At 37.1% G+C, this 72,089-nt stretch overlaps 5 protein-coding genes across 6 annotated transcripts; 2 read left to right on the top strand and 3 right to left on the bottom strand.

Annotated features, from left to right (window-relative positions):
• Window positions 1–28,622: 28,622 nt before the first annotated feature.
• Window positions 28,623–29,429, bottom strand: LOC132616506 (uncharacterized). The gene has a single exon (XM_060330945.1). It carries the CDS (start codon window positions 29,427–29,429, stop codon window positions 28,623–28,625), a length of 807 nt encoding a protein of 268 aa, XP_060186928.1.
• Window positions 29,430–34,461: 5,032 nt separating this feature from the next.
• LOC132616792 (glucuronoxylan 4-O-methyltransferase 3-like) lies at window positions 34,462–35,798 on the top strand. Its single transcript, XM_060331491.1, has one exon. The coding sequence runs from the start codon at window positions 34,462–34,464 to the stop codon at window positions 35,302–35,304; it is 843 nt and encodes a 280-aa protein (XP_060187474.1). The 3' UTR covers window positions 35,305–35,798.
• Window positions 35,799–36,503: 705 nt separating this feature from the next.
• LOC132644486 (uncharacterized) lies at window positions 36,504–42,121 on the top strand. Its single transcript, XM_060361082.1, has 3 exons — window positions 36,504–36,814; window positions 41,126–41,240; window positions 41,890–42,121. Exons 1-3 carry the CDS (start codon window positions 36,602–36,604, stop codon window positions 41,961–41,963), a joined length of 402 nt encoding a protein of 133 aa, XP_060217065.1. The 5' UTR covers window positions 36,504–36,601; the 3' UTR covers window positions 41,964–42,121.
• A 1,257-nt stretch (window positions 42,122–43,378) lies between these two features.
• On the bottom strand, window positions 43,379–46,561 carry LOC132644477 (GDSL esterase/lipase At1g71691-like). The gene is made up of 5 exons (XM_060361075.1): window positions 46,234–46,561; window positions 45,530–45,651; window positions 44,783–45,022; window positions 44,243–44,492; window positions 43,379–43,809 (listed from the first exon to the last, which is right to left on the bottom strand). The coding sequence occupies exons 1-5, from the start codon at window positions 46,493–46,495 to the stop codon at window positions 43,589–43,591; spliced, it is 1,095 nt and encodes a 364-aa protein (XP_060217058.1). The 5' UTR covers window positions 46,496–46,561; the 3' UTR covers window positions 43,379–43,588.
• A 3,668-nt stretch (window positions 46,562–50,229) lies between these two features.
• On the bottom strand, window positions 50,230–61,442 carry LOC132644465 (suppressor of mec-8 and unc-52 protein homolog 1). 2 transcript variants are annotated; one of them, XM_060361068.1, is made up of 17 exons: window positions 61,263–61,442; window positions 59,992–60,202; window positions 59,054–59,206; window positions 58,275–58,323; window positions 57,398–57,481; window positions 56,930–57,033; window positions 56,285–56,371; window positions 56,120–56,173; window positions 54,813–54,908; window positions 53,248–53,375; window positions 52,955–53,081; window positions 52,785–52,844; window positions 52,558–52,665; window positions 52,188–52,288; window positions 51,867–51,964; window positions 51,451–51,502; window positions 50,230–50,581 (listed from the first exon to the last, which is right to left on the bottom strand). In XM_060361068.1, the coding sequence occupies exons 1-16, from the start codon at window positions 61,292–61,294 to the stop codon at window positions 51,456–51,458; spliced, it is 1,539 nt and encodes a 512-aa protein (XP_060217051.1). In that variant the 5' UTR covers window positions 61,295–61,442; the 3' UTR covers window positions 50,230–50,581; window positions 51,451–51,455. The 2 variants fall into 2 exon arrangements, with proteins under 2 accessions (XP_060217051.1, XP_060217047.1); XM_060361064.1 differs by lacking the exon at window positions 51,867–51,964 and having other exon boundaries at window positions 61,263–61,429.
• Between the last annotated feature and the right edge of the window lie 10,647 nt (window positions 61,443–72,089).

Below are 72,089 nucleotides of genomic sequence, written 5' to 3'. Positions count from 1 at the left end.
ACTGAACTGTTTTCAGTTTCTGTACGCAAAAGATAAAACTGGTTCCGGAAAAGACAAAAGAATAAGTATAAATCCAGTGTTGTCTAAGAGAGAATGAAAAGGCGTCTTAACTTGAACTTCGCAAGATCTCCTCTTTCAACTCTCTAAAATCTGTATGAGTTGTATTTGCCTATCCTTCACCATTTTTTTTTAAAATTTGGTTCTGCCCCTCTATGTCCTGCGCTTTCTTCAAGTGTATTTGGGTTGCATGAATTCTGTTTCCATGATATAGATCAAGTTTACTACTACTTGTGTTAAGGATGATAAAACCATATGCATAGTGTCACTTAGATCCTAGGTGATTGGAAAGTTTCCGCATCTAACATTTTAGATTGAAGTATTATTGAATGTATACATCTACGCATACAAGCTTATTTCCATATAGATGATTTCGGGTTCTGTTTTGTTAACTTCTACCTATGGGATGATCCAACTTGGCTTTGGTCTTAAGTGGTGTTTAGAATTTTAGGCAGAATCTGATCCCTATACTTTTGACATGCTACGCCTAGTTAATACTGGATTTCCAGATTTTTATGTTTAGAATTAACAAGTCTTTGGCTTCTGATTACTTCCGGCGTTTCTGGTTTTGTTATGAGACGGTTGAACCAAGTTGTGATATTTAAAACCATGAAACATTTTGCTATTATCCATGAGAGCTCCATACACTTCTTAATACTATCCTTCTTATTTAGGCTCACATTGAGCAACTGTCTTTATGCCTGCTGTTGACATGCATATTTGGAAGTTTAATATTATATGTGCTTTGCCTTATTTAACAATTATGTGCGTTTCTAATCTTTATCATATATAATTTTTTTTACATGTACACATCGGAGAAAAACTGGAGTCCTAATTCGGGACTCATCGTCTCCCGCATTTGGTGTCGGACTAAAAGCCCAACAAAATCCTCTCGTGTCCAACCCCGTCCGCGGCCAAACAAAAAATAACATCTGGGCCAAGGCCCAACAGACAGAGACAGCCTGCAGTAATACATGAATAAAATTTGTTGGGCCGAAGCCCAACAGTAGCGGACAACAGTATTCCTTAATGGGCTGAGCCCATTTACATCATGCTTATTCCTCTATTTTATTTTATTTTTTGTGTGCATTTGATGTGTATCATATGACTAACATTTTTTGTTTGTTAATTTAGATAAACCTTAGTGATGTTGAGGGTTTTAGTTTAGTAATGGGTAATTAAATCCACAAAATTACACTCGTATTTTCTAAACTATTTATAGTATCTATAACATCTATTCAAGTAATTGATTTTCAAATAATATGACTATATATTTTGAGTTAAAAGAATCATCTTTCATTCTTACTATCTCATGAATTTCAAAACGTCGTTAAATAGGAATCCAATTATATTTTATAAACATTTTCAAGATTTATTCAATTATACATATTTTTAGTCGAAATTGGTTAAATAAATAGTGATAAAAAAAAATATATAGAAAGAAACTTATGGACTTTTCATCATATTTAAGAACATAAGTCTAGGCATTTCTACACCACCATATTCATATAACATCATTTTTTTTTTATCTAAAGATCACATTTGATAAATCATCTTTTAAAAGGCTATTAGTCATACGTAAACTATCTTATTTTCTACAAATCTTATTTTTGAATAATATTATTATATTTTTCATTTAAGGCCTTAGCAATATCTTTAAATCTCATTTAACCTTTAGAATCTTCTTTTTACGCAAACTATTATGTTTTCTACAAGTATTATTTTTAACAACACTATTACACTTTCGTTTTAAAACTTTAACCACATTTATAAGTCATATTTCAAAAAAAAATAGCATTAAAAGGTATCCTTTTATACGAATTATTATTTTTCTGTAAGTTCTATTTTAAATATCGTTCTTATATGTCTATTTTATAATTTTAATCATACTTATAAAACTACTTTCTTTTTTTCTATAATACTATATTTACACTTAGCCTAATTAATTATAAGTCCGGTCGGTTAACCATTGTTAATGGGTCTTAAAGGGTGCCTAATACCTTCCCTTTAGACTAATTGAACCCTTATCCAGAATCTTAAGTTTCGCAGACCTTAAACAGAGCTAACTTTAAACATAACTTTAAACTTTAGGTGTCCTAATTCACCATAAATAATTAGGTGGCGACTCCTTAAAAACAACAAACAAAAAGCAGCAATCACCAATACGTCATACTTCTAATATTAACCTCCGGGTTAAAATGGGGTGTGACACCAACGCCTAGTTAATGGAATGTTCGAAGAACAGATAGGGAAAACGATGGAAGTTTATGTTGACGATATGGTTGTTAAGTCCCTGGAAACAGAGGACCATTTAAAGCATTTGCAGGAAACCTTTGGTGTGCTCCGCAGATACAACATGAAGCTCAACCCGGAGAAATGTGCCTTCGGGGTAAGGTCCGGTAAATTTTTGGGTTTCATGGTATCAAACCAGGGAATTGAAATCAAAATGGACAAGATCAAGGCCATCGAGGACATCGAGGTTGTGAACAACATAAAGGGGGTGCAGAAGCTCACCGGAAGGATAGCGGCACTGAGTCGCTTTATATCGGGGTCCTCGGACAAGAGTCACTGTTTCTTCTCTTTGCTCAGGAAGAAGAACGACTTCGTTTGGACACCGGTGTGCCAAGAAGCTCTACGAGAATTGAAGAGGTACTTGTCTAGCCCCCCGTTGCTTCACACACCGAAGGCCGACGAGCCGCTTTTCCTTTACCTAGCTATCTCCAAAGTGGCGGTAAGTGGCGTTTTGGTCCGAGAAGAATCAGGTACGCAATTCCCTATGTGAGTAGAACTTTGGGGGATGCGGAGACCCGTTACCCCCATTTGGAAAAGTTGGCTTTAGCACTGGTAAGCGCTTCCAGAAAGCTCAAACCTTATTTTCAATGCCACCCCATATGTGTAGTAACCACTTACCCTTTGAAAAACATCATGCATAAACCGGAGTTGTCAGGTAGGTTAACAAAATGGGTTGTAGAAATTAGCGGTTACGATATCGAGTATAAACCTCGAACGGCCATCAAATCCCAAATCTTGGCAGACTTTACCCCAGCTATGGTCCCCGAGGTCGAAAAGGAACTTTTGCTGACCTCGGGAAAGACCACGGGCATTTGGACTCTACACACGGACGGGGCCTCGAACCTTAGAGGTTCCGGACTGGGGATTGTCCTTAGGACCCCGATCGGGGATGTCATTCGACAATCCGTTAGAACTGCTAAATTGACTAACAATGAAGCCGAGTATGAGGCTATGTTGCAGGTTTGGAATTGGCTCGAAGCATGGGAGCCGAAATAATCGAGGCAAAGTGCGATTCGCTTTTGGTCGCAAACCAGGTGAACGACGTGTTCGAAGTCAAGGACGAACGGATGCAGAGGTACCTCAAAAAAACCCAAGTGGTGCTTCATCAATTTAAAGAATGGACCTTGCAGCACATACCGAGGGAGCAAAACAGTGAGGCCGATGCATTGGCAAATTTGGGATCCTCGGTCGAGGGGGAGGAAATTGACCCCGGGGCAACGGTGAAGTTATCAAACACGGCCATAGAAAGCGGACACGCCGAAATATACACAATGGGATTAACTTGGGATTGGCGCAATAAGTATGCCGACTACTTGCGTGACGGAAAGCTCCCGAATGACCCGAAGGAATCACGGTAACTACGGACCAAGGCTGCCCATTTTTGCTTAGTGGACGGCCAATTGTATCGACACTCTTTCCTCGGTCTCTTGGCTAAGTGTTTGGGCCTCGGTGAAACGGAATACGTGATGAGAGAGGTACACGAAGGAACCTGTGGCAACCACTCCGGTGCAAAAGCTCTGGTCCGAAAGATTATCAGGGCCGGTTATTACTGGAACCGGATGGACGAGGACTCGAAGAGTTTTGACCGAAAATGTGACGGGTGTCAGAAGCATGCGCCGATGATTCACCAACCCGGGGATCTGCTGCATTCGGTGGTCTCACCATGGCCTTTTATGAAGTGAGGAATGGACATTGTGGGTCCGTTACCCTAGGCACCAGGCAAGGCCCGTTTCATTTTGTTTATGACTGATTATTTTTCTACGTGGGTTGAAGCGCAGGCCTTTGAAAAAATCAGAGAGAAGGAAGTTATCGACTTCATATGGGATCACATCATCTGCCGTTTCGGTATCCCCGCTGAGATAACTTGCGATAATGGTCCTCAGTTCGTAGGTGGTAAGGTCAACGATTTCCTCGAGGGACTGAAGATCAAGAAAATTGTATCGACCCCGTATCACCCGTGTGCAAACTGACAGGCGGAATCTATGAATAAAATCATAGTTCAAAATTTGAGGAAAAAACTTGAAGCATCGAAGCATCATTGGAGAGAAATATTACCGGAGGTACTGTGGGCTTACAGAACCACGGCCAAATCAAGCACGGGGGAGACCCCTTTCTCGTTGATTTACGAGGCCGAAGCCCTTACACCTGTGAAAGTTAGCGAACCAACTCTCCGGTTCAAATATACCACCGAGGAATCAAACGAGGAGGCCATGGCCATAAATCTCAACCTAACAGATGAACTACGCGAAAGCGCGTTAGTCCGTATCACAGCTCAGAAACAAAGAATGGAAAGATACTACAACCGAAGAGCCAATTTTCGACACTTCCAAATCGGAGACTTGGTACTTCGAAAAGTTACCCTGCACACCAAAAATCCTAACGAGGGAAAGTTGGGCCCGAATTAGGAAGGCCCGTACAAGGTAACTGGGATAACGGGCAAAGGGTCATACTAGTTGGAGTCCATGGACGGGCAGCGGTTGCGCAATAATTGGAATGTGGCCCATCTGAAGAGATACTACTGCTAAGGTATGGTCTCCCCGTATTCTCTTATTAACGTTTCTCTTTTTGCAGGAAGTCAAGAGCGGGATAAAATTAGAATCTAGGCCTGAAAACACGTGTTGCACTCTTTTCCTTAGTACGGTTTTGTCCCAAAAAGGGTTTTCCAACAAGGTTTTTAATGAGGCAACAAGTACAACGTGTTACTGAACAAATATGAAGGGCGAGTATCCAGATACCCGATGTCACATCCTCCGATTGGGGACATAATAGTACTCACCCGACTTCGGAGCTCGGATAAGTGCTAGGGGAGTACTATGCCCGCACCGAAGATGACCCCGATCAGAGAAGATGAGGAAACTCAACATTTTGCTACGGCGAATCTAAAGCCCGGCCACCGGCCATAGCCTTCGATGTAAGGACCAAACGATCATAATGAATCGTGTCCCATTTAACAATTGCTACGGCAAAACTAAGGCTCGGCCATCGGCCATAACCTTCGATGTAAGGAAACGATCATAACGAATCGTGTCCCACTTTACATTTGCTACGGCAAAGGAAGAAAGAGTTAAAATTATCATATGTACAAACATTTTGCAAACACAAAGTTATCAAAAGTCGGGATAACAGCTGTTTGTTAAATATACTTTGCCCGGTTGATAACCACCGTATTTCGATACTGCCTCATTCGCATACCCCACGCCGGGAAGCATGGTCGAAATTCGACAAAGGCAACGAGATCACGATGATCCAAGCCAAAATATCATATAAGACCTACGGGCACGATGAATTAACGACTACGAGTCGACTTGTCCTAGAACGGACCAACAATTATAGCAAAAATAATAGCGAACATTCAAACGAAGAAACATGAAAAGGATATTCTTTATATATACAAGGAATGCTTTTTACATCAAAAATCAAAATCCTACAAAGGCAAAAAAACAAAAACAAAAAGAGAAACACAAGCCCTATGCTATCCGGCATGACTAGAGGTGGATGAGTGCTCGGACTCGGTCCGCTCGGAGTTGTATGACTCGGACTGAGAGCACGGTTGGCTTCCTCCTCCATCCTCTTGGCTTCGAGTATCAGGGCCAGAAGATCCGAAAGGCCATGCTCAGCTTGCTCGAGGGTGATCCGCCGAGACTTCCACTTCTCATACTCGGCAACAATAGCAGTATGGGCCTCGGCCGCCTCCACACTTCTCCAGGTTTCTAACAAATCAGCCTCAGCCTTGGCTAGTTTTGCTCCCAGATCAGCCCGGTTCTCCTCAAGGACACTTATCCTACGGGTGGCTGCCTCTAGCTCGGCCTTAAGGTTGTCGTTGGCAATAACCGCCTCCTCGAGCTCGGCTCTTAGGCCTTCACATATCCGAGATCGCTCCTCGGCTTTCTCCTCGAACACCCTCCTGCGCTCGTTGAACAAAGCAGCCTCGGACTCGAGCTGCCGGCTCTTCTTGGCCAAGCCCATTGCATCAGCCTTCACCGAGTCCAGTTCCCCCCGGAGTCGGGAAACCGTGGTCTCGAGCTCATCTAGCCTCGAGGAAAACTGGCTTTATCCCGGCTAAGGCCGATTTTGTCAGCCTCGAGGCTCCGGTTATAATCGGTCATAGCGACCAGTTCACTTGTCAAACGACGATTTTCATCCTTAGCCGCATCGAGCTCGGGACGGAGGTTGGCCAGCACGGCCGCCCTGTTCAACTCTTCCTTCTTCTCCTGAAGAAGATGCTGGTATTTCTCCGTTTCTCGGCCCTGGGCATCCAGTTGGCCTCGAAGATCGTCTATCTCATGTTGGGCACGGATGAAAGCTTCATTAACCAGCACCACGCTCTGCAGGTAAAACAAGTCAGAAGACTTAGGCAAAGAAAGGATAAAATCCCCAGATAAACTGTACAAGGGCGGTTAAGAGTCTTACCCGGTTCCTTCATGCATACCCTCGTTAATAAGGCATTGCCAAGTGACCCCGGTCATTTTGCGCCTGTCCGAGTGGGAGACAAGGGGCCACAAATAGCTAGCTACGCCTACCGGACGTGATAGAAAGCTGCAGTCCTCGGGGATGGTGATTACGGCTGATCTGGTTCTCCTTGGCTCCACGCTCGGGGCCGGGAAGATATTCACTAAGTTATCCCTAGCACCAGATTCAGAGGTTCGGTTGGCCGACCTCGTGGCCCGAGGGATGAGGAGATGACCAAAGCCCGCAGTTTCGCCGGTGGCGGGGGGAGTTCTCGAGAACATATGATCAAAATCATCCACCCGCTGAGCCGGGGTAGATGAACTTGGAGCAGCCTCAATATTTTCGGCAAAGGCCGGGGGATCCGCAGTGGTAGCGGCCTTATGCTCGGAAGACGGACGAGCATCTGAAGGAGCTTCGGTCTCCGATGCTGGGACGGTTCTTTGATCGGCTTCAGTAGCAGCCGCTTCCCCGGACCTCCTTTTTCTTTGCAGGGGAGTATCTTCCGAAGAAGTTTCACCTGAAATGTCGACAAAGTCAATCGACCGGAGAGGAGCCGGGGAAAGTATTTCTTCCGCACCTGAACGTGGAGCAGGAACCAAGAGACCTTCGCCGATAGAAGGGAGGGGAGGAATGGAGACCACCTCCTCCGGTATTGGAGCCACGGAGGGAATTGAGCCGACTCTCCGAACAATGATGTCGGGTTCCGTCTCTTCCCTTGAAGACCGAGCAACGCTCTTTGCTTTCTTCCTTTTTGGCGTCTGCCCCCTTTCGGAGGGCCGTTTCCTTTTTGCAGCATCGGCGAGAACACGAGAAGAACCCACCGTGTCAAAATCGGACGCCGGTGCAGGGGGAGCGGTCCCTAATTCCGGTCTAGAGGCCACCGAGCCCTTGGACAAACCTGAAAAACAAAGACAATAGCAAGGGTTGAGAGGGAAAACGACCACGAGCAGTGGAAAACACAACGAGCATGAAGGGAAACAAAATGTTACCATGATTTTGGACGATCCACCGGCCACGAGACAGGTGAGCCCATGTCCGGTTGTCGTAGGGATGCTGGCAGAGGAGCGCAGTAACCCATTCGCTCAGATTGCGAATAACGGGAGGAACGTACCCATTGACTAATAAAAGGAAAGAAGAAGCAATGAGAAAACAAGACCAAAGAATGGCTAAACTCGTAAAAACAATTGCTCAAGGTTCGAACTTACGCCTATTGTTCCACTTCTCCGGGAAGGGCATGTAGTTGGCCGGAATAATGTCCTCGGTTGTCACCCGAACATATCGCTCCAACCAGCCCCTGTCCCGATCTTCATCCATCTTCGAAAAGAACGGATTCTGACTGCGCTTCGCAAGTGTTATTACGCCGCCCCGGAAGATCCTAGGGGAGTACAAATGCATCAGATGGCCCAGCGAGAATTCCTTCTCAGCATTATTGGCCAGTAACCGGAGACACGCGATGACCCTCCAAACGATCGGGCCGATCTGTGCAAGAGTCACGCCGTAGGTCCGGCACATATCAAGGATGACCTGGTCGATCGGAGGATCGAGCTTGAGGGTGAAGGGGTAAGTGTATACGTACAAGTAACCTTCTCGGTAGTCGGTGATGGATTCGTCCGGCCCGGGTGCGAAAATCCTTACCGGGCGGGTGTCCCACCCGCAGTCAGCCTGGACTATATCGAGCCTCTCCTCGGTAACATATGAGGGATATCGCCTCACGTCGTATCCCCTGTCTGAAACGGAAGAAGGCTTATCGACCTCAAGATCTTTGTTGAAATTGAATTTAGCCGGTATAATATCCGAGGCCGTGGGCTCGAATCTAGCCGGGGACGCGGTCTCGGTCCCCGGGGGTGACACCGGTGGAGCGTCATGGGAAGTGGTTTCAGACATCTTGAAAATATGGGAGAAAGTAGATTCAAGAGTAAAACTTAAGGAAAGTGAAGAAACTGGTGATTCGAGGGGTGACGAAGCAGCGACACCCGAGCAAAAATAGTTGACAGAACGTTGGCAGAGTTGGTTCTTTTGCGCGAAATATAAAGCAATGAATCAACAGCGAATTAAATGTGAAGTCAATTGTGTGTAGGGGAGATGAAAAATGCAGAAATAGGGGCAGAGTTAAAGAAGAGCAAGGCGTGAAAATGATAAAATGAAGAAGTGATGAGCCTTATATAGGCGTGGAAGCAGAACGGTTACCGAGGACGACCAATCAAGGGGCGCCACGTGCCCCCATCATTAATACGAAGCGACTCGAAACGACGTGCAAAAGGCGGTTGACAGAAGCACGCCATCCGGGGCGAGACACGTGGCCGATAAAAGGGGAGACGTTACGCAACCGTTCCCGCCAAAATGAGAAGATAACGACCAGTTGACAGAACCACCGGTTTCAAAAGTTATCCACTCCCCGTCACTCCGATAGATCGGCATAACGGGAAGTGTGGGGCTATCTGTATACGGTAAAAACCGGATACAAGGCAAACCAGTGGAACGAGAAACCGGCGGAAGAAATAAGTAAGAATGTGTGCCGGATACCATTCGCCCTTGGCCGGGATAACGCTTGGACCGGAGCTAAGCAAGGGCACCGACTGATCTGCCTTCTTCGTCATAGAAATGGCCAAGTCCGGTGGCCCGAGCATTCGTAGTCGTTGGTCCGACTGGCCGTTGGTCCGAATAGTCGTTGGTCCGTGTCGCCGTTGTATGCGAGCCACGCGCCAGTAGCGTCCTGTCATGGTCAACTACCCACCATGCGTGTGTCAGACGGCGCCGTCAGTCTAATCCCGCCAAATCCGTGCAGAGCTGTCCTTGTTACTATTATTTTATTAGTTCACATCATATGAGACCCATGGAGGTCACACTATAAATAGAACACATCCCCCATAGAACACATCCCCCTCCTTTGTAAGGGTTGACTCCTTTACTTTCAAGAACATTTATAATAAAAGAGTTCATGCATACAATCTCTCTTTCAATATCTGATTCGGCCAAGGCCATTTGTTTACATTACATTGTGTTTATTCCATCAAGTATCCCACATTGTTTATAAACGTTTGTATTCATAGCAAATCACCATCATTAGCCGTTTTATTGAAGAACTCTCACATATGCATTTTCTCTATCTAACATACATCAAGATCCAAGCGCATATCCTATACCCACTTAAAAAATCAATTGATTATCCGATTTCGGGGTAAACAATATGTATAAATGAAATACGAACGTTTCAATTAGCAACAAAAATCATTAGACTGACCACCTTCTCTTGCTCATGCAAGACAAATTTTAAAACATTGATGTTGTGTGAATCTTTAATGCATTATCTTGTCATTTAAAGCATGCTTTTATAAGATATACATTTAATTTTGTGAAGGAACCAAAACTAATTTCACTTAAATCCTCAAAATAAAACATAATTACCATCTAGTCTACGATTTTATGTTCATTTTTCCTCGTATTAAGATTAGAATCCGTACTCTTCTAAATTATTACTTAGTAGATTTGAATCCTGTAAAATAGCCGGCGATGTGAGTTTTCAATCATCTATAACACACAGAATTCTCAACTATTTTAAACTACATATTAACTGGAGGTTGAAAATGTTTGTTAATGTACCCTTCTGAAAAGCTCTTATTGCATCACCCACATGATAGCCATTTTATGATGATAACATTTCTTGTATCCCGTCATTATATTCATCAAACTTACTAAGTATTTAAAAGGAATCAATAACTCAAAATTTCAACAGAGGCTACAACATGATTATAACTAAGTAATGATAACTTTAAGCAACAAAATCAGTAATGCAAAAGAGTGATTGGATATGAACGACAAACACATGAAAATGAACAAACCGTTGAACCAAGAATAATATATATAATCGTGAAATAACTCAAAGAAAAAGTTGCATACATGTATCGAGCAGTGACAGTTGCATACTACATAGTGGGAGCCATGTTAGTTTTTGACATAGTAACAAAAAGACAGACCTTCAGTCACTCAGCTAGATGGGTTGAGGAACTCAAGCTCATGCTGAGCCAACCCCTTAAATTTCTGATTTTCTCTTAAGTTTATCTCGCTTGCTTAACTTAATCCCAAAAGCCTCCAAATATCAGTAGCTTCTCACGCAATTTTTACTCTTTCTGGCCATTTGTTAGCTTTCAACAACTTTAGAAAGAGTAGTTGCTAAAAACTAAAAATAACGATATAGAGCCCGTTTGGATTGGCTTATAAGTTGGCTTATAAGCTGTTTTCAGCTTTTTTGAGTGTTTGGCTGGCCAGCTTAAAGTCATTTTATGCTTAAAATAAGCTCAAAAAAATAATTGGACTCATTTGACTTAGTTTATCTAAAACAGCTTATAAGCTGAAAACAGCTTATAAGCCAAAAAAAATAAGTTGGACTACCCCAACTTATTTTTTTCAGCTTATAAGCTGCAAACAACTTTAAGCTGTAAGCCAATCCAAACGGGCTCATAGTAACATGTGTTGACACCCAATTTTGTCCCGCCTCTCCTCCGAAATACCTATTTACGCTTCTAATATTTTGGGAAAATTAAAAAATATATATTTATATTTTACTATAATTTTTAGCCTCTTATTAATACTCACGTTTTATTATTCTATTACAGTTACTATTATTATTATTATTATTATTATTATTATTATTATTATTATTATTATTATTTACTATTATTATTATTTTATCATTTTAGCACATTTTACCGGTTTACGCACTCACATCGCATTTATCTTCGCCTAATTAAATAATAATTTTATTTACTGTGGATTTTCGAAATATTATTGCACGGCTATTACAACGCCATTTTTTATTATCTGAGCACTAATAATTGCATATTTTATATTAAGTAATATTTTAACACAAGTTATTTAAATAAGTCTTTTATTTAAATGTAGTAGCCCAATCAACTCATATTATTTTCGGATCAATGCACAATACCAGTCCACATTTTAATTTACCTAGTATCATTTTAATTTACCAGCCCAACTTAATTCACCCCAGGCCAAATAATTAACCAACACTTAGGACTAGCCCATTCATTTAATACCAGTCCAATAATGACCAGCCCACATTTTTCAGATCAGCCCACAACCCAAATCCTTCCCAGTCCAAAAATGGACCCGACCCGTTTCTTAATTGAAGAAAACAGGTAGGGTTCCCCCCCCCCCCTTTTATTTTCCTCCGCCGCTCCTCTTCCCTTTCCCTTCTCCCTTTCTTTTCCTCTTTCATCGTCATCTTCAACCCCACCACCGCCGCTCCTTTTCTCATCATCGTCCCCACCACCGCCGCCTGCACCTCGCTCCCACTTCCCTCTGTTCCCCACCTTCGTCTTGTCCCCCCGCTCCACTCTCCTTTTTCTTCAACTCAAAAGAACTCCCAAATCCCCATAAATAGTAGGGGGTAGAATCGCAGGAAGGAGGGGAAGAATCACAGTTCCTGAACCCCAAAAAACCCCCCCTATTTTGTAGCTTTTTTTTTTAATCACAGAAAAAACCCCTGGGGGATTATTTGGATGGGTGAAATCCCTCAAGAACAGAGGATCTTTGTTCGTTTCATAAAATTCCTCCAAGAATTCGTTTTCTTTCAGCCGTAGAAACCCCTTAGAGATTAAAATTGAAAACCCCAAAAATCTTTTTTCCAAAATATCAAACTTGCAGTTCGATGTGGTAGTTCAAGATATCGAATCAAAAATACTCAAAATAATTTTTTTCGTCTGTTCTGTGGTTGTTGTGAATTCGAGCATACGCAAGTTCGAATTCCAAAGTGTTCGAGTGTAGATCGGAGATTCGAGGTCTCACTTCGCTGCACCCGAAGAAGGTAAAACCTCGTCCTTATTGTTTAGTTTTCAGTAGTTTTAAGAGTGTTCGCGGATTTATATGTATTTGTGTGAAATTAGTTTTTTGTAAATTAATCATTGGTTCCGCCTGTTATTAGTTTTCGCAATAGAAATCTGCTTTAGTTTGGTTTGATATAGTGTCATTTAAATTTTTATGTGTTGGTTAATGGCTGTGTTACATGATTAGTTTTGATTTAGTTTGATTAGTGTAATGTCATTTTAAGTATGTACTGTTTAATTAGTCTTTACGCATGTCGAATCTAAAATTCGTATATGTTTGAGTATCAGCCAACGTTAATCTAGTTCCTTGTTACATAAACATGTCATTTCCGTATCACAAAAAATATATTGTGTTAAAATGATGGGCAATGTTAAGATTAGTTTACAAGCTGCATGTTTATTTAACTCATTTACCTTGGCCTTTGTTGGTTAGTGGCAGCTCGATATGGTTATACCCTCAGATTCATTTGAGGTCTAGATAAGGATATAGAGATTTGACTTTTAAACTATGATGTTCAATGCTGTTGTTAATCTATATCCCATCTTCAGCACGCTTAAGGGTCTAATTGACATTCGATGTGTTTATAATGCTCGTCATTTGTTGATTCCTCAATAGGTGTTAGTCCAGTCAATATTCAAATAGGAACTGGGTTCATTACCTAGGCTCTCCATTTTGTTGGGATTCAATTAAATGACATAAAAACTGTCTAGTATAGTTTTGGTCATGGTTTTCTCTTATATTTGACAAAGGAAACTGCCAAATAACATTTGTATTGAGTTAGTATGCCTCTATTGTGGTCTGTTAATGAACCTTCTTGTTGGCCTTCAATAAATTTGAGCCTAGTATGGTATATGTGTCTGGTCTAACTCTATAAAGGATGATATGCTAGCATTTGTGTCTGTTTGATGCCTCGGTGGAACTCGAGGTATGAATTAGTGTGGGGTTGTGCTTACTCAGATTGGTCTGTATGTCCATTAAGCTATTCTCACATGTTATAGGACTTTGTAATCATCCTCTAAGCTCAATGGTGGATCCTTCCTAATATGTGGGCTGGCCAAATCATTATATAGTTGTGTTCTATCTTTTATCTGCTTAATAAAATCAGATCTTCGCTATGTGGAACATGATAGTTAGAGTTTCCAAATCATGTGTAGTTGGGTTGTTATGAATTGTATTTGATTTGAGCTGTGTTGCATATGCGCAATTAGTAAGTGTATGTCCCTGCCAAACAATCATGTAGTTTGTAACTCTCCATGCCATTTCTGTTTGGTTCTCCTAAAGTTTCTGGACTGATCACTTTAGGGCAGAACTGGTCCTCTCTTATTTCAGATTTCACTGTGGTTAGTTTGTTTCCTTGCAAAAGGTTCGATTAGTGCCTAAATAAGCCATGTGAAAATCCACAACGTGCTTCTCATATTTGTTAACTTTCTTTGAAATCACATATCTAATTAGTATGCCATCATTGAGAAATTAGATTTGAGATATGCTTAAAACTCTTCGACTTGCCCAGTGCTTACTGCACATGATAGCCTGAGAACTGGAACCAGTGCCACATCTTTTGTATATCCAAAAGAGAATAGCTTTGTGAATAAGGTGATGGAACTGTTACTTTCAAAAGGTAATTTGAGAATGAAAGATTAACCTTTGAATTTCATGAATATTTGGAACCTTCTTCTACTGGTTGAATGGTGGCTATTGCCTTTTACATTGAAAAGGGGGTTGCACACTTGGATTAAATCTGAAAAGGGCTGACTTAGTTTTGAATTTGGAAATGTTCACTTAATTACAGAAGTTAGTCTGCTTGTATGCAATTCTAGCAAGCTAAATTAAGATCTTGAAATGACTTTGGTTCTGTATTTTCTACCTAGGTTAAGGTGTTTTGCCTAAAAATTCGCATCCTTCTCCTACTCAGTCTTCTTTTAGATCTTATGTGTAAGCACGAAGCGTGAAGTATGACATTTAGTTTATGCCATGGTTATTTTCTTTAAAAATTGCTTAATCTTGTTAATTGGAAAGGTTTGAACGATGTAATAGTCATAGCTAAGTGTAAATCTTTTCACCCAATAGTTTGAAAGGGATTCAAAGAACTGCTTTGTCTTCAAGTGCATTTGCTAAGGTGACATGATCCCTAGGAAACTTAAAACGAGGCTAGTTCTAAGATCTGATCTGTGTCAGCATATTAAATTTATTTAAATGATTTCACTAGTTGCTGCTTTTCTGTTATTGTGATGGCTGAAAGCCAAGGCAAACTTTGTTATTCGGTTCAGCCTCCCCTAATAGCCCACCATGCCTAAGATTCTAAAAACCTTCTGATCTTGTTGTGACGTTGGAAATGTGGCTGGTGGCAGCCCATTTGTTGCTTGGTTTTAAAGATTGGTGACCTCTGCTACGTACTATAATCAGTCTTTGAAGGTTCATTTTCCCTTAAAACATCATATCATGTGTTAGCTGTCCATATCCTTTCAAGTAAATGGATTTCCAGATTTTTTTAGAATTAATGAGTCTTTTGGTTTCTGATTCTTTCTGGAAGTTCTAAATAAAAGTGTCTCAAACTGGTATTGCCTTGAATATGTTTCACTCAGGAATAAGAAATATCTTCGCCTCTTGGTAATCTGCATACATGTGTCTTAAACTGTCCACTTAGGAGTGTGTGTTGTTTCCCTTAGATTCTGCAACTGTTCATCAGATCATGCTTAGTCCGCAAGTTGTTAAGTATGTGTAGATTGGTGTGTTCGTTTTTGTTTGAACCATATGACATGCCCAAGGAATAGGAAGAATCATCATGCTGAATCTATAACTTTAATGTTTTGAACTGCATGGGTTAAAATGTCTGGAACGCTGCTCTTGGAATTCTCTTACGTTTAATTCTATTCGGATTTGTTGAACTCTGCCTTAACAGGTCGTTGCATTGTTTCCTAGTTTAATTATTGAACCTAAATTGAAGTGTGTTAGCTGCAGCACTATAAACAGCCTTTGATAGTTAACTGACTGAATTGTAGATATTACACAGGTCCGTGTAAATTTGTTCTGTCAATGTCTAATAAGTTTTAGTGAATGTCACCAGTTTAATGATAAACATGCGTGGCTTGGGTTTAGTTTAAACTAGGTAACGTGAGATGTTTGTCTACTGTCTTAGGATGTATTTGATTATATTAGCCAAAAGATTTTTTTTAAACCATCACATAGTTACAGAAGATCGTATGTATTCATAAGGTATTCACATGACTTTATAGTTTGACTCAGTCCACCTTGCGCTTACTGTTGAGATGTTTATGTGGGAGTTGTTGAACATATCGACTGTCTTTTATTGTCATGTTGTCAGAATATCAAAATACGTATTTGTTCAAGTAATAACATGTTATAGCCATATATATGTTTAGCATTCGTTGATTATATACTAATCCTTTTTCTTTTTATTTTTTATGCATGACCATCGCATACGAGTCCGAGTGACTCGTCTTCTTCCGCATTTGGTGTCGGGCTAAAAGCCCAACGCAATCTCTTCTCGGGTCAATCTACCGCCGCAGCAGATAAAAAAATATTTTGGGCCAAGCCCATACAGCAGCAGGCCACATCAATACAATGAAATTACTGGGCTGAAGCCCAACAGCAATCTGATCATAGCAGCCATGAAATGGGCCGAGCCCATTTAACTTATTCACTCCTCCATTTTTTTTTATGCATTTAATTTGTATCGCACGACTAACACTTGTTAATTTAGATGAACCGTAGTGAAATTAGTGTGGTTTAGTCTTAGTAATGGGTAGTAAACCAATAATTAATTCCATAAGTTTTATTCTCTTCTTCTCATGTTAAAACTATTTATAATGTCTAATATTTATTTTATTTGGAACAATTGATTTGCAAAATAACATGACTATATATTTTAAGTAAAGGGAATTACATTTTATTCTTATTATCATATACATTTTAAACATCACTAATACGTAAATATAAACTCAAGTATATTTTATAAATACTGTTTTCAAGATTCATTCAATTATACATATTTATAGTCAAGCATAATTAAATAAAAGAAGAAAGAAAACTATTATCTTTTGCATTCAATTTATAAAAAATAAGTTTAGATTTTCTACACTATTATACTCATATAATATAATTTTATTCTAAGTTTAAATTGACTAGGCCTTCTCTTAAAAGCTTCTATTTATATGCGAATCATTATATTTTGCAAGTCTCATTTTTAAAATAACATTATTATTTAAAGCTTAGCAATATTTATAGTTTTATTTAAATGGCATTCAAAGTCCTCTTTTATACAAATTCTCACCTTCATTAATTAACCTAAGTTTGACCGGATAACCGTAAGTTAACGGATTCTAAAGGATGCCTAACCCCTTCCCTTTAGGATAATATAGAGCCCTTACCTAGAATCACACTGGTTAAGCAGACTATTAATTGAGGTTTAGTTTTAACTTTACCTTAGTTAACATCTAGGTGTCCTAATTCACCGTTAAATTAATTAGGTGGCGACTCCTCAAAACAAAATAAATGGGAATCACCAATACGTCATACTTCTAATTTAACCCGGGTTAAAAAGGGGTGTGACAACATGAAGGAATGAAGGCTCAGAATTTTTCAATCCACAGAATTCACTTCTACAATAAGAAAGTACAGGAAAAACATATAAATGAGCAATAGTTCCAAGCAATATTTTTCAATAAGCGAATACAGAAACAAAAAAGAGTATAAGTGAGATGAAAAATTATTTTAAAAAATCTATGAATTTTTTTTCTCAAACTTACCCCGAAAACATACATAAATCCATTCTTCTTCTGTACTGATACTTCTTCTTCTCCTTCTGTTGATACTTCTTCTCCTTCTGTACTGATACTTCTTCTTCTTCTTCTCCTTCTTCTGTACTGATACTTCTTCTTCTTCTTCTTCTTCTTCTTCTGTACTGATACTTCTTCTTCTTCTTCTTCTTCTTCTTCTTCTTCTTCTTCTCCTTCTTCTGTACTGATACTTCTTCTTCTTCTTCTTCTTCTTCTTCTTCTGTACTGATACTTCTTTTTCTCCTTCTCCTTCTTCTTCTCCTTCTTCTGTACAGATACTTCTTCTTCTTCTTCTTCTTCTTCTTCTTCTTCTTCTTCTGTACTGATACTTCACCACCTAAAGATCCTATTTTTATGTTCCCTCTGTATTTTCTCTCTTCTCAAAGTTCAAGAACTAAAACTGCAACTCAAAATGGAGGAAAGATGATAATAGGAAAAAGATTTAAAAGAAAAAGAAAAGAAATTTTATGCCTGGTATTCAGAAATCTGGAAGAATTCTCCTCCTCTCATGGGCTTTCCTGTACTCCTATGATTTGATGAGATCAGTTTTAAAAATTAATTGAATCCAATTATATAACTGATAATCAACATTCTGTTTCCTCCCCTCATGGCTTTCCTCTGCTCCTATGATTTGATGAGATCAGTTTTAAAGGTTAATTAAATCCAATTATATAACTGATAATCAACATTCTGCCGTTACAACTTTAAGGAAGAGATCGGAGAGGACTAAAGTGTTTTCATATTTCATGTTCCTAAACATCTTCTTCATTCAATTACGAAACGTATTTAACCACTTTTTTAGATTTTTAAAATTAGGTTAAACATAATAATTAGGAGAAAAAGTACTAATCCACAAAAAATAAGGTAAAAAGAGATAAATAAGAAGGTATATGTTGAGTGAGAAGCCGGGGCTATAGTAGGATATGTATCATAGGTTCGGATTAAAGAAGAGAGCATAGAGTGTAAGTTTGGAGCTTTAAATTTCTTTAACTAAATTTTCCTTCAGCTGCAGTTAAAAGACAAACGACAGACCAAACTATTATAAATGCTACAACGAATCTAAATTCCAACAGAAATTGAAAATAATGGATACATAGAAACATCAAATACTAACCAAAATCAAATCTCAAAAGCGGAGAAAGAGGATATTTACCTTAGCGAGCACCTATGGCCAGTGATCTGTTTGCGGACAGGTTAAAGAAAAAATAAGTAAGGCTAATCCGCTAATGTATTTGAATTCTATATTTGAAATGGATAAGGATTGCTGAGTGTTATACATACTTGTTCGTGTCCATCGATATCTATCATGTAATAATACATAAATGATTGATAACATGAACAACAAATCCAAGATTTCAAGTAATTGTTCCTGATATCTTAACTTACCAATGTTCCTGAGACATTATATATAAATCTGTTTGAGCCTCATTCTGGAGAATCACATCTTCCATGGGAGGGTAGTATTCCCATTTCAGAACCTTAAAAGCAGGAAAAACACCATATTGTGTGAATAAATAGTAGTATGCCACAGTGGTATACTACAAAATAGGTAAAAACGATCGTCGCTGGGTTGGGGCTGGCGGACAGAGATGGATTCTGAATTTAAATATGAAGGATTCAACCTTTAAGTTTCTAGCATGAAACACGTCATACTTTTGAAATCACGGGTTCAAAATTTAATATTTATTGAAATTTAGTAGTAATTTTTTCACATAAATTTGTGTTTTGTGTCGGAATACCGGCTCCATTGAACCCACTGAATATAGGTTGCATCCGCAGAAGGGGAAGGGGAGCGGCGTATAACCAAAGTTACCAGTTGCTAAAGCAGGTCCCTGGAAACACGTTGGAGCAGACTAATACTTTGAATAAACACCTTCTTATTCTCTTGTGACCCCTGCTATAAATTAAATCCAAAATTAGGAACAGGGATGTTTACCGACGGAAAGCATAGTAGGAACTCAGTAAACGGAAAAACATTGAAGAAGAATTGAAGGATGTAATATTGAGCAAGTGGAAAGGAAAAAGAGTCGCAGATTGACACGGAAAGAAAAAAGGCCTAAATCCTAATCCTATTCCTAAGCCTGCTTAAGAGAATGAAACGGAAACACTGTTTCCGGGGAGAAAAGAAATGGCAAGTGACGGCTGAACCGACTAAAGAAAATTTAAGTTGTGACGTTTCGGCCTTCTTTGGGAGATAATGCACCGTGTTTATATTTTGTTTTACTGGAAATTAAGAAAAGTTGTAAAAAATTGTATGTCCCACGCAACTTGTAGATCATCGTCCAAGTGATTTGAAAATAACAATTTATTTCATCCTAAAGGATCTTTGGTGCATGCGAAATTTTGATACTTTCAAACTCTTGCAGAATGTAACACTGGTAAAAAGAGAATTAATTCTAAATGTGAAAAGAAGTAATAGTAATTCTTTTTCTTTTTTTTCATACATAAACTTCCGATCATGATTTAAGTTTATCAAGAAGATTCATATGTAACAATTGAACCATCCTCACTTGAATTGGATATCTACAACTCACAATACAATAACAAGAAAGCTGAAATAGTACTCGAGAGCTTTACAAAAGTCGAAAGGCAAAAAAACAAAACAAATTAGTTCACAACACGAGAATTTCTTGATCTCACAATGACAGAAATTAGTTCACCAAATGACCATTATTCCTAATCTCACCCTTCCGCATATTCAAAGTATCTATATAGGCCATCGCATACGCAAATTTCTTACCCCACAAAGGGGTAAAGCAGTTTCAACCAATGTTCTTCATTTCCGAAATTGAACCTAATTTTTTTGATTAATTAAAAGCGGAGGGATTCAACCATTCAACTATTATCTCTGGTCAAAAGAATGACTAAAGTTATAACATGATGACCAAAACTTGAAGTCCACTATTAAACAACTTTTATGGTGATGAGAAGTTGGAGCACTACTTGTACAATGTTACTTCAAAAAAAATTGAAAGCATACTTTATTAAAAGCAAAAGGCAGTAATCAAAGCATTTTGTGTTCTAAAAAGTGTAATAAAACCTTGCGGCATGACATTTAAGTTTCCAAAACCAAAGAAATATAGGAACCAAACGTCTTGTAATTTCTTGCATTATAATTGTAAGGAAAAGGTGGCTGCTTTTTGCAGGAACACATCTTGCCCATGCTTTGCGCTCTAGATGCAAATATGATTCCAACATCTTTTAATATAATTGATATTCTTATTTGATTTGTAACAAATGTAATATTTATTAAGTTCATGTTTATTCTTCATATATATATATATGTATGTATATTGTGCAATTAATGGCCAAAAGCAATATATATATACATACATACATATATATATATATATACATATATATATATATATATATATATATATATATATATGTATGTATATATGTATATATATATGTATGTATATATGTATATTGTGCAATTAATGGCCAAAAGCAAAGAGTTGTGAACATGTAAAAGTATGTACCTGCTTACATCAACTTTGATTCGCATGTTCTACTAGATTACTTCTCCTGAAAACTTCAAGTTAAAAATGGAAAAAACTAAAGAAAATTAGGATAAAGATTGTGAATAATTAAATTACTAACAGGAAGAGAGAATAGAGACATACGTGAAGGGTAATATAACGTGAAGAGATAAGAAAATGACTTACGAAGGAGAGGCCGCGATGGAAGAAGGCAGAAGGAAAAGCTTACATACTTGCAATTATGCTCTGTTGTTTTTTCAAATGGTGAGGGTTAGACATATTCTTAATGTCCATTTATATAGGATGATTAATTAATGAGCAGAATTTAAACATATCAGGTAAGATAATTCATCATTAGTTTTAATTTGTTAGCTGTAGGAAACCAAAAGGTTTTGCAACGGAGAAAGTAATACAATTACTCCATGTAGAGTTTAATAGGACGATTTCATTAAATCTCATTCACCCTGTTAATGTATTACTTAATTATTTATAATTCATCCAAAACTTGTGAAGCTTTATAGTGTAGGAGGTGAAGAGCCATAATTTATCAACTATTTAATTTTGATAACCGAAGAAAACCCAAAAGCTTTGCAACGCAGGAGATGAAATGTTAAAAGCAAATCTCAAATGTTAATCGTTAAAGAACGTTAAATACAGTATTAACTTTTAATTGGTAGTAATCTTACAATAACAACAATTTAAAGCAAATATTAAATGTTAACTTTTAGTGGAGGGTAATCTTTTTTTTTTTTTTCTTTTTTTTCTGATAGACAGATTGTCTAGCGGCGTTTTATTAAAAATAAAAAGGTCCTCAATTGGAATAAGTACAAGCAAGGGGGGCTAGGCCTTACCTTACTAGTCCCAATGAGGTAACAAACCTCTCCTAATTAACAAGCATGGAGAAAATAAGAGCTAGAGAGAACTAAGTAGTCTATGATCATCACAGAGTTTGTAATGTACTCTATGATGATATTACAAATGAGGATACTTAAATAATGCAAAAATATAAAAACCAAGAAGAAAGTTGAGTTATTAACCTCAATCTTTCTTTTACAAATGTATGAATTAAAAAGGATAGATTGTCCGTCTATAGTAACTTGAAGTATTTTCCTCTCGTCTTCTTCAAAATTGTCTAACAACACTTGATAGTTCATCACTTCTTGTTGAATTTATTGGATCTAGTTGAAGCTATTGACACAGTCATATGATTTTGCTTTGCTAGTCGCATCGGTAGGTGCCTTGGAATAAACTCCCCAGTCACTTTATCATCCCAACTATGCTGTCTTCCATGTGTCTTCTTTTTTGCTTTTCTTACTTCCACTTCTTTGTTGCCTAGGTGAAATATCTCCATCTCTAGCCACTTGATCAAAGCATATGTCCAACATATTATCTTCCTCATCCTCATCACAAAAATCATCACCCAAATCAAGAGCATAAGCATTAGTTGGACTAAGTCCTGATGCTAAAGCCCCTGGCTCAACAATCACACTTTTAGGCACAAATACTGGAGCTTGTGGGCTTAATTTGCTATTCAAAGGAGGATGTGAAATCTGCTCTTCTTCATCAACCGAATCAGCCCACCTAGGAGTACTCATCTCCCCTTGTTTTTCTATCAAATTATTTGTGGAATTAGCTTGAGAGAGTGATGTCATACCTTTCAGCAACTCTTTGTCATTCCCTGTGGACACTAGGAGCTCCCTGGATTCACCTTGATATTCACTGGACAACTCCAAAGATTGGGAATGGAATTCTTGAGCCGACCTGTTCAACATGAACATGAGTGGCTTGAATGCTGGATTGGATTTGAGTAACATTACAGCCTGACTTTCTAGATCAATTTTAGTTACTTCAGGATTTGACATATGTAATGTTGGAGCCATACCATTACCATATTTTCCAGTAGTCTTCAAGAGAACATCAAAGCTATTTGAACATAATAGGTCCTTTTGAGGCAGTAGATTTTTTAAATTTTGGTGAGACGCTACTCCTGGCTGGGGACCTATTATGCACTACTGGCCAGCCATCTTTTTTAACTCAATCGTCTTGACAAAGTTCTTCACTTGATTTTATATCTAGCAATCGGGAATCTTTCACCCCTAGGTCTCCACCGTCGCTTGTAACTTGATCCTGCTGCACATGATGAACTCCTCCTTCAGGTTTTTCCACAAGTTCAATCTCATCCAATTTATCCTGGTCTGCATCAATTGAACCAGCTGTGACGTCTTTGTTTCCAACACTTATTTCCTGCCCATAATCAACTAGCGATGCATCAACCGAGTCTCTTGAGTCAGCATCAGTAGCAGAGGTATTATCTGTTAGGTGTGGAATTGGCCAAACAAGTCAATTCTTTTATTCACATAGTCGTGATGTAAGCGCTTACCTCATAATAGTTGTGATGTAAGCGCTTACCTCATCATAGGAAATTCATTCCTATAAATAGGTAGTTTATGGTTCATTTGTAAGATATCATCAAGATCATTTGCTAAACACATCCCAAAGAGAGAAAAAAAATCTAAGAGAAATACTCTTAGTGAAAGGCCTAAGTAAGAGAAGGTCTTTGAGAGAATTTTCTGTGGTAAAATTCTTGAGTGTAATTGGGATTGAGGTTGTGAGGTTGAGTGTTGTAAACACTTGTAATATTTCTTCTTTAATAAGATCTGCAGCAGCAACGTGGACGTAGCTCTCACATTGAGGGTGAACCACTATAAATCTGTGTGTGCTATTTATTCTTCGCTTACATCACTGCGTAATGAGGTTCTGTCTAAGGAGGTTGGTATTTAAGTGGTCCAGCTGTGACCCTCCAATCTTTCCTGGGAACCTGCTTACAAAGGTCGGATTTGGAATTCAAATCCTAACAACTGGTATCAGAGCAACAGGTTGTGTTGTGATTTAGAAACGATGGGAGGCGAAGATGGTACGACGCACGGCATCGGTAAATTCGATGGTACAGACTTTTCGTTCTGGAGAATGCAAATTGAAGATTATTTATATGGCAGAAAGCTTCATGAACCTCTGAGTCCGAAACCAGAAGAGATGAAGCAAGCAGATTGGAATCTCCTCGACAGACAAGTTCTGGGAGTCATTCGGCTGACGCTGTCGAAGAACGTTGCTCACAACGTGGCAAAGGAGAAGACCACCGCAGAGATGATGAAGGTATTGTCTGACATGTATGAGAAACCTTCGGCAAATAATAAGGTATTTCTCATGAAGAAACTATTTCATTTAAAGATGATGGAAAGTGTTCATGTTGCTGCACACGTAAATGAATTCAATACCATTGTAAATCAATTGTCATCGGTAAAAATTGATTTCGATGATGAAGTGCAAGCTCTAATTTTGTTGGCATCCCTACCAAATAGCTGGGAGCCAATGAGAGCAGCGGTTAGTAATTCTGTCGGCAGTGACAAACTAAAGTTCAACGATGTTAGGGATCGTATCCTTGCTGAGGAAGTGCGCAGGACAGATTCTGGAGAGGCATCGACGAGTTCTGCTTTTAATGTTGAAAACAGAAGCAGAAATTATGACAGAAACTACAACCGAAATAGGGGCAGATCGAAGTCAAGGAATGGCAGGGGTCAATCCAGACCAGGACGAACATTTGAGTGTTGGAACTGTGGAAAACCAGGTCACTTCAAGAAGAACTGCAGGGCGCCAAAGAAGGAGGACAACAAGGGGGCTGGAATCAACGCTGCTACGGAAGACATTGGCGATGCGTTGTTGCTATCGGTTGACAGCCCGATAGACTCTTGGGTGCTTGACTCAGGAGCGTCCTTTCATACCACCCCACATCATGATATAATGACAAACTACGTGGCTGGGAATCTCGGCAAAGTTTATTTAGCCGATGGAGAGCCGCTAGACGTTGTTGGCACGGGAGACATTAATTTGAAGATGTCAAATGGATCCTCGTGGAAGATTACAAAAGTTAGACATGTTCCAAAGCTGATGCGAAACCTGATTTCAGTAGGTCAGCTTGATGATGAGAGATATGATCTCAACTTTGGTAATGGGTCTTGGAAGGTGGCGAAAGGTGCTATGGTAGTTGGCCGAGGAAAGAAGATTGGCACTCTCTACATGACAGATAGCTGTCGTGATATTGTTGTTGTGGTTGACAACACAAAGAAGACAGATTTGTGGCATTGTCGGCTTGGGCATATCAGCCAGAAGGGGATGAAGCTGTTGGTGACAAATGGCTTAATTCCGGAGCTGAAGACGGTGGACCTTCATACGTGTGAGAGTTGCATTCTCGGAAAACAAAAGCGAGTAAGCTTCTCAAGTGCAGGCAGAGAGTTGAAGGTCGAAAAGCTGGAATTGGTGCACACAGACGTGTGGGGACCTACCACTGTACCCTCCCTTGGAGGATCACACTACTACGTGACCTTCATTGATGATTCAACCAGGAAGGTATGGGTTTATTTTATGAAAAATAAATCCGATGTGTTTAGTGTATTCAAAAGATGGAAAGCCATGGTCGAGAATGAAAAAAACCTCAAGTTGAAGTGTTTGAGGTCCGACAACGGCGGAGAATACACTGATGGTGATTTCAAACGGTATTGTGCCGATAATGGGATCAAGATGATGAAGACTATTCCTGGAACGCCGCAACAGAATGCAGTAGCCGAAAGAATGAACCGAACGTTGAACGAGCGTGCTCGGAGTATGAGAATACACTCTGGACTGCCCAAGACATTCTGGGCAGATGCAGTCAATACCGCGGCCTTCTTAATTAACCGAGGACCGTCAGTTCCCTTGGATTTCAGAATTCCAGAAGAAGTCTGGAGTGGCAAGAAGGTAAATCTTTCATTTCTGAAAGTGTTCGGTTGCTTATCATATGTTCATAATGATGATACGGCTAGAAGCAAGCTTGATCCAAAATCAAAGAAGTGTTATTTTATTGGCTATGGTGACACCGAGCTTGGGTACCGATTTTGGGATGAACAAAATCGGAAGATCATCCGAAGCAGGAATGTTGTCTTTAACGAAGAGGTACTGTACAAAGACAAGCTGCAAAAGAATTCAGAATGTCAGGACAAGGAATCGGAAATAGTCGATTTGAGGGACTTTCCGGCACCTGAGCCGCAGCCAGGTACAACCGAGGCAGAGGAACAAACAATCCGAGAAGATGCTGATGAAAGTGCTGATTCTGAAACAAATGAACAGACGCCAATCACAGAGCTGCGTAGATCATCCAGGATCAGGAAGCCGCTTCACAGGTACTCTCCATCCCTCAACTACATTCTACTCACTGATAGAGGGGAGCCGGAATGTTATGAAGAAGCAATGCAAATCGATGAATCGACTAAGTGGGAGCTGGCAATGAAAGATGAAATGGATTCACTATCGGCAAATCATACATGGGAATTATCCGAGTTGCCAAAGGATAAAAAGGCATTGCAAAACAAATGGGTTTATCGGATAAAGGAAGAACCCAATGGAAGCAAGCGTTATAAAGCAAGGCTGGTTGCAAAGGGATTTCAACATAAAGAAGGCATTGACTATACAGAGATCTTCTCTCCCGTAGTCAAGATGGTGACTATCATAACTGTTCTTGGGCTGGTAGCAAAGGAAAATCTACATCTGCAACAGATGGACGTGAAAACTGCATTTCTTCACGGTGATCTAGACGAGGAAATCTACATGCGACAGCCGGAGGGATTCAAAATCAAAGGAAAGGAGAATCTGGTGTGCAAACTTCAAAAGAGTCTGTACGGACTAAAACAGGCTCCAAGACAGTGGTATTTAAAGTTTGACAGCTTTATGAAGAAAGCTGATTTTTCAAGGTGCGAGGCAGATCACTGCTGTTACTTCAAAAAATTTGAAGACTCGTACATGATACTGCTACTCTATGTCGACGACATGCTAATCGTAGGAGCAAACCTACAGGAGATTGATCGGTTGAAAAAAGGGTTATCGGAAGAGTTTGCAATGAAGGATTTGGGAGCTGCAAAGCAAATCCTTGGGATGAGAATCGACCGAAGCAAGGAGGGCATCAAACTCTCACAAGAAAAATATGTGAGGAAAGTTATCAAAAGGTTTAACATGCATGATGCCAAGCCAGACAGCACTCCCTTGGCTGGACACTTTCGGTTGTCAAAGGATCAGTCGCCGACAACCGAGGATGAGAAGAAGCAGATAGACAAGATACCTTATGCATCTGCAATCGGTAGTCTTATGTATGCAATGATATGTACAAGGCCAGACATTGCACATGCAGTGGGAGTTGTCAGCCGATTTATGAGCAATCCGGGAAAACAACACTGGGAGGCTGTGAAGTGGATATTCAGATATCTGAAAGGCAGCTCGAGTTCAGCTCTGTATTTCCGAAAATCAAAAACAGTATTGCAAGGGTATGTTGATGCTGACAACGGTGGTGATATTGATAGCAGAAAGAGCACATCCGGGTATGTTTACACCTTCGGAGGTACTGTAATCTCTTGGGTTTCCAAGTTGCAAAAGATAGTAGCTCTCTCTAGTTGTGAGGCTGAGTACGTTGCTGTGACGGAGGCCACAAAGGAAATGATGTGGCTACAATCTTTTCTGCGGGAATTGGATCAGGACCACGAGGGAAGTGTGCTATATTGTGATAGCCAAAGCGCCATTCATTTGGCAAAGAACCCGGTTTACCATGCTCGAACGAAGCACATACAACTCCGGTACCATTTCATTAGATCAGCTTTGGAAGATGGAGCGCTAGTGCTTGAGAAGATCGCAGGGAGTCAGAATCCAGCAGACATGCTGACAAAGGCAGTGACGATAGACAAACTGAAGCTATGCTCAACTTCAGTTGGCCTGCACGAAGTATGAAAGTAGGAAAGAGCTGCTGCATCGATCAAAGTGTGAAGACAAATTAAAATTAGTCTTCAAGTGGGAGATTTGTTAGGTGTGGAATTGGCCAAACAAGTCAATTCTTTTGTTCACATAGTCGTGATGTAAGCGCTTACCTCATAATAATTGTGATGTAAGCGCTTACCTCATCATAGGAAATTCATTCCTATAAATAGGTAGCTTATGGTTCATTTGTAAGATATCATCAAGATCATTTGCTAAACACATCCCAAAGAGAGAGAAAAAATCTAAGAGAAATACTCTTAGTGAAAGGCCTAAGTAAGAGAAGGTCTTTGAGAGAATTTTCTGTGGTAAAATTCTTGAGTGTAATTGGGATTGAGGTTGTGAGGTTGAGTGTTGTAAACACTTCTAATATTTCTTCTTTAATAAGATCTGCAGCAGCAACGTGGACGTAGCTCTCACATTGAGGGTGAACCACTATAAATCTGTGTGTGCTATTTATTCTTCGCTTACATCACTGCGTAAAGAGGTTCTGTCTAAGGAGGTTGGTATTTAAGTGGTCCAGCTGTGACCCTCCAATCTTTCCTGGGAACCTGCTTACAAAGGTCGGATTTGGGATTCAAATCCTAACATTATCTTCCACCATGGGCAATCGATCAACAATTCTTCTAGGACTAGAACTATTTAATTCACAAATCTTGGTTCTTGTAGGTTTCTCAATTGGTAATGAAGGCATCTCCTTATCAACATAAACCATAGTTTTTTTGCTTTTGTCAACACCAAAAGTTCCATCTGTTAAAGTATTTTGCTGCTGCCCAGATGCTTGGATTGTGTCTCCATTGTGTCCATTTGTTTTTTGTTCCTCAATACCCGAACCATGTTGATCTCGCTCGCTGGTCGTTGTATCAATTACTTGCTACACTTTATTAGTTTTTCCACCAATTACAGCATCTTCACCGTTATTGTCGAGAATCAGTCCATTTGCATTATTATTCCTCAATTTAGCATTTATAATCTCCCTTGCATCTTCTTGATATTTCTCCACAGTTTTTACGTTATTCCCGGTAACATTCTGATTTTTATCTACATTTTTTCCCAACATCAATCGACAACCATTCTCTTCATGACCTTGATGTTTACAATAGCAGCAAAATAATGGCAGATTACCAAACACAAACTCTTGAACATGTTCCATTACCTTTCCAGATTTCTCATCTATATATTGAACTCTAATGTGATTGGGATGCTTGTCAAGCAAGTCGAGTTCAACCTTCAGTCTTGCTGTGCTAGGCCTCGATTTTTCTTGTGTTGCCTTATCAATAGCAATAGGTTTACCTACTGCCGAAGCGATAGAAAGTAATGATTTTTCGGCAAACAATTCAGGAGGCAGATTCGGCAACGATATCCATGTAAAAGCCCTTGATGTTTCTTCTTTGGGATTAAATCCTATAGACCATGGAAACACCCTAAATAGAAATTCTTCACCATTACAATGCAAATAATTGACGAACCTGGTTGCGGCAAGAACAAACTCTTCATATTTGTCAAATCTGATCAAGACATGTCGTCTAGCCAGCCACCCTACTAAGCATTTCCCTTTCACGCCCAATATTTTTGGGAGTAACTTGCGTAACTCATTCATGTTAGGTTGTCCATAAGAAAATTCTAGTACCAATGCTTGATGTAAACCTTCTTCTACTGTGTATTGCGCAATCTCCTCCATTGTAAATCTGATGGTGGCTTCTCCATTGTTAAACTCGATAGGTTTCAGTTGTTTTTGGTCAAGGATTGCGTAACAACTTGAGGGTTTTTTTTTTTTTTTAGTGGAGGGTAATCTTATTTTTGGATAAGGGGTAATTTAGTTTTTAACTTTTGAAGTAATTAAACAATTAACTATTTAATATTTAATTAGATGTTTTATTACATTTTGATTTATTGCAGGGCAAAAGCATAATCCAACTTTAAAGTTAAGAGCTTCCCACTTTTAGTATTGTATGTTATTTCATACCAACTTCTATATTATCACATCATCTAAAATTCTAAATAGAAGTCTACTTCTAATATCATGAGTTTTTTTTTTTTTTTTTTAACCACTAGGTGGAGTGCCTAGGGCTAGTTTTTTATTTATATAATAATAGCAAAACGCAAAGGAAAAAGTACAATCAAGGGGGCTAGGCCTTACCTTACTAATCCTATTGAGGCGTACAAACCTCTACTAACTAACACGCATGTAAAAGATAAGAAGAAGAAAGAACTAAATATTCTATGATCATCACAGAATTTATAAAATACTCTATGACGATATTACAACTGATAATACTTAAATAGTGAACTATTAAAATAAGCAAGAATATAGAGTCAGACCCTTTTTTTTTTTGGAACTGTGAATTCTTCAAGGAGATGTAGCCCGATAAAAATCTGATTCTTCGCCTTGTCTTCTTCTTCCAACAACTTCAAAATCTCTTGATATTTCATCAAATCTTCTTGGATCCATTAGGCCTTGTTGATGTAGTTTAACCTTGTCTCCTTCTATTTTGCCACTCTCATTGGCAGTTGCCTTAGAACAACCTCCTTAGACATTTTACCATCCCAACTATGTTTTCTTCCATGAGTCTTCTTTGTCTTGAATCCGCTCCTTTGTTGCCTAGGTGAAAGATCTCCATCCCTAGCCACCTTAGCAAAATATTCATCCAATATTTCATTCTCATCTTCTTCATCAAATATGTCAAAGCCCAAATCACCATCAAAAGCTTCCAAAGGATCTTCCACTAAAGCTCCTGGCTCGTACCTCTTGGCCACAATTTCAATAGGCTTCCTTTTAGTAGGATTATCCATATCATTCAAATTTTCCATATCGTGTGACACTAAAGCATGAAGAATATTAGTAGGGGTCAACTGAATATTCGGAACACTTACATTCAAAGGTGCACTCATTTGAGCCACAAGCTGACCTGCGGCTAAAGATGCATGAACCATTGCATGGCTTGGCACAAATGCCGGGGTAATATCATGAGTTGTTGTATCACGTGTTATTAATTTTAACGCATCAATCTCAGAAGAATGTCGCTCTCTATGCCACTTGGTCCATGAGTTTTAAATACGAAAAATTATAATTTAGGGGTACTGTGAACACTCAATAGTTAAAGTATGAAAGTGACAGAACATGTGTACTTCAGGGGGATTTTAACATATTTTCCCTAAAGGAGTAAGAAATGCCCTTATAAAAAAAAAAGGGTAAGAAATGCCCTTAAACTATGCAAAATTGAACGAAAATGTCCTCCTTTAAAAATTTGGTCAAAAACTGTCCCTATTATTACTTAGATCAAAATGCCTTTTTCCTAAAGGTGGGACAGAAATGAAACAAAACAAAGCTAATACCTCCACACCCACAGAGAACACCGCTACTGCCAAGGATGAAACAGGAACAACATCCTAAGGAAAATAGGGGTGACAAATAATCTAGGAAGAATAAGGCAACCCCCAGCACTACCCAAAATGAAGCACAACACCAACAAACACAAAGAGCAGAATATCAGCAAGGAGGAACAACAACAGACTATCAAGTGGATATCTCACCTACTCGATCTTCTAACTCTAGTGGTTCATTCATCTAATTTTCTGTGGACATGGCCTGCAGCTATCTGGAAAATGATGAAGCTAAGGAATGTGAATATAACCAAGTTGTCCTTGTTATGGGAAGACAATGATCGATCAATTTTTGAAGAATCTTCAACAACTATGCTAGAGAACTTGAAGACATTGTGCGCTCATCGTATACGTGTGGATGATAGGACTCCAAGGTTCTGGTGGATGTTTCCGAATATTGAACAACTCAGATGCCTCTGATTTACCTAGCTGTCCTTTGTTTCCCATATTGGAAGTTCATACTCAGCTTCTATCTCTTGAACTGATCATAAACACGTTGGCACTCTCGAATTCAGATGGATGGGAGAGCTACTTTGTCTTCTCTTCAAATCTTAGGCATTTGCACATTCGAGGCAGTTTCTTAACGAAAGCAATAGTTTCAAACATCGTAACATAGCAGAAGCTTGAGAGTCTCAAATTAGTGGGTGGATTTCCTTCGGGGAAATCACAGTACTATTGCTGGGATGTTGAATATGTTTTCCCTGCACTCAGACACTTGACATTATGGAGGTTGTTTATGGAAGACTGGAAAGCTTCAGAGGAATCCTTTCCCATGCTTGAGAAGCTAACTTTAAGAGGTTGTTACTACTTCAAGGAGATCCCTCCTATCTTGGTGGATATTCCAACTCTGCGAATTATTAAACTATCTGACTGCATCGACTCACTTAGGGTTTCAGCTATGAATATTAAAAAACAAATAAAAGAAAGCACTTGGATGTGACCGTCTCCAAGTTCTTATATGGTAGGACTACTAAAGCTGATGGTAAGCCAGTTCAACACTTCTTTAATTTATCCCATCTGTTATGAAAATCAATTTTTTTACTAACTTTTGTCTTGCTGCATATTTCTGTAGTAACATGTGTCTTGCATTGCTGGCCAAAAGCATAGTAAATGGAAGCCGAGCCCCTGCTAGAAAAGCTTAATTGTTATCCTGATTGTAGAAGGCTTGTTACTAGTTGTTCTGCTAGTTAACAGCTTTAAGTTGTTTTTTTTTTTTTTCCAGTGGCTATTTCTTGTAAGTTCTAGCTTTAGAGCCCAGTGAGCTAGTTTGTACATATTTGCCTATTAGGTTAAATGAAATTTCTTAGTTTAACCAAAAAAGAAAAAGAAAATTCTTGTGTCTTGCATGCTGATCATGTTCAACTGTATGTATACTAGGCCTTATTATTTACTAGTACATATCATACGACTTAAGCACCATTCTTGAAAGTTTCATGCAAGAATCTCATATAAAATGGCTCCCAGTGGCAACTGAATGAATTGTATAAACAGATAGTTAACGCTTAATTTGTGGATGACTTCTTTTCTTTTCTTTTCTTCAGAGGAAAATTAAGAAATTTACCAGTATATTTCAAGAACAGATTAAGTGCATAACTTTACATTATGCAGATAGTTACAAATGGCATAGACACTCTCTTCGTGAAAGGATTCTATTAAGCAATATCATTCCTTCATGTAACTTTATTGCATCTCTAATTCTCGCTCGTGCTTTCATTCTTCAGGAGTAACATTTTTCTCCAAGTTCTCATTTATAAATGCAGCAGTTTGCAATGGCCTTCATTTTTCTAGTATTCTTCTGCTTTCTTATTGCATATTTTTGTTCTTCGCGCGCCATGGCTGCACGGTTTAATAGATGAAATGAGTTGTTTGTGATTTGTGGATGGCATCTTTCTGTACATTATTTTCATGAGGTTAGCAGTTGGATCATCTTTGTGCAAATTTCTGGAGGATTCCAACATCTTCTTAGTTCTGTAATTTGCTGAAAAGTTTTTTTCTATGTTTGTCATGGATCAATGTGTATGTTCCAATCTTGTAATGCTGCTGTAGGGATGAATTTGTTAAAGTGCTTATTTGGTTTGGAAGAATAGAACTTGTGACTCCAAATTCAACTTTTTGGTTTGATTGGAATAGTGTAGCCCTTTAAATATTTTGCATATTGAAAAGAGCGAATGAAAACACAATCTTAAACAAACTACTTTAAATTCTATGCTCAGTGTAAAAAGATAGTAAAAATTACTAAAAGCAATTCAAAAAGCTGCAAATTCCCAGCTCTATTTCCACTTCTGAATTCTACTTCTCTATATTCACATAATTATCTGTTTTTTTACTAGGAAACTTTTTAACTTGGAAGAGGAGATTGCAATTCAACTTCCTATATTGTTAGCCATTGGTGTTGTCTTTGAAAGGTGAATCTTGATAGTAGTTAATAGATGCAGGATTTAGGCCTGCAAACTATTCAAAAGAAGGCCTGCAAATTCTCGGTGGGTTTTAGTTTCAACTAATTGGGGTTTAGGATTAAGGCTTAGTTGTTGTAAATGATCTTACGCTTACATTAAATCTAGTGTTTGCAAGAATTCCTGTTATTCTACTTAAGAATCTGTATATCTAGGTAGAATAAAGATAGTACAAAATCTTCTGGAAAATTTTGTGAATAATAGAAGAACAACACACAAGTTTGTCAATCGGCCAACAGAACTTGTGAACTATTTATACAGGGGAGGATACATGCACCATAATTACTTTGAACAATGAATATGACCCCTTCGCTCCATCTTTAATTTAAGGATGGAAATTAGTTTCTGTTTTCTTGGCATTACCTTTTGCCTTTACCTCCTAAATTAGTTTGTTTTTGAATTTGTTCAACCAAATTTTTGAAAAATCGTTGTTTATTGGATTATTGTAACATTTGCAATAGGGTTAATAGTTAAGAGTAATTAATATTGGACTAGCCAGTTCTTTTTGAGTAGCTAGACTATCTACAACTGAAATATCCCTGATATTTTTCACTTAGACATGGCTCCAAATAGTATGTTTGTGATAGAAAACACGTTGTTAATTAATTTGTTAGGATCCTCTGTTTCTCCTTCAGTAGTATAACTATAAATGCACTTCAATATTGAATTTTGAGCTTGAATATTCATTGCATATGGATATTACATCTGCTAGAACCAGTGCATCTTTTTCATTAATTCTTTCTTCAAATTAAGAAACAAATCATGTCGGATCACTATTTAAATATGGATTGTTTCCCCCATCCATTTCAAATCTAATTATAAAACAAGCTCTCTAGCTCCATATACTATCAAATTCCTCATCAAGTCTCTGTCACAATGAAAGAAAACCAAATGACATCCAAAAACCAGCACACTATGGTCAACAAGCTCATACTATCTTGTATTTTCTTCATTTTTCTCTTGTACTTGATACTGAGAGCAAACTCCCCATCTTTCAAGCTAAAAAACATATCAATAAGCTCATCAACTCATTCAACGTGCAACAAGATTCCACCATCTCTTGCTAAATCATTACTCCACTATGCCACTACCAATAGGACACCCCAACAACAGATGGACGAAATATCGGTAACATATAGGGTCCTTGAGAAGAAATCACCATGCAATTTATTGGTCTTTGGACTTGGATTTGATAGCTTAATGTGGCGTTCATTCAACCACAATGGTCGAACCGTCTTCATCGAAGAAAATCAACATTGGATCGACAAAATTACTAAAGAAGTACCTTCTTTAGAAGCTTATCATCAAACTTATGACACTAGACTTGATCAAGCTTCTGAACTTCTAAGTATAGGTAAAAGGGAAGATTCATGCAAATTTGTTGGTGATCCTAGAAATTCTAAGTGTCCACTTGCCCTAACAAATTTGCCAAAAGAAGTATACGAAAATGAATGGGATTTAATCATGATTGATGCACCAACAGGTGCAGGTTATGATTTACCAGGGAGGATGAAAGTGATATATACTGCTGGATTATTGGCTAGGAATAGAGAAAATGGAGAAACTGATGTGTTTGTGCATGATTGTAAAAGGTATGCGGAAGATAAGTTCTCTAGGAATTTTCTTTGTGAGGGATACATAAGAGAAGAAGTTAGATATCTTAGGCACTTCACCATCCCAAGTTATAGAAGTGGTTCGATTAAATCCTTTTGTCCTTAAGTCCTAGCCTTGTTGAGGGTCAAATTTTATCCCACCAAATTGTTTTGGTCTGTTCTGTGGTCTTTTAATTACCATATAATTTCACGTTTGGAATGACATATTGAGTCATTGGATGCACGAAAGAGGGGAGCGGATAGCCAAAAATACTTGTATTAAGTTTTTTTTTTGTTTTGTTTTTTGTTTTTGTTTTATGTGTTCTTGAAAAGATTTGGTGTGGGTTAATGCAAATTTTGTTGGAATGAAATTAATTCCCTTGTGGATTTGCTAACCTTTAAGTGTCTTAGAAATGTCATCTATTTTTGTGTTTTTCCAAAATTTATTCGAAGCTGAATCAATCGCCAACTAATACTTCTTCCTAATAGATTACTAATTGTTTTCTAGATTGTTAGCCTCTTGTGTGGATTTACGTTTTCCACAGCTTATTTTCTTGCATAAAGGAAATCCATATATAAAGAAAATATTTAATTACTTTAATTTCTAAGGAAACTGTTACTATTTTATTTCCATGCCTAAAGTTTACATTGCAAATAAAGATAGAGGAATAGGTTACGTCCAAGTGAAGAACAAAATTCCTACCATTAGCTAGAGTTTTAATCTAACACAAATATGGAAAAAATGTTGTGCTTTCATGAAAAAAAAAAAAATGTTTTCTAACAAAAGGAAATGACATTTTACAGTTTTATTTTTTATGTGTACATAGTTAAAGGGGGTTGCAGGTTCGAAACCCCCTATGACGGGAAGCAAGCCTTCCCTATGCGCGGGCATCTCCTGCAACGCAAGCACCATTGTTTGACATCACCAGAAAAGCAAAAGATTAGTCAGCTCAAGCTAAAAAAATACATATATAGACATGCTTTCTCGATCGACCTCTTTGCATGGAACTTGCTCCCAAATGGGGAGTCGCAGGTTCGAACCCACATTGGAGCGTCTTTACTCTATGCGCACCGAAAGGCAACAGTTGTGGATTTTCTTTCAACCAAAAGAAAAAAAAATAGCGGTCTAATTTTACAATTGTACAAGTAAAGCTATCAATTTGATTAAAAAAAGAAATAAGTATTAGATTAGAGGTCTAATATTACAAATTGTACAATTAAAGGTTCAATTTAATAAAAATCATGAGAGTAGAGGTTTAATTTACAAATTGTACAAAGGTGTCAATTTGTATAGTATTAAGGTAAAGCCCAAGAAGCAAAAGAAAGGAGTGGTAAAACGACATCGTCTGGGGGGCCAATTCATCTCTCCTTTATCTCTTGTTTCATTGTCCTCCTCATACTGCAATTTCTTGGAGCTTTGAAAAATGGCGAAAGGGAAAAAAGAGCTGTTATCATCAGCACCATGGAGGGTAGAGGAAGATGATAAATTCAAAGATGCAAGGATGAAAGTGACGAGTCAGCCAGGTAAAACGGCAACTATGCATGTTCCTGGTAAAAAAACAGTGAATTTTAAAGACAATGATGATTCTCTTGAAATTGATCCTCAACTTCGTTACAGCTTCCAACGTAACTTCCAGGTACATATTAACTCATAAACTTGTCTTGTTACTATATGTAAATTGCCGGGTATTGTGTCTGGGATAAAGAAGGATAATTGGTGTAGGTTAAAGAGTGGGGGTTGTTTGGTATGAAGGAAAATGTTTTCTTGGAAAACAATTGGGTATTTACTTATTTTCTAGTGTTTGGTAAGTAAGCCAAAAATATATTATCTTTAAAGCATTTATATGTAATCTAGGAAAATACTATGGGGGTCTGGGGGTGTTGGGTGGGTGGATGGGGAGGATACAATGAACTTGGAATGTCGCGTATGAAACTTGTTTTTCCTAGTTCCGTTAGGGAACTCATTTTCCTCATTTTTAACGAGCTTATTTTCCTAGAGAAAATGTTTTTCAAAACATTTTGACCAACCAAAGATGGGAAAATTGGAATGTTTTCTTTCAGAGTAAACATACCCTTAGTGTAAAACTAGCTCTCCGTAACTTATGATGAATTTTCTGAATTGATATAAAATATTCATATAGCTGAACCCACTATGTATGTTACTGGTAAGTGGTCTGTTGAGTGGAAAGACAATGAAGCTGGATTCTCTTAAAATTGTTATTTTGTCTGTGTGTGTGGATGTGTACACATAAATTTCTATTGTTACTCTATGGAAATTGCTTTAGCTCTGCCTATGAGAGTTTAACAAAGCATAGTGGGTTCTGAGATGGGATAAAACAAGGACGGATAGGTGGACGACCAGTGGAATTTATATTGCCAGTCCAACTAATTGGGATTTGAGAGATAGTTGATTGATTGAGTATTTGGAAATTGCTGACTGCACGTTGTTTGGTTTTGCTGTTTAAGTTGGATTTTAAAGCCTGTTGATTTCATTTGGGAGGCTTTTGCATTCCAATTTTGAGATGATACCTTCAAAGAATTGTTCTTTTTGCTATTTGCTAATGGAGGGAAGAAAATAGTTTTATCAACTCTATGTCAGAGAAAAGGTGAATTGTTTGATGTAATAGTGAAGATGAGTCAATGAGGGTTTACTCTAGGCGAGGTTGAGCCCCAAACACAATGAGCACTACTCAATTGGGAAAAGTATAGGATGTAATTGGACTAACTTCAGGGTATTCAACTCCTTCTATTTGACTCTATATAAGAATGGAAATGTTGCAACAGACTCGATTCCTATATATTTAAACTTTAGTCTGCCAAATAAAAGAAAAAGAAGACGGGCGGGGAACAGGAGACAGAATGATACTTTCTTGTATAATGTTTTCTTCCTTAGAGCCTTAATCTACCAAATAAAGAATGTTCAATAACTTCCCAAGAGAATTCATCGGACATATTCCATAAATTTCATGGACTCTTAACACCATAACAGTATATTCAAGTTACTAGGTATTGCAAGAAAGATTAAGAGAGATCTAGAAATTATTCAATTTGTTAAAAGAGAATACAGAAAACAGAAGGCTAAATGTATTTGGGTCTGACAAACATCCAGGCAAGGTTGACTGCAGCTTTTGTCCAGACCTCCAGGAAAATCTTATGCCTTCTTGAGTTTAATTTCTTTACTCAAGCTTAACGGCGTAACTTTAGAAGTGCAATTTCAGCTTGTTAGTTATGTCTTCTTTCACTCTGAAACTGACCAATCATTGATCTAATTAAAATAGAAAGAAGGGGATCTTCCTAAATCTGGGAGAGTGAGAAAAACCTAAGGCGAACTAAGCTTATAGAGGTTTTGTAGAACTAATAGCAGCAAAATGAACAAATAGGCCAACCTATCCCAATGTTGGCCTTGGATTTTCTGTCATAAACACTAGCACGGCACTTGACTTGGGTCACCTAGTGAAAAGATGGAGAGCTAGATGGGTTTCACATTCAGTATTGATCATATGGTGTGATACTAGCATAGCTCAAATTAGAGGCGAAGCCAGGATTTGAGGTTTGTGGGTTCGGAATATTAGGACAGGATAACGACGTTAAACTAATATATAATAACCACCAAACTAATGAACGAGTATCGATACTCATTATATATTTTAAAAAGCAATGAACCACTTAAACACTAGATAAATATAAACGTTAATGTGATTTTTTCCTTTTTCTAATTGTCAATTTTATGTTTTGTTTTTTTTTAAAAAAAAATTTCTGTAATGCAAGGAAGAAAAGTAACTGTTGAAGAGCAAGCTTTGGTTCATTGGTTTGGGACACTCTAAAGTTAGGGAAGTCAGGGTTCAAACCTTTCCTAACCACAAACTTTTAAATTAAAAAAAAAAAAAAAAAAACTGTTAAAAGTGTTAAAAAGAAATCCACACATATCTGCAGTTTTATGTTTTCTTAGCAAAAAAACAGAAGGGAACTGGCTTCAAGTGGTTTTGAACCCACAAACTTGTGGTATGAGGACTCTCCTAACACTTCGTTACCGCTGGACCAACTGTTTGTTTACGTATGTGGGTTCGCATCTAATAGTTACATATATTTACCGAAATTTCTAATGTAACTACTGGGTCTACGAAAAAGCTATTGGGTTCGTCCGAACCCCCACGCTGTAGCTCCGCCCCTGGCTCAAATAGCCCCCCTTGGGTAGAAAAGGAATGTTATATCATTATAAGGTGGAGGTGGCTTAAAGGTAATACTAACATTTATTTTGTGAATTATTTTTGTTCTCATAGAGCATAGGCTTTAATATAACAACTTAGACCCATCAAACTAGTTCTTTTCCTGAGTTAGCAGTTGTGTTGCATCAAAATGGATTTCGGTGTACTGCTTGTGCCAGGGAAAGCAGTACGTGTAGTAGGTACATATCACAGTAGTTTTGTGCAACGAGGACAACTTGTATTTGTATTGTCTGATTGCTATTCCATGCCCTTCCATTTTAGTGAAAGGACAGTAAATTAGTACATGTCAGTTACCAAATTAGTTTTTTTGTCCATAGTTGAGCTTGGCGGTTTTTCTACTTTATATTGATTTTTCTTATTTAGTCCTCAACCTGAGGCATTTGATTTTGAATGATCCTTCTGTGATCCATTTTCCAGTGGAGAACATGACACGTTGAGAGTAAGTCAAAAATAGTAATTTGAAGCAGCTTGAAAATACATGAAAAATAAAATGAAACAGAAGGGAAACTATAAAAGGAAAAAAAAAAAAAAAGGCAAAAGGAAGAAGCTAAGGGGAGCAATGACAATGGGCAGCTCCTCCATTCTTACATAGCCTTCTCATTCCATTTAGCTTGAGCCACTTCTGTGCGTGAGTTCACCGTTGTTTTCTTGTTCCTTCTTTGTCTCTCGTCCTTTTACTCTTCCAAGTTCCAACCACCCTTGTACTCTCCCTCCCACTCTTTCAAGCTCTTACCTAATGCGCTATATTCTTCTCCTCAGATTTGCTACTTCCATAGTTCCACTCTTTCCCATCACTTGACTGCTTCTTGCAAATGCCTTGCTCAAACTATATCTAGCATTTTACTTAAAAAAAAAAAAAAAAAAAAAAAAAAAAAAACTATACCTAGCATTTTATCAAGCATTTCATGAGTCTCATTTGATAGAACAAATTTTTGTGCTTATTGGTTTGTCACGTGGTCTCCTAGTGCTTAAGTTCAGGGTTTGACTAGGATACCCATTATGGTCTTGAGGTTTTTGTTATGCATCAAGGAATCATATGTCAAAAAATGTCTTGTGTTTTTGGATGATAGCAACATGAGATTAGCTTTAAGACGTTCCAGATGGTCTCTCCGTGTTAAGAATACTTGGGCTTAATTTTCAGGCGAATACACGAATCATTTGGGGTAATCGGATAATCTGAGCACAAAAGGATGTAACTTGAGGGTATTGGGTAAAGCAAAATAAATGGATGTGTAATTGGAGGTTTGACTGAAGATTAAAGTGAAGGAACTGTGGCATATGGATGGGGAAGCCAAGAAAAAGGAACGAATGAGCAGGTGTATGGTTGACAGAAAGAGGAAAAGGAATTTCTGGGAAGAGAGACATTTCTTATAAATATAAAGTCAATTTTGTAAATTTTGATGGACAATGCAAAACCATGGAATATGTAGAACTATACATGACTAAGTGCATAATCCAAACCTTCATGAGGACCGATTCTTCATCTGTTCAAATCAGTTTACAGTAGGTTCGCATTTTCAAAAACCAATTGTCTAAATCTAATGCTAAAGCTGCTGAGAGTACAATCAAAAGGGATCTCATGTATTATTCTAAGAATTACCGGATGGTCCTTTTGATAATGCATGAGAAGCTTCAATATCAGTATCTGCTATATGAAAAATTATTGAGCCTTTGATGTTTCTTATTGGTTAAAAAATAATTCTACGGTTCTTTTGTTTGCAGTTTCTTCAACGTGTCTTCAGCATTGACACAGTTGTTAAACCTCTGCCTCCTGCAATGGGCTACAATGTCGCTCGTAACTTGACCTTCTTCACGAGTATCTTTACGCAATTCTTTGGTAAGTCTATTCGTTTGTTGCATATTACCAATTTGTTTCAAGGGGAAAGGGTCCTTTCTTTGTGGGATCCGCTTGGGAGCTACTTACCTCTTGTTTGTTTTCGTGTTTTCACTGAAATGTCTGTTCTTCTTGTGAAGACTCCTTTTCGGTTTGCTTCTTTTGGAGTGTCTGTCCTTATGTCTTTTTGTTTGGAGGTTGGGGATTTGCTTAGAGTTCCCTTTCAGGTAAACACTTGCTGGGGTGTGAACCTTGGAGTTCTGGAGTTTAGCTGGGCCTTATACTTTAAGCAATGTTTTTTATATACTTTAAGCGATACTTGTTGAGACTATGCAAGTTAATGGAAGTTGCACATATAAAGGGGGGAATATAGTCATGACAAGCAGAGTCTCCTGTGTTTTGGTGAAAGGAGAAATAGATTTTCCTTTGTTTCCCCCTTTGTTCTGTAGGATCTTCATTTTTTCCCCTTAAACTGTTATTTTGATGGATGGATAATACAGGGAAAGCAAGTGAAGTGTGAAACTGATATGTTTCCTTTTCCACCCTCTTATTTTTTGGCCCTTCTGAACACTTCTGGTCCTTTTTGTTTGCTTCCCCCCTTTTTTTTTTCTTATTCTTTTTTCGCGCTTTAATCCATGTTTTCATTTGGCAGATCCTGAAGGAATAGCAAATGCACAAAAATCTCTTGGCTTAGGACAGGAAGAAAAAGTTCGTAAGGTCCGTTAAAGGACTTATTTAGTCTCTGTAAGAAGAATGTTGTTTATTTTTCGTTTTCCATGTTTATTTTTTGTTTTCCTTTGCTGTACCTCTGATATGTTGAAGACTCCGGCAATTTTGTACTCTATAATCATTTGCTGATAAATGGCAAGCAATCTTTAAACTCATTAGTTCACCCGCATAAGTACCAGTGAACTCCTATTTAGATGGATCCCCCATGCTACTAATGCCATTTACTCTCATCCACATTGATATGAAATTCTGATAATTGAGGTCCAATTTAGTGGACAACATGTTAGATCTCTTCTGAGTGGAATTGTTCTTCTTGATCAATGTCAAAAAAAATTTCATCAGTCCGGTAAGACTTTGCTGGGTAACAACTATTTCTACAACTAGATTTGTACATTAATAGAATTGCTACAGTGATGTCTTCTTCTGCAAAGGTTCAAACAAGTGACTGGAACGGAAATACATGTTGAAAAGGTGCAGTTGTCCTCTGCATCCACAAACTTAAAATCCTAGGTTTCCCTTGTCTTAATAGTTTTTGAAGGGAGCGTTGGAGCAATGGCAAAGTTGAGCTTAAGCTATGGAATCAGCTACTGATGCTTGTGTAAGGATAGGCTACTTAAATCACACTCCAAGACTTTTACCTGGACCCCTAGGAACTCGGAATGTTTCATGCTTGTGTAAGGATAGGCTACTTAAATCACACTCCAAGACTTTTACCTGGACCCCTAGGAACTCGGAATGTTTCATGCACTGGATTGTCCTTTGTCTAATAGCTCTTCACATCTGTATGGGATAGATGTTGTAATTTTAAGGTATCATTACATAGAAATTAAGAATCGTTCTCGTGACTCCTGATGGCAACTGGCAGATAAGTTTGAGCCAGCGGGTGTGACCTAACTCATCCTCTTCAACATAAAGTGTGTAAATAACTGAACCATTATTGAAGAAGTTAATAAGTTCTCATCTACTGTTAAAAATATAATAATGGTTGCAATGACGCTCCGCATTCATCAAGTCAAAATCACAACCTCATTTGGCTTATGGTTATTGATCCTTAATAAATATCTCCCTGCCTACTATTGATTTCTCTTTTTCAATTCATAAACACCTCTCTATCAGAAAAAAGAATACATTTTTCTTTATCCTTTTGAAGCATTGCGATTGGTGATTAACTTATATGGTAATTCATCTATAACAAATTATTCACTAAAAGTCACTTATGTTTATTTTGTATTAATAAAGTCATTCAAGTTAAATTAGCTTCGCAACACTTATTTCGTTTGTGGTTTGTGACTTTGAGGGAAAACCAGTCTAACTTAAGTGACTTTATTGATACAAATCAAACATACGTGACCATGTAAGTTATTTACTCGCATTTGTGGTCCTTCACAAATTTGCAGTTAAATATGATGATCTTTTGAAGAATGATAAAATTATAGATTCGATGGCAAATATATCAGCAACTGCCTCATGATTCTCCACGATCCAATGCTTGCAGAACAAGATAATATTGTGAACTAAATTTAGCAAAATACCCACAACACAAGTTCACTACACATAAGTGGGAATTAGCTGAACAAATTCAATTTCTTTCCATGATTTTCCATAGCTACTTAAAAGAAAAGTCAAAGACTGGCAAGTTGCTGAATATTCACTGGATAAACAACATCAGGGCCACCATTGAAAGCCTTCCTTCCAAACAAGATGTTAACTGCCTCAGTTGGATGAAATGCATCCCAAAATATGTATTGTTCTCTGTTAGCACATGGTGTTTGGAATGGTAGACATGTTATTTGCCCTCTGTTTCTCCCTACCCCACAGCATCCCTGGTTTACTTGACTAAAACCTGTAAAATCATTAAGAGAGTTGAAAAGAGAGAGTTATAGCATTTGCTTCCAAGGATAATAATATGCAAAATCCAAGAGATCTTCATGATTTAGATGGAAAGTGAAAAAAGAAAATGAGACAAAAAAGCTAGTAATAGGTGTTGTAACAATAGAAGGAAAGGAAAGGGAAATGAAGAGAAAGGGGTGGAAGGCTAAAGGGTTCAATCTCTCTCGTCCTTTTTTTTCCCCCCATTTGGAAACATATTTTTATTTTTTAACTTATATACATTGATAGTGTAATTTTGTTTTGCACTATCAATATATTTTAACTTGTTATAGTTGGTTGATTGCCTCATTTTGCAAACTACTAGTTCCACTTACAATCAAAAGAAGATGAAGAAAAAGATAGGAAGAAGAAAGGTAGCCGAGATTTATGGAATAATATTGACTTACCATATTGTCTGTAATTAGTAAGGAGATCTTGGAACAGATTCCTGATGTCAATGTAAGAAAATCTGAAGCCAGGGAGGTTGGTATTTAGGTTGTTGAGCATTGATCTAACATTGTTATGGAAGGGTAGAACAAGTTGATTCACTTCCTCTGAACATGCACCATTTTGACTTTGTGCAAGAATGCTTGGAATACACCCCATTAGTCCAACTCCACCAATCACAAATTTTCTTGCTCCAAGATTATATAATCTCTGCAAATTTCAAGAATTAAAGGAGGGAAAAGAAAAGAAAAGGAAAAAATTGGTTAATAAATTATTGAGAAGTGCTTGGACTTCTCAAAAGTATTGCCTGGTACGTGTCAGATCCTCCAAAAACATGCATTTTTGGAGGATACGACACAGATAAAACAATATTTTTTAGAGAGTCCGAACATAAACTCTCAGGGGAAATCTGGAGATGGAACATCATTCTTTGGAAGAAAAAGGGAAAGAAAACATACTACAATTTTCCATAGTTAAAAATTACAAATAGAGAATCTTACTATAAGCTGTTGATTGTACTGCTGAGACAAGAGATTGGCATATTCTTCAGCATTATATTGATTCTTTGTATTATAATTAGGCATGAGGTAATTATTAAGGTAGTCATTGCTTCCCAATCCCACAAAGAAAATAGATTTAGCTAGTGCCTCTGCCACATCTGCTGCTCCAATATTGTTTCTCATTTGGTTCAACGTGCTCTCAAAATTTGTGATTTGCTGATTGAATGGAATGCGACTTACCTGTAAGAAATTAACAATTAAAAATACAATTAATTACATGCAAGATTATATTGGAAAAAAGAAGCAATTGGTAGGTGGTAGAGGTGAATTGCACTTACTTTTATTTATTAAGTACTAATTTGGTCATGGATTTATTGTTATAATATTGAAAGTGTCACCCATTGGGTTCTACCTATCATAAGATCCTTGAGGGTTGTAGGGTCATATAGTCTCTATTTTTCCTTTCTCTTTAATCCAAATGCCTACTTCCCTTTTTCTTGGGAGGGGAAGTGTTGAAATGTCATTTAACTTTATATACACTAACAATGTAACAAATATTTACACTATCACGTCACAGAAAAAAATAGTTACATGTAATTTCTTAAGATAAGTGAAATTGATAATCTAAAAATAAGGTTAAGTCTTACTACTACAAGATAAATTATATCAATGGAGTAAAAAGTAATTATAATATTAGTATATATTCAATTGAATTAGATAAATATTGCCCAAAAAAAAAAAACTTACAAAGTTTCTGCCAGTAATATCAAGAATGCCAGCAGCAGCAGAGGCATAGTTGATTCCAAATCGCATTTGGTCTCCAGAAGCCTGGGAGTGTGGTGGAATGAAGGGTAGTCCAAGCAATTGAGCTGCATGTACAATTCATGTGTTAATGAATCAATAGACAATAATTCCTTAATATTATGTCAAGAAATTTTTCCATACCGAATGCTATCTTTCTATTTTAGGAAAAACAATCAAGTATTTCCTTTTTCATAATAAAAACAGAATGTGAGAAACACATACTATCACATTTTGCATTTTTATTGTTTATGATAATCCTACACATAACCCATAGATAATAATCAACATGTTGTTAACAAACATCGGGGCGGAAAACCAAAAAAAGGAATATCTAGGTTGTGGTGGAATAGACAGAATTCCTACGAATTGAAAAAATCTTGGTAGAAAACGTTTTCTCCTTTAATGTGTCTTAGGTAGCGCGTATCCAAATTAGTCACGCCCTCAAAACGGCAAAACAAAAAACAAAAAATCAACCTACCCAATTAAATGAGTGAAATCACAAGCTAAATTGAAGCCTGTTGGATAATATATAACTTAATGATACTTGACATAGTACTCATATTACCCTGTAATTAAAATAAACTGCATACGCATCTGGAAAATGAAGTATATGGAGAAAGAGAAACAAATTAAAATTGTGTGTATACCAATAACATCAACCATGGTGAGACCATTGGAGAAACGACCAGTAGGGCCACCATTAAAATCAATGCCATAAGGGAAATAGTTAGCCTTTGCAAAAGAAGGCAAGTTATTGTTGTTGCCATTGTCTATCAATGAGTCTCCAAATATAAACATGGCTGGCACCATTGCACTCCTTGTTTCACCTCCTTCTTCTTGACATATTGCATTATTCAACAACAAAAATAACAAACACCCCAAACACATTAGCCTAAATATTTCAGCCATTTCTTTGTAAATGGATTTTCTCTTCTTTCTTTGGTTAGTGTGAGAAATGCAAGTTGAAAGTGAGAAGGTGGCAAAGGGTTTAATAGGGGGTGGGGGGGGGGGGGGGGGGGAGGGAAGGAATACGCGGTGGTTAGAGAGGAGTAAATGGATTCACCTGTAAGTTGCTTTTTGCAGTAAATGAGTGATAATTGATGAGTGAGTTAATAAGTATTGATCTTGATAATTTAATTACTACTTTCTATGTCTCATTTTTTCTGCTAGCTAAGTACAACAATAAACGATCATCATCGAATGATATATATATATATATATATATATGATATGCTTTGCTCGTTTCTTTTCTATTATTTGCTTTCACTAATTATTTCATGTATGTCTATTTGGAATGATACATATCAACATCTTTCTGCAAAAATTCTCGAGAAGTACATTAGGCAAATGACTTTGGGACGTTTAAGTAGATTGATCATTTATCAACGGTCTATTCAAACAAGTATTATGAAACTTAATTTCACGTCGATTAAAAAAATAATACATACGAGGTTTAATTTATTAATTTATTCTTATTTATTAGTAGATGTTTCTTTAAGAATTGAGTAATATTAACAAACAAAAAAAACTATATTTACTTAATGTTAAGGATAAAGTTTGAAACAATTACCTTGATTATTTAAAGTGACGATTATTCTAGAACAAACTTTTTAGCTAAAGTGCCTATTAATTTGGGCTAGAAGAAAATAGATAATTGGACTAAACTGCCCCTAATTAAATAGGTATTGAGATTTGATCACATAGCACTTAATAGGGACAAATCTGAAAAAATAAGGTTAATTCTTTATTGGTTTGATAAGTGAACACTTTTTTTAACCCAAAAAAAAAATGCTAAATGGACACTCTTTTTATCCGGAGGGAGTAGTTTTTAAGGGAGACATTGGTAAATAATTTTGACTCTAACAATATCATTTACATCTCTTTGAACATCTTACTTAATTAATATTCCACAAATTACAACAAGAAGTAATAACAAACGTAGTGAAATTCCACGAGTGAAGTATGAGGAGGATCTAATGCATACCTTACCCCTATGTTGAGAAGGTATAAAGGTTATTTTTGATAAAGATGAAAAATATGACATTAGCAATAAACAAAAACAACGGCAAGGCTAATGCGACAACAGATAGTCCACAAATTAAAATTGTAAAACTTAATTTGGGGGAAAAAGTTAATAGATGCTTCTCGTTTTTCTAAAACATCACATTTTTTAGAATAAAAATTTCAAAGGGCAGAACGACTCATACTTATGATCAGAGAGATTATAATTTCACCTAGAAACTCAAAAAAGAAGACATTTAAATCAAAGAGTCAGCGTCACAAAAAATGAGAGGGAGATATTAGTTGAGCAAATAAACAACACAGTAGTTACTGCTATGGATAGAAATAAATAAATAATTGCAGGCTGCAGCCATGTATAAATACATATATATGTATGAGCTGTGACTTAACAAATGATTGGTCCCTTTGGGAGGCAGAGCATTGCGCGTTTCACATTAATATAATGCTGCTTCCTTCATTACTTTGCTCCATTTGCAGTTGGCCGGTAACAATGAAGTCTCACATTTCCCAAGATAAAATCAAGTGCTTTGGGAAGGTTTAATTTATGACAGAAATAAATACAAGAACTTTTTTTTTATTTAACTTCTTTACACAGATATGACGAAGTTAAAAGGGGCAGGGTGGGAATGGCTTTCGTGGCAGATAAGATGAGAGAAGTGAGGCTGAGATGGTTCGGGCATCTCCAATAAGGGGGCATTGGTTGTAGCAGGATTTAGGAGAGGTAGAGGTAGGTCGAAGAAGCACTGGGGAATTATTTAGACAGGAAATGACACAGCTTAAGCTTACGGAGGACTTGACCCTAGATAAAAAGGTATAGGGGCCGAGAATTAGGATAGAAGGTTAGTAGATAGCCGAGTGACGTAACATTTTACGTGGAAGAGGCAGGGGGTAGCATCTTCTCCTCTTTTCTGTATTAGTAGTATTATTTAGTAATCGTGTAGTTTCTTATTCTTCAATTGCATTACTATATGTTGCTTCATTTGCTTTATATCTTGTTACTTTGTTGTCATATTGTTCTTTTAATCCGGCTTCGAAAACTTTTCTTTTGAGCTGCTATCGGAAACAACCTCTCTACCCCACAAAGGTAAGAATAAGGGCTACGTACGTCCTACCCTCCCTAGATACCTTTGTGAGACTACACTGGGTTGTTGTTGTACACTGATAGTGAAAAGAAATTTACATTATCAGGTCAATAGGCCATAAAATTCGATATTAGTGACTTGAAAAATCAACAAGTTATACTTGCTATAACATGTTAAAGTGTAGGTAATAACAGCATAATTTTACTTTACACTAATATCAGTGCATATAAGTTGAATATTTTCTTATTTCAGATTTTTGATGAGCATGCAGAAAGCTTGATTTTGTGTGTTAGAGACAGTTGGGACGGTTGTATAGCATTTACTACTACTGGCCTTTGTTAGACTTGACTCTTTTGCTATTACATTTACCCTCCTGAAAAGCGTGATCTGCAATACAAGTATGCTTTTCTGGTTCTTGATAAGAAATTGTTTGACATGCAACCAAAAGTCGTATGTCATTTATGTCATCATGTGAAGTTGAAATTGTTTCAAGTATTTCTTTTTATTAGTAGATATTTCGAATTTTGGATTCCTCCAATTAGCCCGATATAAGTATTGTCGAGATTGTAATAATATTTGTTTTCAGGATCTTTCTCCAATAAATTGCCCCCATGTTGGAGAGAAAATATTTTTAAACCTAGCTAGTTTTTTCTCGATAAAAATAAGCACGAAGGCATACTAAAGGGTGAAAAGAAAACGACATGTATGTTACACTTCATAACTATATGTACGGCCAGCCAAATGACCAGCAATTCAGCATAGTCTACTCTAAGCATGTGAGAAATTCTAAGTGTGTTTTACGGAAAATGCAAATATTTAAGTTTGTTACACAACCTAGTGGTAATAAAGATGGATAACATGTTTCACCCTCCACCTATTTGTTGTAATTTAATAAAGAAAGGAAATTTTTAAACATGTCATATTGTAGCTATAAAAGCTCCTCGTATAGGAGATACTGAAACGTGTGATTCCCGTCTAAACGAATTAACAAGAAAATAGTGTCAAACGGAGGGAGTAAATTTTAAGTCATGCTCATAAGTTTTCAGAATATTTCTTATAACTTGCATCTAGGCTTGGTGCAACTGGTAAGAAAAAATAAGGCCGTCGACAAAGGTTGCAGATATGGGAAGAACTTTTGCTACTACTATACTACTTGTAGTCCAGTTTACCAGTGTTTTAAGTATTACGACTTCATAAATTTACAATTAATAATATTAACAGTTCAGACTTATAGAAAGGATCAGAAACTAGGAAAATCTGGATAATTTGGACGCGGACTTTAGAACACGAAAACATGGTAAATTAACAAAGCAAGCATCCCTTATCACTCTCGTTTATTGATTTATTTCTTTGTCTTTTCGAGCTCTTTATAAAAATTCTACGATATAACTTTTCAAATCTCTTCTTTAAGTTTGACCAAAATCAAAAATCAATCTGTAATTCGACATACATAATTGGATGACTTAATCTAATGGAGGGAATAATGAATAAAGCCATATCGAGACATTTACGAGAACTTACAAAAATAAGAAAGGCCTATTACTCAAAGCATAAATTTCTTTTGCTACTAAAGGTTTTAGTAGAGACACTCATGAGGCATCTGACTGAATAGACTACAGTTCAAATAGAAAAAAGATCAGAAATCGGAGATAAATATACATCGATTATGAAAATAACATTACACTAAACACCAAGTTTTACTGTATCATCCCCCCAAAGTCAGCACCAGGAAACAATCTTGCAAAAGGCTTTTCCACTTTTACACGAAGGCATTCAACATGGCAAAGAATGTTTAAGGCTTCCATAGCTTCATGGTGCAGTCTTCTCCATAGGTGGCGACAAGGTTTATATGGGGATGGTGAGTGATACCAATTACATCCTTTTCATGTACCTGCCATGAAGCACAAACTAAAACTCAGCGACTTGCCTTTTATCCAGTTGCAAAAAGCAAGAACTGCAAAAGTCCCAGGACTCAAAACCAAAAACACCAAAAAACCCACCTAGAAATTTAATGCATCCGTGACGAGGAATAACTACCATATTCGACATTCAACTTGACACTAAGCAAGTGTATGTATATACATGTGAATGCACAGGACACATGTTTGTGTGTTGTTGTTGGGGGGTTTGGGGTGGGGGGTTTACAAAATACTAGTTACGGAGGATTTAGAGGAAACGATAGAAAATAGTCTTATGTACCATAATCACTGCATAAATGTTGATTAAAGCATGATTTGGTTTAAAAAATGAGAGTGGAATCAAGACCGAGGAGAGAAATAACCACAGAATCAATAAAATCATTTTATCTTATGTCGCTACCAGGTTGGTTGGAGAGGTATTATGAGTAGAAAATGAGACGCGTTAAACCAAAATATCAAGGGTATCCACTAATTTTTCGTATAAAAATGAGGTAAGAAACTGAAAACCAGAACACATCAGTGGGTTATCATTTTTTAAAACACACATTTAAAAAATCAATATCCTCCTTGTACTCTGTTATTTCATCTTTTAACAAATAAAAAAACATTTAGCTTTAGCCTTGGCAACTAGCAGCATCCATTTACGTGAATATGTACGTCTGAGGTACATAAGCACATATCCCAGCAATGATTGAGTGAGCAAACAAGAGACAAGGAAAGCAAGAGCGACTTGTAACAATACGAAGCTCAAAGTGCTAACTCTACAAGTATGACTTGTAACTGTGACAATAAGTAAAGAAGAACATGTGGTAATGAACTTCATGTCAGAGTTGAAGCTTACCTTCATCAGATGTTCCAGTTTGTTTGATTGATAACTAAAGCAGTACAAGTTTCTGTTGGAATGCACAAACCACATCATCAGCATAAATGGGATAAATCCTTACATCAATATCAATATTAACACTTAATTAAGATCGATAAGTGACACGTCTAGTGCTGGAAAAAGAAACAGAAAAAAAAAATTGCCACTGTACAATCAGCAATGGTGGTTCAAAAGTAGATACAACAACAACAACCCAGTAAAATCCCATCAGGTGGGGTCTGGGGAGGGTAGAGTGTACGCAGACCTTACCTCTACCTTGTGAAGGTAGAGAGGCTTTTTCCGATAGTAAGGTGGTTCAAAAGTAGATACAACAACAACCCAGTAAAATCCCATCAGGTGGGGTCCGGGGAGGGTAGAGTGTACGCAGACCTTACCTCTACCTTGTAGTGATAGGTAGAGAGGCTGTTTCCGATAGACCCCCCGGCTCAAAAGTAGATAAAAGAGAGCAGTAATAGTTTCAGAATAACTCGACCTAAAATATAGTAATTAAGTTCAATTGTAGAGACAACTGTAGCAGCAAGTCCTTGAAGTTTGTTAAATATAAGAGGAGAGAAATCTTCAAGGATGAAATAAAATCAAAATTCACCAAGGTTGCATCAAAGTCACTCTTTCTCTCTTTTCCTTTTGCAATAAGAAATAATAGCACCAATCTCAAAACTCCAATAAAGCAGAGGGACATAAATTTAATATTGTACCTGTCTTCACCTACACAGTAAATCCATTCCCCTTTTGGTGATAGACAAGCAGCCACAAAGTCTCCACCTTCTCTTTTACCAGATGAGAAACTTTTGACAACCTACATGACAATCACAGCATAAGCTCACTTATTATTTGCATTCTTCTCCAAAATTTTGAAAGATTACAACCATTTCAGTCCATTATCCCTATATTTAACTTCTTTTAGAAAAAAAAATTGACATTCCAATTTTTATGAAAAATCTCTGTTGCTTGCCAAAAATGCTTCCATTTCCCAACTGGTTCACTCCTCTTTATCTTTGGCAAAGGGAAAAATCTCCCAAAATAAAGAATGGGAAAGAAGAATGATCCTCAAACAACAATGCTTACCTGTCCTTGAAGTGTCATCAGATAAATAGATGACGTCTTATTGCACACTATAATGTGGTCTGTATTCTTAGGGAAAAGATGGACAGAATTCACAGATGCATCACCACCCTGTAGAGGAAAATATTCAAACGAGTTCAAAAATACAAAATTGTGTAAAAGAAAGAATAGAGAAAAATTAACACATAATAAGTAATATAGTGGCAATATGCCCCAGGCAAGTTGAATACCCTTAAAGGAGGAGGTGGTCTAAATGTCTGCAGACACTCTGTAGTTTTGGCATCCCAGACCTGATTTGAGGCAACTCAGACAAATTATGCACAATAACCCCAATAAAATAGAAATGGAAAAGAAAATGGCATGCTTCTCTCAGCCATCACTTGAAAGGCAGTAATCTCACCTTCACTGAGCCGTCACTAGATGCGGTGATGACTCGAGATCCATCAAAGGTAAAGATGGCATCATTCACATAAGATGAATGTCCACGGAATTCTTTTAACAATTTACCTGACTTCAGGCCATGAATTCTACAACAAATGAAACAGAGATATCAGGCATGCTTCTCCCAACCAAGACCAACAGTAATTAATTTATCGCTATAACAGCGCATCTGAGGATATCATTTAGCTAAAACCACTACATCTACCATCTAGTGATACATGCCATCGCAGCAAATGGTCAAAGGATAAAAACCTTGCTGTGCTGTCAAAGGATGTGCTTAAGATCTGACTTCCATCTCGAGAGAAGACAAGACTGGTGACACCCTGAGAATGTGCACGTTCAAGGCGACGCAAGCACTGACCAGTCCTTATACGCCAGACCTATAAAACACAGTAACATAAGACAAGCAAGCCAAAACCAGATCTAATACGTTGACATTAGGAGGAAAAATAAAAGATAGATGAGTATTCTTTTGGCTAAGGCTAACCGCACAAGGAGCCATTTTATAAGTAAAAACTTTTATTATGGTGAGCACAAAGCAACTGCTGTTCTTTACATGGGCTGAAGTATATCTGTTCTCCTACCCATCCTGCATCTCCAAGCTATATTCAAGTTAAAAGGCATCACCCAATTTACATAGTAAGAAACTAAGGAACATGTCCCACAATTAGAAGCTATGGAAATGCCAAAAAGGTGATTTATATATCCTCGTTCCTTAAAGCACATGTAGCTTCTGGAGCCCGAGGATCCATTCTAACCGTTGAAAACTTGAGGAAGAGGAGGGTGACTCACATCAGTTGGTGTCACATGTGCACGCAGTCGGGGAAGATGTGAAATATTTGCCAATTCATTGCCAACTAGCGCAACGACTCTGAGACATGGTATGGACTCTGGAATACATTTGATATTGAGTGGGTAATTTTTGGTCGGTTAAGACTGGCAACTAAGTTGGCAAGAACGAAGAGGTGGAGATAACGAGGGAATCAGGAAAAAAAAAAGGAAGGAATCAATAGACTTTTGTAGAGTTCGTAAACATCTTTGTACATATTAGAGGATCGTTGTTATTTTTTTAAAAGTTTTGGAGCACCTACAAGATTCAGGTTAGTATAGATTGATGGATATTTATTTGTAGTGAATCACATGCTTAACTAATCCTGTATATCACTTGTTTATGGGTTATTCAAAGTAATATTCAAAGAAATATAAATAAACATTTTATCAGAAAATATCATATTTAAGCCTGGTATTAGTACTAGTACTAGATATACTTGGAATATGCAACAGATACACTGAATTTGACGATTTGTACTTCATCAAAAAAACTGATGAATTGTTATGTATTCCCTAAATTTCATAGCTTACTTATCTTCTTATTGTATCCATATTAAATATGATACTAATCCTGTACCATATACAATACACCAAACCAACCCATAAAGATGAGATTAGCTTGTCAGACGTCATTAACAACAACAACAACAACATACCCAGTTGAATCCCACAATGTGGGGTCTAGGGAGGGTAAAGTGTACGCAGACCTTACCCCCACCTTGGAAGGTAGGGAGGCTGTTTCCGAAAGACCCTCGGCTCAAAAGAAAACAAGGAAAACAAGGGAAAAGAGTCAGATACGGACAAGCAAATCAAAACAATGAGAAAATGAGAAATAGCAAGAGCAACTGTTGTATGTGAGCAGATACATCTTTATATTGTAATTTTCGCTATGCAACTACTTGATGCCTTTTGAATGAGGTCTTTTATTACATCAAAAAAAAAAAAAAGTTTTACTGTATAAAGCTGAATACAAACTTAACATTTACCTTTATTTTTCCATCTTGTGACCCAGACGCAAGCATCTCCGAGTCTCTGCTAAAATCAACACAAAGCACAGCATCGTCATGCATCATAAAAGTTTCCTACATAAATATACAGCAAGTCAGAAAATACAAAAGATTCACCACGAGCATGAATATCCCAAGTTCAAAAAATAGCTAAACACAAATTCAGATGCATCACGATATCCAAGTCGTCTTTCAGCTTCATCTGACTAGTATAGGCAAATTAAGACAAACAGCTGCTGATTGGGAAAATGAAAGCAGCAGGAACCCAGCACGATAGACGATACTTCTTTTTTTTTTTTTTTTTTTTTTTTTGATAATGTTAAAGAATGAAAAAAGTCCCTCATCGGTGGTTAATGAGATGGGTGGTCTCCTTATATGGACTTGGGCAATCCTCCCCTCATAAGCTAGCTTTTGGGGTTGAGTTAGGCCCATGATCCATTTCTTTACATGATATCAGAGCAGGACCCATCTCACACGATGTTGGGCCCACAAATTAAATTGGCCACGCTCCAGATGTCCAGCCCTGGGCGTGAGGTGGGGTGTTGAAGAATGAAAAAAGTCCCTCATCGGTGGTTAATGAGATGGACGGTCTCCTTATATGGACTTGGGCAATCCTCCCCTCATAAGCTAGCTTTTGGGGTTGAGTTAGGCCCATGATCCATTTCTTTACAGATAAGTAATAGACGATACAACTTGGAAACTATGAAGTGGTAATACCACGAGCTACTCTTTCACCAAACAGCCTGATGAGTATTTAACAACACACAAAGATGCTCATATTACCACAATCATTATACACCTAAAGAAAATTCAAAAAGACAAATGTATCAGTAGCAAAAACAAGCCAACCGACTAGGTATGCACAAAACAAGATTCAAACCCCTTATCCTCCACCCCCCAACACCAAAAAAGGGGAAAAAATGAGCCTATATTTATGGAATTATATATAACAAACAGCTTATATCCCTTTTGATAAAAACAACTCATATTTAGATTTAGACAACTTTGCATATTGACATTATGAAGGAAGAGTTGCTTAAGGAAATTCACAAGACAACTCACATACAGCTGAAATATACTATATCTTCTATTCATTAATATATTTTACGGCAAATATATTGCAGAAGTTACTCAACTGCACTGTCAAAAAGATCAAATATTCCAGCAAAGATTTAAGCCGATAGTCACATACAGGGATGAAAAACAATGGAATTAAGCTTGAATTCCAAGAAAATCAGGCCCAAAAATTAAGCAGAAAATTGAAAATAAATAAACGTGTAACTCACATCCGCCTGGTATTGAAGATCCTTCTTCAGTTTTCCACTTATGTGATCCCAGACCTGGTGAGTAATGTCAAAACAAATTGAATCAACTCCATACCATCAATTAAACATAAAAGAAAAGGAATAAAAGTAAAAGAGAGCATTGGCAGAGACTTAGCTTTAGTATACCTCAATAAATCCATCAACTGAGCATGAGACAAGGAATTGTCCATCCGGTGAGAACCTAGAACATTCTGGATGACTCTTCTTACCAAACTGCAGCACAAAATTCACTAGTTAAATAAAATTGCCAGAACTAAATTTCCTATTCACTCCCCCTTATTACTCCCGAAAAGAAAAAACGGACAGAAAGCTTAAGAAAAAAAGAGATTAGGAAAAATAGCTGGACAAACATATCTAGTGAGAAGCCTATTATCAGAAAAGGACACCATTAAAAATAAAAATGGAGAGATAAAACATGCATGCAGGTGATTAACCAGCTGAGAGCAGTTTCAGCATGTGGGTAGATTCGTAATAGGAACTTAAAAAATAAAAAAAAATAAAAAAAATAACTTCCCCTACTGCTTTGACTTTGCCAAATTACACAATTAAATAAAAGAATTAAAATAAGATAAAATAGATATACAAATAAATCTAGGTCACCGTGTTTTTAAATTTCAGAGACTTTTGGAGCAAAATCCAAAGGTTGAAAGTTTGATGTCTCAACAATGTAGCTCTTTGATGAAGTTATAAGTTATAACCATCCTATAACATGCAGCACAGATTTTCCATCTAACGTGCAAATAAATATGAGTTTAATATAAATCAACAAACCTTAATAGTGTGACCGAGTGTTGTCGGATACATATCCTCTTCATCTTGTTTCATAGCAGCTGTTCCTCGGAATAGATCAAACTGTGTTCCAGGTGGCAGTAAACCTGAAATGTGCCAGAAGATAATAACATGCACAATTACAAAGTCATTATTGTGTCATGTTAGCAGTAACAACTATGTCACCTCTTTTGTTTTTATTGTTTAAAAACTAATTCACCTCTTATGTGAAGTCACACCGCTGGAAGCATAGCATTAGAAGTTACATTAAGCACTTGACATAAGATATGGGAACCTCATCCTTCTTTAACAAATATACGATTTCATCTAAAATAGGCATGTTCAAGATTGAATAATGCAATATGAAAAATTATCAATGTTTATGCTCAGAAGTTTAATGTTCATTACTAACAAGTCAATCGAGAATCTAAAGGTGGGATTTCCTGCAGTGATGAAAATAATATATCTCACCTTGATGCTGCTGCCATTTCAAGGCTTGACCAATCAAAGCCATTAAGCGTGATGGTGGAACAACAGAAACCTCAGCAGAAAGTGCTGCAAGCCAAAACAGATATATTATAATCTTAAGTGTATCCATAACCAAATTATGCATTAAGTATATATATTTGACATCACGACACTCCAACCATTCCAATCCATAAACTGTTCAGCCCTATTTAGTACTGTTTGAATAAATGTACTTCTTAACCATTTACAAAGACGTGGAGGGCCACTATAAGGTCATCGCTATGCAGATAAGATAGTACAGATCTCACAGTATAACATATTAAGAGATCACATAGATTAGAATATAGACAGTCATGGGAGGAATTGCAACAAGGAGATGTTAATCTGGTGGGAATGTGGGATGAAGTAATTGGAAAAATAGTAAGATGCAGCTTTCTATGTAGTGGTTCTTAGGACAAGGGATTGGGTTAGGAAGTACACTTTCCCTTTACTTGGCAGGAACCTTACGAAACTACTTTCAGAGGATTTACTTCAAATCACATCTCAGGTGGCCGTTTCTTTTTTATGAAGTAGTCACATCTCAGGTGGTCGTTTCTTTTTTATGAAGTAAGTAGTCACATCTCAGGTGGTCTTTCAATTCCCCTTTGAAGGAGTTTAACAGGTTAACGAGCTTTACATTCTTCTTGGCACCATGCATCTATCAAGCCAGATTGCTAACATTTGTTTACTCGGAGTACCGAAATGAAACAACTGTTCTCCTAAAATTTGCTCCCATGTTACATATAGAACAGCATACAACACATATTGCAAATATCTTCATTCTAGATTTCCTTTCAAACTAAATATTTTATCGGTCTAAGCAAAGTGAAATTTTGGCAACCTTGGGAAATTTGGGCGCGCCTTTTCTCCTTGGTTGAATCATTATAAGCCTGCACATATAACATTTGCATGCAAAGTCAAAAGCCACATTCAGTCAAACCTCAAGTCAAGGGTATCAAGACAACTTCAAGCAGTTAAGGATACGGCAGACGGTTAAGAAAGCCACATGTTTCACATCATCAAAGACAGGAGGTTGAGCACAAGTAGAATCATAAGCTAAGTTGCGCAGACTCTTCATTTTCTATGCCGAACCCGTCTCGACACGAGACTGGGATGGGTGCGGGTGTGGGATACGTCTCAATTCAGTCAACCAACTTCGGATGCTTTGACCGGAGGGAAAATTGAGATTTTGATTTCTCAAAAATAAAACATAAAACAGATTTAAGACATGGGAAATGGAATGCCCATCTTGGAGAATGAAAGATTGAATTCTACATTATACATGTAAGTTTTCCTAGAATATTTTTATAGCTCTATTTTTATAATTTTGAATTTTCTTAGGCGAATCCTAGCGTCCGTATCCGTACCCGGATTCGCACCCCCAGATCTTAAAATTTAGATTTTGCCGAATCTGACACTCGGATCCGTACCCGTATCGGATACCTGTACCCGAGTCCGGGCAACTTCGATCATAAGTAAAAAACAGGTAATAATTGTCTAGTTAACATGACATGCATTGTGAATAATACAAAGAACAACAGCTGAGGTGTCCAAATCTCAACTAGCGCCTAAAAAAAGGACCACATAGCTTAATCATTTCTTTTACAGTATGATTCTAACCTCATGTGGATCAAAGTAAGTCCGAACTAGTAGATGTTCGAGCCGTAAATATCTTTCTGGTTGTTCTTGTTTCATGACACCCATCACGTTGGTTTGCCTTAAAATAGCTCGTGCAGTATCCATCTCTCGAAGTTCAATCATTTCTAGAACAATCTATCAGATAAAGGAAAGAGTCAGGAGCAGAAAAGGTTGTACTGAACAAAGACAGTAAAAGGGTGATCAAATACTTCAGAGAAAACCAAGAAAGGAAAGCAATATTTGCACATAACATTTTTCCGTCAAGCTGATGTTCATCTGAATCCAAAACCAGATTGTCAAAGAAGCACATTGATCTAAAATTTCAAGTTTTACCCAGTGTACGTATGCAACAGTCAAACACAAGAAACTGAATTCTACAGTTCTGCCCAGGTGCAAGTATGCAGCACACGAGAAACTGAACTCCGAAGTTCAGCCCAGTGCAAGCATGCAAAATCACAAGACATGAAATCAGCATGGCAGTTTTTATTTTTTGTGTGTGTGTGTGTGTGCGTGTGTGTGTGTGTGTGTTTGGCGGGGTCACACACCACACTGATAAATGGTGTACTAGACAGTTTCCAGTTCACTGTGATGTCACTCTTTCCCTCCCAGGAAATTAGGCAGAGCTGCTAGCCTTGGTACTAAAGCACCACCTATGCGATCTAAAGCGTCGAACCTGTCGTTGCATCTAGTTTCAAAGCTCCAGTGTGCCTTAAGCAAGCCTTTAACAACACTTCTACGTACGTCACAACAAATACTATTCACTCTCACATCCAACATTTTTAATACAACTCTCAAGCAACTTTGAATCCATAAAAAGAGTAAGTAAGAGGATAATAAGCATAAAACACACAATATAAAAGAGGATAACATACTAAAGTTTAGGCATTAAGGTGTCTTTGAAACAATGAAGAGGTGCAGACCTGCTCATATAAATCCTCCAGTATCTTTCTAGGTAGCTTAAGTTGTGCAACTTGAGGTAGCACTGCATCCCATCTTCCACTATTAATATCAGCTATAAAGGTTTCAAGGCTGTCCACAGTATTAAGAGAAACCTGGCATTCATTTTGCAATGTCTGAAAAGTTTGATGCAGAGAGTTCTCCTTGCAGAATTGAAGAACTATCTTAATGACACTGCAAGAAAGAAAGATAATATTATCTCTCAAATACAACAACAACAATAAGATACTCTAATGATGTTCCCAATTGATATGTCTGCAAGGTAGTATCTTCAAAGCGAGCGATGTCAAATGGTTTTCTTGGTAAAGAAAAATGGTCCTGACAGCAAATAGCTCAACTAACTAATCAAAAGAAGACTCAACTAGCTCGAGCTGCTACTTATACATGCATCAGTTAAAAAACAGCTTCCATCCAGTAATGCGCACATAAATATGGGTCGATGAATGCAACGGGCGCCGAAAGAAGTCTTCTTGTTATACATGAAGCCCCAGAATAAAAGATTGTTTATCCAGATCAAGCGTGTGGCCTAGTGGTCAATGAAGTGGGTTGAGAACCATCAGGTCTTAGGTTCAATTCCCAACGGAGGCAAAAATATTAGGTGATTTCTTCCCATCTATCCGAGCCTTGGTGGATAGAGTTACCCTGTGTTGATGGGAGGTAGCAGGTTCCCCGTGGAATTAGTCGTGGTGTGCGCAAGCTGGACTGAACACCACGGTTATCAAGAAAAAAATGTCACAAGTGCTGCAAGAAGTTTTGTTTATTATACATGGTGCCTTGCTTAACCAGACAAAAAAGACAAGGTAAAAATTGCAGCTTTAAATAGTAGCACTCTCTATATCACTTTCCCTAAGGTATATCCCAATCAGTATCTCTATCACACGCATTATGAATCAATCAACTACACCTAAACTACTGTTGATGACTATATATCAAACCTCTAAATCCATTCTGCTCGTCTTTTCCTATTTTTTTTCTTTTTCTTTTTTTTATAATGGTGGTTTACCAGCCAATTGCAATGCTGGTTAATTCTCAAAGAAGATTAAAGCAAATGGTACTACTATTAAAGTTACAATTTTTACCTTGCTTTTGGTCAGAATAGGCAAATTCTACTGTCATGGGGCACCATGTATGACAAATAAGACTTACATATCACATAAACATACCCATATACAAACAAAACAAGGAAAGAATTCATACTAACTATTATGTAAAGGGATTAGAGTAAGAAGCTTACTCTCGAGCTTCGATTTCCAGTGTAGAAGACATTGTTAAGCTCTGCTTTGAGTGTTAATTACCAACAATAATAATACATACACAGAGAGAGAGAGAGATGTAAGGGTTTTGTCTATGAACTGAAGCTTTCAAGAACCGTTGCCCAGTTCTCAACTATTCTCATTCTTGGGCCTATTCGATGGGCCTATAAATGTTCTTTTCAAACCTAACCTCTCCATTACTTACACAAGGCTTTAACCTTTGGGCCACATTTATAAATACTGCACACTTGTATACGACCCAGTGTAAAGGGTCCAATTGCCCATGAAATATGCGAAATGGGATAGATTTAGTCTTCATTTAATACCTGGGGTCTTATATGTCCTCGTCGTTACTGTTTGGGGTCAAACTTGCTCCTGAACTGTGTGAAATGGAATAAATTTGCACTTATTAAGGTACTTTCCTATCACTGTCTGAGTTTTGGCTTCGTTAAATAATTTTAGCAAAAATAGCTTACGAAATAGAATTTGGAGTTTGGGAGTGAGAACCCGATTGCTAGTCTTGACGGATCTCCAAAAATTTGGATGGATGGACAAAGACTTGTCTTGGCAGATCACCATGACGTTTAGTAGAAATTGTGTTATAACTTTAGAACAAATTTATCACAAGTTCTAAAGGTTCACATAATTTTTTTATGGATATGTAAAAATTTATTTTGCTATAAATCCTGACGGATCACAAAACTTTAGTATAAACTACTTAATATATATTTCGATTTCACTAATAACTTTTTATTCCACATAAATTTTAATGCATTTTAACATGATCAATATGGAGGTTGTTAGTTTATAATCTCGGAATCACTTGATATCCACTGACCTAGGCCAGAAGTAAGAAATTCAAAGAACGGAAAAGGGCCAAAAATGTCCCTAACCTATTGGATTGGCTCAAAAATACCCTCCTTCACCTATTGGTCCAAAAATGCCCTTCCTTGTACCCATTTGGACCAAAAAAGCCCTCAACGTTATCTTTTGGCTTAAAAATGTCCTTAAAACTAACGGTTAACTAGTTGACTGGATGAACCTTTATCAAAAAGCTACGTGGCAATGTATGATTGGTCCAACTATTAATTCAATGTGAATTAAATATATCATGTAATAATGTTTTTGTAATTTCAATAAATTTCGTAATTTAATTCACCACAACCCTCAGTGCCAAAATTGATTCCTTCAAACCCAATTCTGGTCACTCTATTGCAACTGATGAACACCTTATATGCATCGGGCTAATACAGTGGTTAGGGTTACCCGGTCCAGAAATGGCACGGGTCGTATCATGGGGAAGTACTTGGATAGAATCAATGTTAAGATTAAGGAGCTAAAAAGAAAGAAGAAGACAACGTTGGAATTTGGGGTTATGATCTTTAATTGTTGGAAATTGAAAACCTCATATGATGAAATGTCACAAAAAGTTCAATTTTGATTGTGTGGGAGATTTCTTGTATAAATCTAAAGTCGGGTATGGGTGTTGGGAAAAAAAAAAAAAGTAATTTGATTCACATTGAATTAATATTTGGACCAATCATACATTGTCAAGTGGCTTTTTGATAAAGGTTCATCTAGTCAACTAGTCAACCGTTAGTTTTAGGGGTATTTTTAAGCCAAAAGATAACGTTGAGGGCATATTTGGTCCAAATAGATAGATGGAGGAACATTTTTAGACCAATAGGTGGAAGGGGAATATTTTTTAGTCAAATCCAATAAGTTAAGGACATTTTTGACCCTTTTCCGTTCAAAGAAAGATATGCATCTTATTGGTCCACCCAAAATCTAAAACTAGATGTGGTCCTAATTGTATAATGGACTTATAAATGGTAAGTGACTCTCTTTATAAACTTTCCCTTTCTAGGAAGTAACTCTCAATTCACACCATCAGAGACGAATTCTTTCTTTCAATTCACATGCACTGAAACACCAAATTTTCTTATTTTCTTTTAATTTGTTGATTGTTCTAGAAACACAAAACCAACATATAGAAACATCAATTTTAATATAAATAATATTATCATCAAAGTTGGATTGTGTTTGATAGACACGCTTGAGGTCAATTTCAGAGATTCAATAGGAACAACACTCAGTTAGTTAAGGTGTCAAAATAAAAGAAAAAAAAAGGAGCAAATTTAGAGGGCCGCATATGCATTAAGCCTTATCTTTATTATTCTCGGCGTACCCCAAAGTTTGATTTGTCCTCATTTTTTTCTTGAATAATTCCCCCAGAAAGTACAATAATTTGATTCCCATATTAAGCTACACTGCTCATGCAGTTTGTTGGCTTTTTCCTCTTTAAGAAACAACTTGTAAAATCCACCTCCATATATTGTTTGCCTTATTAAGATGAGAATTAAAGCAACTGATTGAAAATAAAACAGTATTTTGCTAGTGGAAGGGAATTTCATCACACCTTTAATTTCTCTTTTACCTTTTTGACCTTTGTCTCAGTAATTGCAAATTTTACTATTCATTAACTTTAATTATTCCTGATTTATGGTTAGATGCATATATAAATATTACTCTCTTCGGTCCATTTTACTTGTCATTATATTTTTTTTGCACCCCCTTAAGAAGAAATTGACTAAATTATTCTTATTTTTTTTATCTCAATTTAATACAACTATCTTTTTCACCGCATTAATCTCTCTCCACATTTATTGAGTAAAATAAAGATGAAAATTAATAGTTAATTATATCTTAGTTTTCTAAAATAACAACTACTTTGTACCATCTATCATTCGTAAAGTGGATCGGGAGGGAGTGCATTTTTTGTAGCTATCATCAGAGCAAGTCTCATGACTCATAAACAAATTATGACTTAAATCATTTACACGAAAGTACACTAAAGAAAGGGTAAATATTTGCTCACATTGTGTTTATACCTAACTAAATAATTAACTTTAAGAGTTAACAAATCAAAGTAAAAATGCATAGTATTTAATCATGGTTAGGTGATATAAAATGTATATACAAAAACATAGTATCTATACTCATTAGCTTGGTGTAAACACTCAATACGGATAAATTTACCCCTAAAGAAAGTTTATCTAAAGATGAAATGCAAACAGAAGGAAAACTAAAGCATATAGACTTAGGACCACCTACAAATAAAGGAGGCTTCAATTGCAAAAGAGGATCATAAATCTGAATACCATTTATAAAATGGACAGAAAAGGTAAACCATTTAACTCTCTATAGCAAAATCCAAAATTTCTAAACCTAATATCTGACGAGCTGATAAGTAACCAAAAATGGAAAAATAAGACTTCAAGTGGTGGTCCGAAATCGAGCCAACAATGAAAGAAGAACATGTGAAACTTTCCATCAAAACCTTGGCTTATACATATTTAAAAATAAAAAATAAAGGGTTCATTTGGGTTAGCGGATTGTAAATAGAAGTAGCTAATAAATACTTAGTGTTTATAGGTATTTTTAAGTGGTGAAACTAATTTTTTTTCCAGCCGATCTAGACAAAATACCTATAGGCGATTTCTTTCCAACTGTAGAGCCTTGATGGATAGAGTTACTTGATACCTGTTGCTGGTGGTAGGTGGCAGGTATCCCGTGGAATTAGTCGAGGTGCGGGCAAACTGGCTCAGACATTGCAGTCATAAAAAAAAGTGGTGAATCTAATTTTATAAGTAAATATTACGTGTCTGAATAAAAGTGTAGCAGGATTTGTGTGGCGAGAATTAAATCTGATAAGCTATTTTTTCGGTGAAATGGCTGAAGTATCCTTACCTTTTTAACAAAAATAATTACTATAAATTCATAAGTATCATGAACGGTGGAGATGGAACAGGGAGGCATTAGGAGCTTTTATTTTGCGAAAGGTATTTTGAGAATTAGAAAAATATATAAAACTAAAAGTGCTAATAAAATGAAAAGTTATAAATTGTGGGGGAGGCCCGGGGGGTGGTGATCAAACTTTTAACTCTGATTTTGACTTATAATTACTTTTAGTCGAATACGTAAATAAGCCAAATATCCTTCTAAGATATGCGGATCATTTTAACCCACTCATAATTTTACCCAAAGACCCTCAAACTATAAGATTAATGTAGGTGAACTTTTCTTTTTTGTTCAAAAGATAATATTTATATATTACATATGCATTATAACAAAATACCAGGTCATTCCAGACATCCTACTATTCCGATATATGTATAGTTTTATGACTTCATCCGATCTAGAGTATCTTTTGCTGGTTGAGAATTAGGGGCCGGAGCTAGTTTTCCGATTACGGGTTCAGTCAAATTCATTAACTTTGATTTAAATTCTATATTTATCATAAAAATTCTATTGAATGTATACAAATTATTAAGTTAAATCTCAATAACTTAAAAGGAAGGGGAGCCTTGGCGTAACTGGTAAAGTTGCTGCTATGTGGCTAAGAGGTCACAGGTTCGAGCCGTAGAAACAGCCTCTTGCAGAAATGCAAGGTAAGGCTGCGTACAATAGACCCTTGTGGTCCGGTCCTTCCCGCACCCCGCACATGGCGGGAGCTTAGTGCACCGGGCTGTCCTTTTCAATAACTTAAAATAACTAAAATTTTAAACTCATAAACTTCAAATCTTGGTTATGCCTCCGGTGAGAATTACATTTTGTCTAAGAAATTGATACTCATCAATCAATCCTTTTGTTTAAAATTTACATAACATTATTCAATTAACGTACTCTTCTTTTAGGATAAAAGTGAACCTGCGAATATCATAATGAGAAAAGAGCTAGGAAGAGTCATCGAACTCGAATAGCTAGCTTGCATAGGAAAAAGGTAGCATACCACTAAAGGATGTGGTGCAGCGGATGGGTCTGCTCCTTCCTTAATCAGAGGTTTTGGGTTCGAGCCTTGGACATGAAAAAATCCTTGGTAGGGAGCACCCTACCCAAATAGGTCATATACGACGCAAATCCGAATATAGTCATGCTCTAATACGGATACCGGATGCTTGATGGGCAACAAAAAAGGAAGGTACTAGTATAGTAAATAACATGTAGTAGTAGGGATCTAGTAGCTCAGTTGGTTGGTTACCTGAACTCTCACCTTATTGGTGAGGGTTTAAATCCACACATTATAATCCTCTTCCCCATTTTCCCTTCCCCTAACCCCTATGTAATAAAAAAAAATAACAATGTAGTAGTACTTATGCTTTTAACTTATGAATTCAATTAAATTGTTTAATTTAATATAGGCCATTGACTTGGTGAAAGTCCAAGAAAGAGTGTAAAAGATGCCAAAATGAAATGAAAAAAAGAGGGAAGATCCATGAGAAGATCTTTTCCTTCAGTTCCGTGGACTTCAGACATGACAATTATTAGTCACTCTTGTTTTCCCTGGTTATTGTAATAAAAAGCGTGTCTGTCTCTGCTCAAGTGCTTGCTCTAATATAGTATTGTAAAATATTAAATCCATTTTCTCTGGCCTTCTATATAATTATATATTTTGGATTTTGCCAACAGTTGTATGAACTTACCTTCCCTTCAAAGTTCAAAGCACACATTTTTCATAAGTTTGGTTCTCATTTGACCAGCAGATCGATGTACACTTCATCGAATAAATATTTCGCTATTCTGTAGAATAGCGGATGACTTATTCAGCTTTAACCTTCTTTTCTTTTTTATTTTTGAGAAAACTGACATACTTTTTGTTTATTAATTAGTAAATATGTTTTGAATTAGTCAGTTAGAGGAAAGTTGAGCCCCAACCATGCTTTGTCAAAGGTTAGTTTATCACTTAGGAAATTTATTCAGGATAAAAGAAACAACTGAAAAGGGGTTAAAAAAACTACCCCAAACGTATGGAAATTGGCTCACTTATATCCTTCTTTCGTCTATTGATCTAAAAATACCTTCAATCTATTTGTTTAGTTCAAGAATACCCCTCAAACTAACACCCTAAACCTAATGGCTTTTTCCAAATTAAAAAATTCACATGACTTATTATGATTGATCATATATATTATTTAATTTAAACCCACACCCCCTTGACTCATTTTAAACCCACCCACTTTCAAACTTAATTAATAAACTTTATGTTTTTTCAACTTGTAATACGATGTAATTGTCACGCCCTAAACCATGGTCTGGGCGTAACACGACACTCGGTGCCTGACTACATGTGACCGAACGAACCACATGGCTTGTTGAATCATCATGAGGCATACATGAGCAGAAATATAACGTGAAATGCATGATGAGCTTTTGTATAACATAGTGTCACACCCCATTTTAACCGGATCGATTTAGGGGGGTATGACGTATTGGTGATTCCTATTTATTGTTTTTTAAAGGAGTCGCCACCTAATTAATTTAACGGTGAATTAGGACACCTAATTTATTAACTAAGGTAAAGCTAACTAAACCTCTGTTAATAGTCTGCTTAACCAGTGTGATTCTAGGTAAGGGCTCTATATTATCCTAAAGGGAAGGGGTTAGGCATCCTTTAGAATCCGTTAACTTACGGTTATCCGACCAGACTTAAGTTAATTAATTGGGATTAAATGTGGATATAATACTTAAGAAAATAATTTCGTAAACTATTACTAAGGTTTAAAAAGGATAAAAATATGATAATGCTATTTTAAAATAATGCTTATTACTAAGGTTTTAAATGAGACGAATAAGATGAATAGAAAATATGATAATTTGTATAGGAAGGGAATTTCAAAATGCCATTTAACAGAGAAGGTTCGAAATGCTAAGTAACACTTAGAAATATGTTGATATAATTTTAAATACTATTTTAAAATAAAACCTGTAAAAAATAATTTGCATATGAGTAATAGTTTTAAAAGAAGATTTCGCGAAAAAATTGAATTTTTTGAATAATGTGATATGAATATGAATATATAGAGAATTTAGACTATTCTTTAATGGAGAGCAAAAGGAAGTGAGTTTTCTTTCTCTTGTATTAATTCTATTTGACTACATTTGATTTAAAACATGTGTGGTTAGAAGAATCTTGGAACAAAGTTTATACGATATATTTAAATTGTTATTTAGTGACGTTTTGAAATTTCTAATAAAATAAGAATAGAAATGTGATCTTAATCCAACGTATATGTTAACGACTTCACGTCTTTGAAAATCAATTGCTTTAATATAGATAAATATTATAGGTACTATAAATAATTTAATGTGGAAAATGAAACTACGAAATTAATTATTGGTTCTTCCTACTCATTTTAATAAAATCAACCCCATTAGTTCCGCTAAGGTTCACCTAATCTAAGCAAATAAAAAATAGGTGAAGTGTTAGTTATGCAATTACAAATTAAATGCACCAAATGGAATAAAACAGAAGAGTAAATGGGCTCAGCCGATTTTCAGAATTGCTGCAGCCTGCCGCTGATGGGCTTCGGCCCAGCGGATTTTATTCATATGTTGCTACAGGCTGTTGGGCTTTGGCCCAGGTGTTTATTCTCCTTGTTTGGTCGCAGTTTGGGCTGATATTATATGGCTGACTTGAGAGAAAATATGTTGGCTTTTAGCCCCACACCGAATGCAGGAGATGACAAGTCCTTCAGACTCGTATGCGATGGTCATGCATAAAAGATACGAGGGGAAAAAGATTAGTATACGATGAATAAGACTTGAACAAGCAAAAGTATGAATCCAAAGCAAACTCCAGAGATTATATATATATATATATACTATGTATATTTGATGTATACTAACACTTGGACGAGGCAATTGTCTCATTCATCCCTAAAGAGAGCTGAATAATTAGAACAGTAGGGACTGACAAGGAGATGTTGTTCATCAAACATGAGTATAGGCAACATTAAACGAACATAGGCAAAACCAGTAGTGTAAACTTTATTGCACTTAAACATGTTTTTAAAAAAATCAGATATGTCATGTGGTTCAAACAAAATGAGCACACCAATCTACACATATTTAACAACTTGCGGATTAAGCATGATATGATGAACAATCGCAGAATCTAAGAGAAACAACACATTCTTAAGTGGACAGTTGGAGATGCATAGATGGATATTACTATTTTTAATGTATCAGGCAGAACCAAATCTGGACAGAACTGGTAGTATTCCTCAAGTTATGCTTAATCAAATCATCTTCATTTTTTGGCGAGAAATGACACTAAAGCACACTGATCCAAACAATGCCTATTAAACTGAGATTCACTAAGCTGTTGATTCCTGACAAACCAGGCTCATAGCCATCCCACAACATTAATAACCGATACTGATGTAATTATATCACACGAATAACATTCAATTAAAAGAAATCTAATACTATCCTACACCTTAAATAAGGAAATTGAGCTAACTGACAGTCATACTAATAGTGCATCAAGTTCATTGTTTAAGCTAGAATGGAATCAACAATATGTGGTCATACACCTAATGCAACAATAAATAAGCCAGATATACAAAATCCTTCAAAATAAGGTGGCAGTTCAAAGAGAAGGCAATACTGATTTCAAACAAGAAAACATACATGGGATGCAGACATAACTAGCATAATGGTCAAACCATGTAGATACTTTATCTACAGCAAGAAGTCATGCTTATCAAATAGTCTTATATTTAGGCTGAAACAGGATAGGGGGCTTGACAAATTACAGTATAGATGATTAAATGCATAGTGAGAGTGGAGGCAGGGTTATTTATGTTCGACTTGACAGATCCTTCATGGCAAATATTTCTCTTTTAGCACAGCCAAAGGGGCAAGGAGAATGGATGGTGCAGTTGCCAACATATAACTAAACAAGATTAAGTAAAAATCTCTAAACACGATAACACCAGTGGATATCCCTATCTGTTAATCAATGCTTATCAACCAACCAAACTAGCATACACAATTCTGTTTAGGATAAAAACTGAGCTGCGCCAAACATAGCTAACATACCTAAGCGACTGAACTGGTGCAACACACATAGACACGTTAATCTACTTAAATTTAACAACAACGTACCAAAGCAGTCAGCTGAACTAACACAGAACATGGCTCAAACTGTACAAAATGAATCAACATATTGCAAAAGCATATCTGAACTCAATATGAATCGAACTTAGCCTACAAACACACGACCACGCGTTAAACTGCTAAAACTGAAATCAACTAAAGGAAGAGTAGCTCACATACTTGAACAAACCAACTACATTATCATAGTTAAACACGCTTAATCGAACAAACAGACCAGTCCAAACATATCTATCAAACTAAAATAATTTATCTAACAGGCTTGAATCACAGAACAATGAACTAAACTAACACAGGGCAACAGAAAAATGCAGCACAGGTAAAAAGAGGGAATGGTGAATTACCTTCTTCGGGCGCAGCGAAGTGAGACCTCGAATCTTTGATCTACTTCGAACACTATCAAATTCGAACTTGCGATGCTCGGATTCGCAATAATACCAAGATAAACGACAACAAAATTGATTCGATATTTTGACTTGATAACAAAACCAGATAAAAAACTATTAATCGAACTCGAATTTTTTGGGGGTTATGGGCGGTTAAAGGATATAACTTTTAAGGGATTTGTTGCGACTCCTACTTAGTTCGAATTTTTCTCTGTTTCTTGAAGGTAATTTCATGAACCTCCAAAAATTCCTCCATTTTTGAACATAGAAATCAATATTTATAGGGGAGATCTAGGGTTTCTTTGTGAAGGAAAGAGAGAGCGGCGTGGGGAACAAAATTAAGTGGGGATGACAGTGGTGTGGGTGTCGTGGTGTAGTGGAGGGTGTCAGAGGAGTGGTGGGAGTGGCGTCAGACGCGTGGTGTAGTGGAGTGATGGGTGTGACAGAGGTGTCGGAGGCGAGTGGGATGTCGGTGGTGAAGTGGGGATCACGTGGTGAAGTGGGGGTATGGGTGTAGTGATGGAGGATGGATGGTTGCTGGTGATGGAGGTGGGTGGCGACGGAGATGGGAGATGACGACGAGAGAGGGAGGCGGAGGAAGGTGGAGGGAGGTGAAGCGGCGGTGATGAGGTGGGAAAGAAATGAGGGGAAACCCTAAAAGGGTTCCCCTTATTTTCACTGAAATGGGTCAGACCCGGTTCATTTACGGACCGGGTCAATTTTTAGACCGGGTATTAAAAGAATGGGCTAACGAATTAAAACACGGACTGGTCTAAAAATTAAGGTAAAAATATAGGCTGGTTAAAAAAATATTTATGAATTGATTGGACTTTGATTTGGAATTCGATAAATCAAAATACGGACTGAGTGCAAGAAATAGTTTGGCTTCTAAATTTAAATAAAAGACTTGTTTAAATAACTTCTGTTAAAATATTGCTCAATATGGAATATGTCGTCATTAATGCTTAGATAAAAAATGGCGTTGTAATAGCAGTGCAATAATATTGCGAAAAATCCACAGTAAAATAAATACTATTATTTAATTATGCAAAGATAAATGCGATGCGTGTGCGTAAGCTGGTAAAATACTGAAATGATAAAAATTGTGAACTATAATAATAATAAATAATAATAATAATTATTATTATTAGTAACTGTAATATAATAATGAAACACCAGCTTTGATAAAAGGCTAATAGTTAAAATATATATATATTTTTTTTAATTTTCCATAAAAATGTTAGAAACATAAATAGGTATTTTGGAAGAGAGGCGGGACAAAATTGGGTGTCAACAACTTGTCCCTCTTTGCCCGGTAATGATGAAAAGAGTTGTCGGGCAAAGACGTTGACTCAGTAGCCTATTTTGTCCCGGCTAAAGGAAACTTGAGAGGATTATGACCGGACTCCGGTCTCTGAGTTGCCTACATATCTCGGGCTATACGAGAATCAGGTCGAGTGTAGT

Source organism: Lycium barbarum, chromosome 1, assembly GCF_019175385.1.
Source record: "Lycium barbarum isolate Lr01 chromosome 1, ASM1917538v2, whole genome shotgun sequence".
NCBI lineage: Eukaryota > Viridiplantae > Streptophyta > Magnoliopsida > Solanales > Solanaceae > Lycium > Lycium barbarum.
The sequence above is the reverse complement of the archived record's forward strand: the minus strand, read 5'-3'. Positions and strand labels throughout refer to the sequence as shown.

Excerpts from the sequence above, each read along its gene's own strand:
- LOC132616792 (XM_060331491.1), top strand. The coding sequence starts at position 34,462 with ATGAAAGAAAACCAAATGACATCCAAAAACCAGCACACTATGGTCAAC.
- LOC132644477 (XM_060361075.1), bottom strand. The coding sequence starts at position 46,495 with ATGGCTGAAATATTTAGGCTAATGTGTTTGGGGTGTTTGTTATTTTTG. Across the intron at positions 45,652-46,233 it reads CACCATGGTTGATGTTATTG|CTCAATTGCTTGGACTACCC; the intron begins GTATACACACAA and ends TTGTACATGCAG. Across the intron at positions 43,810-44,242 it reads TACTAATTACAGACAATATG|GTTTTAGTCAAGTAAACCAG; the intron begins GTAAGTCAATAT and ends ATGATTTTACAG.
- LOC132644465 (XM_060361064.1), bottom strand. The coding sequence starts at position 61,294 with ATGTCTTCTACACTGGAAATCGAAGCTCGAGA. Across the intron at positions 54,909-56,119 it reads ATCTTCAATACCAGGCGGAT|GAAACTTTTATGATGCATGA; the intron begins GTGAGTTACACG and ends ATATTTATGTAG. Across the intron at positions 53,082-53,247 it reads TCCTTTGACAGCACAGCAAG|AATTCATGGCCTGAAGTCAG; the intron begins GTTTTTATCCTT and ends CATTTGTTGTAG.
- LOC132616506 (XM_060330945.1), bottom strand. The coding sequence starts at position 29,429 with ATGGAGGAGATTGCGCAATACACAGTAGAAGAAGGTTTACATCAAGCA.
- LOC132644486 (XM_060361082.1), top strand. The coding sequence starts at position 36,602 with ATGGCGAAAGGGAAAAAAGAGCTGTTATCATCAGCACCATGGAGGGTA. Across the intron at positions 36,815-41,125 it reads GCTTCCAACGTAACTTCCAG|TTTCTTCAACGTGTCTTCAG; the intron begins GTACATATTAAC and ends TTTTGTTTGCAG. Across the intron at positions 41,241-41,889 it reads TATCTTTACGCAATTCTTTG|ATCCTGAAGGAATAGCAAAT; the intron begins GTAAGTCTATTC and ends TTCATTTGGCAG.